Genomic DNA, 71,465 nt, shown 5'->3' with positions numbered 1-71,465 from the left:
AGGCAGAGGTAGGTGGCTCTTTGTGAGTTCGAGGCCAACCTCGTCTACAGAGGTAGTTTCAGGACAGCCAGAGCTACACAGAGAAACCCTGTTTTGAAAAACCTAGACAGACAGACAGACAGATAAATTCATGGTTGGGGTCAGCACAACTTGAGGAACTCGAGTGAAGGGTTGAGGATCACCGCTAGAAGGAGGCAGGATAACTTGGATGATTTACATGTCTAACAAGTGCCCGGGTGCAGGGGCCACATCAGCTCACTCTTTAAAGCTTTATTTTATTCATTGAAAGGTCTACTTGCTTGAGGTTTTATGCTTATCCAAATCTCTCTTTACATTTTGGGTATAAACTAGATGCAGGCTTGATTTTTCACAGTAATGCACAATCATGATTAGCAGTGCTATGAATATTTATATATCTATAGAGATGTCCCATTAAACCTGTTTTTCTTCTTTAGAGGAGAAATCTCCAGACAAAACCTGGGTGACTTAATGGTAGATCTTTGTGCAGTTTCTAGAGAGAAGCTTCTAAATTGTGTTCTGTCCGTGATAGTTTATTTTTTATTTTATTTTATTTTATTTTGAGACAGGGTTTGCTTCCAAAGTGATGGGATTAAAGGCACGCACCACCACCACCTGTCCAAATGGCACAGTTTTTTTTTTTTGAGCCATACATTTTTTCCACTTTCCACCTTCCTTCTCTCTCCCCTTTCACCCTCTTCCGTGATCCCCACTCTCCCAATTTACTCAGGAGGTCTTATCTTTTCCACCTCCCTATGTAGCGATATTTCATTTATATTGATACAACAGGAAGTGTTGATAAGCATGAAGTGATATCCTTGCTCTACGGTAAGCTGAATAGGAGCTGTACCTATCGGTTCTCCAGAGAAACAGATTCAGCAAGAAACACACATGTGCGTGTATGTACACTCTCAGCACACATGCACACACACACAGTATCATCTCTTAGGATTCACAGGGGGTTGGTGCCAGTATCCCTCCTTGGGTACCAGAGTCTGTGGCTGTTTGGTTCCCCTAAGAAAGACGATACAGTATTTATACATGACCTATGAACATCCTTCTGTATATAGACACCTGTAGGTTACTCCTGATACCTCATGTGATGTAAATCCTATGTAAATAGTTGTTATGCTGTGGCGCCTGCATTACGGGATGGTACATGAGCCGGGAACTAGGCTGGAGACTTAAAAACACACGCACACAGAGAGAGACATGAGGACACGGGTCTTCCTTGATACAAGAATGTCAACTTGATTGTGCTCCAGAGAAGCTTATATATAGGGATCCTTAAGTGATAGCCATGCCCCAGCTCTTAGGATTTCCACCAGAATTCACTCCCCTGCCATCAGGAACTCATGAGGGTCTCGTGCTCAGAGCAGCTGCAGGGCACAGGACAACAAATTGTTTTGCTCAGTTCACTCCAGCAGGCAAAGGGCCTGAGGCAGGCAAAGAAAAGTCAAGGGGCCAGGGGTCTGCAGCCCCTAGATTATACTGCATTGTTTAGGGAATAATAGCAAAAAATACTATTCTATGTCTTAGTTAGGATTTCTATTGCTGTGAAGAGATACCATGACCATGCCAACTCTTTTTTTAAATATTTATTTATTATATATACAATATTCTGTCTGTGTATATGCCAGGAGGCCAGAAGAGGGCGCCAGACCTCATTACAGATGATTGTGAGCCACCATGTGGTTGCTGGGAATTGAACTCAGGACCTCTGGAAGAGCAGGCAATGCTCTTAACCTCTGAGCCATCTCTCCAGCCCCCATGCCAACTCTTATAAAGGAAAACATTTAATTGGGCTGGCTTATAGTTCAGAGGTTCAGTCCATTATCATCCTGGTTCAGCATGGTGGCATGCAGGCAGACATGGTGCTGGAGAGGTAGCTGAGAGTCCTACATCTTACTTGGGAAACAGAAAGTGAACGGAGGCACTGGGTGTGACTTGAACATTTATGAGACCTCAGAGTCCATCCTCATAATGACACACTTCTTCCAACAAGGCCACACCCACTCCACCAAAACCACACCTAATACTGCCACTCCCTATGAGTTTATGGGGGCCAATTACACTCAAACTACCACAACTATAAATGCTCAGTATAAATGAGACCTTTTCTACATATTTATTTTTTGAATCTGTAGTTGTTTGAATCCATAGCTATGGAATGCATGAAGAGCCAGGTATCTAATCTGCTTTATTTACTATGAGGAATTGGACTGAATGAGTATAGATCCGAGAAGATACGGGATCTTCCTATAGCATGCTGGAGACTCAGGAAAGCTGGAGGATTAATTCTTGTATCAGTCCAATGGCCTAAGAACAGGACAGCCATTGGTGCAAATACCAGTCCAAGAGCACAGAAAATGGCTTTCCCATTCCAGAGGCAGACAGGAAGCAAAACAATTTCCATTTCTGTCTCTTATGCTATGTTCAAGCCTGTTGCCTCATGGGTATTGCCTCTCCACAATGGAAAGTGTAGCAGCTCCAGCTGTGAGTCAGTCTCAGTCTCTGTCTCTCTCGCTCGTCTCATAATGTTTAATGTGGAAATGACTTCTGCTAGCCAAGTTGACATGGAATTACCTGTTTCTGGATCATAAGATTGCTATAGTCCAGGCTGGATTATTGTGGCCGAAACGAGTGGATGGCTCGGCAGGTGAGAGCGCTGCTTTCCTGAGTAATCAGGTTTAGTTCCAATGCTGACGGTTGGGTGGCCCACAATCTCAGTAACTCACTCGGGTTCATTTCCAACGCTGACAGTCGGGTGGCCCACAACTGTTGGAGGAGGCTGCTAGTTAGTTCCCGGCTGTTTAGTCCCGAAATAATCACACAGAAACTGTATTATTTAAATCACTGCTTGGCCCATTAGCTCTAGCTTCTTATTGGCTAACACTTATATCTTAATTTAACCCATTTCTATTAATCTGTGTATTGTCATGTGACTATGGCTTACTAACTAAAGCATGTCTGACTCTGGTGGTGGCTCCATGGCTTCTCTCTGACTCTGTCCTTCTTTTTCCCAACATACATTCTAGCTTTCCCCACCTAGTTCTGTTCTTCCCTGCCATAGGCTCAAAGCAGTTCTTTATTCATTAACCAATAAAAGCAACACATAGACAGAAGGACCTCCCACACCTCACAACCTTGGTAACTCATTCAGGTTCAGTTCCAGCCCTGACATTGGGTGGCCCACAACCTTGGTAACTCAGGTTCAGTTTCAATGCTGATGTCAGGTGACCTACAACCTTTTAACTCTAGGAAGTGGAGGCCTCAGGCCCATATATAAAATAAAAATAGTAATTTTTTTTTTTTGGTGTTTGGAGATAAGGTTTCTCTGTGTAGCTTTGGTGCTTGTCCTGGAACTAGCTCTTGTAGACCAGGCTAGCCTCAAACTCACAGAGATCCACCTGTCTCTGCCACCTAAAAAATAATAAATCTTAAAAAAGAAAAGAAAGAAAAAAGATTATCAAGGTTAAAGTTTTGGAGATTTTCTAAAAACTGAGGCTGTGGATTATATTATTTTACTGTGTTTTGCCTTTGTTGATGCTGCATTTGTTTAACTCTGTGAAGCTGTGATTCTTTGCCTGTCTAAAACACCCAATGGTCTAATAAAGCACTGGATGGTACATAGTGAGGCAGGAGCAAGGATAGGCGGGGCTGGGAGGCAGAGAGGATAAGTAGGAGGAGAAATCTAGGAAGACTTGATGTAAGTGGGTCTTCTTTCTATGTGTTACTTTCATTGGTTAATTAATAAATAAACTGCTTGGCCTGATAGGGCAGAACATAGGTGGGTGAAGTAGACAGAACAGAATGCTGGGAAGAAGAGAAGTGAGTCAGACGCCATGATTCTTTGACCCAAGACGGATATAGGCTAGAATCTTTCCCGGTAAGCCACCACCTCATGGTGCTACACAGATTATTAGAAATGGGTTAATCAAGATGTGAGAATTAACCCATAAGAGGGTAGAACTAATGGTCCAGGCAGTGTTTAAAAGAATACAATTTGTGTGTTGTTATTTTGGGTATAAAGCTAGCTGGGTGGGAATGCAGCCCACCGCTCCTTCTACAAAGACTGAGCAAGCAAAGAAAGACCAAGGAGGGGGAATGCTGGTCCAGTTACCCAGCCAGCCATGGAGTAAGATTGAAAGTAAGATATACAGAACTAAGAAAAGATAAAAGCCCAGAGGCAAAAGATAGTCAGGATAATTTAAGAAAAACTGATAAGAAACAAGCCAATCTGAGGTCGGGTATTCACAACTAAGAATAAACCTCCATATGTGATTTATCTGGGAGCTGTGTGGTGGGCCCCTCAAAAAGCCAAAAGAGTAAAACATCACACAAACTTCACCCTGCCTTTATCATCTCATTTAATATGTGTGTGTGTGTGTGTGTGTGTGTGTGTGTGAGAGAGAGAGAGAGAGAGAGAGAGAGAGAGAGAGAGAGAGAGAGAGAAGAGTCTTCTTGTACCCCTAGACCTGGGAATTGGGCCTCACACATCTGTCTGTGTTTTACAGAAGAGAGAGAGAGGGGGAAAGACAGAGAGAGAGAGACAGAGACAGAGACAGAGAGACTTTTGTACCCCTAGCCCTGGGAATTGGATCTCACACATCTGTCTGTGTTCTCCCACGGAGCTGCATCCCCACTTCATCGTCCAGTCTCTTCACAGAGGCAGACTTCTATCTGAAATCTCCAGAGGTTGCCAGTGTGGTCTGGCCAGAAGGAACATTCTTGCTTACTTGTAAACCCTGTATGTAAGTCTGTAATGGCTTCCAGACTAGTTCCCAATGAAAGGGATGAAGTAGATTTCTTGTACTAAATTTAGTGAAGATTTTGCAAACAGATTTTGTTGCCCTGTTGAAATGGCATTGCCATGCTCAATGATCAGATTGTAATAATAACTTTATTAAAATATAATTCACATGGGCTAGAAAGATGGCACAACAGTTAAGAGCGTTTGGTTCGTTGCTTTGCAGTGGGGCTTAATCCTTTATTCTAGCACTTGGGACACAGACACAGGTGTGATTCAATTGTCTATATTCTGTCAATCATGTTTTAAATAAATGCTGACTGGCTGGTAGCCAGGCAGAAAATATAGGCTGGAAAAACAGACAGGAAGTAGAGGTGGGGCAGTGAGAACAGGAGGATTCTGGGAAGAAGGAAGCTCTTTTGGCAGTCCTGCCCAGATCACCGAAGAAGCAGGATGTGATCTGCCCCGCTGAAAAGGGTAGTGAGCCATGTGGCTAACAGACAAGAATAATGGGTTAATATAAGCTACAAGAGCTAATAAGAAGCCTGAGCCAATGGGCCAATCAATTTATGATTAATATAGACTGTGTAATTTCTTTGGGACTTACCAGCTGTGGGAACTGTGCAGGATGGAAACTCCAACAAGCCCAGCTCACAGGTGGATCTCTGTGAGTTCAAGGTGAGCCTGGTTTACAGAGTGAGTTCAAGGACAGCCAGAGTTACACAGAGAAATCCTGTGTGACCAGACGCTTAAAAGAAATTCCACACTAGCTCAGACTTGAAAAATATTTATTTAGGGGTAAACTCACATCAGAATTTTCCACTTGATCGGTTGAATCACATGATCCAAAATGAACAGCCAGAAGAAAGGAGGAAGGGTAAGAAGAAAAGGGATGGACCCAGATTTTTCATCAGCCCACAGTGGGTGGTGCCACCCCTGGTAGGTGGCCCTGAATTATGTAAGAAAGCAGACGAGCAAGACCACTCTTTTATGGTTTCGACTTCTGTTCTCTAGGTTCCTGCCCTTAAATTCCCTCAGTGACATATTCAAATGTGACCTGAGAAATAAAAGCTGAAATAAGCCCTTTCTTCCCGACCAAATTTACAAGAATAAGGGTTCTGAATGGTGAGTGGAAGGACCGAGGATGCGAAATAAAGAAGACAAAAAGCAATAGCTGGGGCCAGGAGGTCTTGTGTAAGCTGATGACTTATGCCAAGCAAGTTCGTTAAGAAACATAACGTCACTGGGCAGTGGTGGCACACTTCTTTAATCCCAGCACTCGGGAGGCAGAGACAGGCAAATCTCTGTGAGTTTGATGCTAGCCTGGTCTACAGAGTGAGTTCCAGGAGAGGTTCCAAAGCTGCACAGGGAAATCCTGTCTTGAAAACCAACCAACCAAACAAACAACGAAGTATAGCATCTTCCCATGGTTCTCAACCTTCCTAATGCTATCACTGTTTAATATAGTTCTTCATGTTGTGGTGACTCACAACCATAAGATTATTTTTGTTGCTACTTCATAACCGTAATTTTGCTACTGTTATGAATTGTAATGTAAATATTTTTGGAGATAGAGGTTTGCCAGAGGGGTGGTGATCTACAGGTTGAGAACCGCTGTATACTATTTGTATTGGGAAAATGGGTCATTATCAGCAGAGAGCTAACTCAGACAGTGTTGGCAAAGAGAACACAGGATACCTCAGATTAGAGCTGCCTTAGGACTGGTAACCACAGCCCTTCAGAGGGAAAGCAGGAGCCTAGGAACTGAAACCTTCACTCCTTCAAGGCCCCGTGTCTTAAGGTTTCTATTGCTGCAATGAAACATCATAACCAAAAAGCAAGTTGGGGAGGAAAGGGTTTATTTGACTTTTACTTCCACATCACTGTTCATCATTGAAGAAGTCAAGACAGGAACCTGGAGTCAGGGGGTGATTCAGAGGCCATGGATGGGTGCTGCTTACTGACTTGTCCCCTATGGATTTCTCAGCCTGCTTTTTTTTTAGAATCCAGGAACACTTGCCCCGGAGTTGCATCACCCACAATGGGCTGGGCCCTTTAACATTAATCACTAAGAAAATGCCTTACAGGCTTGCCTACAGCCAAGCTTTTGTTTTATTTTATTTTATTGAGAAAGGATCTCACTATGGTTAGCCTGCATCAAACTCCCAGAGGTCAGCCTGCCTCTCCCTCCATCTGCCAGGCTCAGAAAGACCCACGGGTTTTCCAGATGTGCACTGGTCTGGAGGGACTGAGACTATGATGGCACAATGTTGTTCAGCTTGCCGTTTGGTCATGGTGTTTCATTGCAGCAAGAGAAACCTAACTAAGACAAGGAACAAATAGACACAGTTTTGCACATATGAGATTGTTGGCTGAGTCATGTCTGTATGCTCGTCCACTAACTGCTTTCCTAATGGTTGTGTAATAGGCACTCCTCGAGCAAAGGCCATGGTGGATGACACAGCTATCTGATATTGAGAAATCCCATTCTGCTGGGTTCAATGCTTTCTCTTTGAACATAGCCTTGGCCTTATGTTTTAAGGAGGTATATTGTACTGGCTGCTTTTGTGTGTCAACTTGACACACATACAAAAGCTAGAGTCGTCAGAGAGGAAGGAGCCTCTGTTGAGGAAGTGCTGCTATGAGGTCCAGCTGTAGGACATTTTCTCAATTAGTGACCAATGGGTGAGGGCCCAGCCCACTGTGGGTGGCCATCTCTGGGCTGCTGGTCCTGGGTTCTATAAGAAAGAAGGTTGAGCAAGTCATGTGAAGCAAGCCAGTAAGCAGCACCCCTCCATGGCTTCTGCATCAGTTCCTGCCTCGAGGATCCTGACCTGTTTGAGTTTCTGTCCTTGACTTCCTTCAGGGATGAACAATGATATGGCAGTGTCAGCCAAATAAACCCTTTCTTCCCCAACTTGCTTTTGGGCCATAGTTTTTCATCGCAGTGATAGAAACCCTAACTAAGACATATATAGTGAACAGAAATGTATTAGGTTTCTATTGTTGTGATAAAACCAAAAGCAATCTGGAAGAAAAGGGTTTATTTGGTTTACGTGGTCTGATCACAGTCCATCATTGAGGCAGGTCAGTACAGGAACTCAAACAGGGCAGGAACCTGGAGGCAGGAGCTGAAGTAGAGACCATGGAGGAACACTGTTTACTGTTGACTTCTTTATTAATATGCCCTGGGACTGACCATGTGTGCAATCATCAATTAAGACAGTGCCCCACAGGCTGGCCTGCAGTCCAATCTGCTGTGGGTATATTCTATATATTCTCAATTGAGGGTCCTCTTCCCAAGTAACTCTAGCTTGTGTCAAATTGACAGTAAATTAAATAAAATAAAAATTAGCATGGACAACCAGTTGTCAGCTCTTTTTTTAAAACAGCTCTAATGAGACACCATTGTTAGAGGAGGCCACTTGTTTGTTCCTGGCTGCTCAGCCCCGAAATAACCACACCGAAACTGTATTAATTAAACTACTGCTTGGCCCATTATCTCTAGCTTCTTATTGGCTAACTCCTACATTTTAATTTAACTCATTTCTATTAATCTGTATATTGCCACATGGCTGTGGCTTACTGGCAAGTTTCTGTCATGTCTGTTCCCGGCGGCTACATGGCTTCTCCTGACTCCACCTTCTTTCTCTCAGCATTCAGTTTAGTTTTCTCACCTACCTGTATTCTGCCCTATGCAGGCCTAAGACATTTTCTTTATTAACCAATGGTATTTGGAGCATACAGAGGGGAATCCCACATCACACCATGACCAAGGCAATGTTCAGAAGAGTAAATTGGAAGTTTGAGCAGCTGGTGGGTGGGTCCATGGCCATTATGGTGGGCAGCACAGCAGCAGCAGCAACAACAGGCAGGCAGCATGGCACCAGAGCAGGAGCAGAAAGTTATGTCCTTGTCAACAAAGCAGGAGGCAGAGAGAGTTACCTGGGAATGGCTTGACTTTTGAAACCTCAAAGCCCCTCCCAAGTGACACACCTCCTTCAAGAAGGTCACACCTCCTAATCTGTTCCAAACAGTTCTACCAATGGAAGACCAAGCATTCCGAATCTTTAACATCCTCATTCAAGCCATCTCAGAGTGCAAAGGAAAGTCATCCGTCACTCTCAAGGAATGAAAGTTACCTTTTCCCAAGACCTTGGGCTGGGAAAGGATTTTCCTCTGAACAATAGCAAAAGGGCCATAAACCCTTGAGCAAACTCTGGGGTCTGCCAGTGAGAAAGAAGTGGGTGTAATTGTCACACTTATGATGCTGTAAGAAACTGTGATAAACACCCGAGTTTGGCGGTTTTAAGGACGAAGACTTATCTGGGTTCCTGATTTCAGAAGTTATAGTCTGTGTTCTGCTATGCTATGGAAGAACATCAGGGCAGGGCAGGGAAGTGGTGCAGAGTTGTCCACCTCGGGCAGCCAGGACTAGGCTAGGGGCATGGTTTGTCTTTCAGGACACATCCTGTCTTGTCACTGTTCTCTTGCTCTAAGAGGACATCATGAACAAGGCAGAAGAAAGCGTTAGTTGGGGGCTTCCTTACAGCTTCAGAGGTTAGTCTCTTGTCATCATGGCTTGGAGTGGAGTGTGGCAGCAGACAGGCATGGTACTGGAGTGGAGCTGAGAGATCACATCTGATCTGCAAATTGCAAGTAAACAAAGCGAGAGACTGGGCTTGGCATGGGCTTTTGAAACTTCAAAACCCATCCATCCTTGGTGACACAGCTCCTTCACCAAGGCCACACCTCCTAATCCTTCCCAAGCAGTTCCATTCTAGGGACCAAACATTCAAATGTATGAGCCTATGGTGGTCATTCTCATTCAAACCACTAAATCCCACTTGTGACCTACTTCCTGTAATTAAGCCCCACTTCCTGCTTTCTGCTACCTCCCAATAATGCCATCTCGCTATGACTCCATCAAGGACTCCACTGATGCTTCATTTCCCCAAAGCCCGACCTCTGAACACTGCTAGATCAGGAATCAAACCTTTAACATGGAAATTGTTTCAAGGGACACTTAATGTCCAAACCATAACAGTAGATTAGGGGCAACCCATAATTCCTGTTCCCTTTCTTGGTTTCTCCAATTTCATGGCTATTTCCTCCAAGGTTTATGTCTTGGGCACACATGTAGATTCCTGTGTCACTCACAGTCACTTGTGATTTCCAGGTAAGATTACTATTTCTCCAAAAACACAAACCTCTTATGGCGGATTGAGAACTGTTGTCCTACAATATTCTTTGTGCATGGAGGATCTTTAGCCAAGGAGCCGTTCTCTATCCTCCTGTAATGATTTGAAAGAAAATGGCCCCCACTGGGAGTGGTACTACTAGGAGGTGTAGCCTTGGAGTAGGCGTGGCTTTGTTGGAGAAGGCACATGGCTGGGGGGTGGGCTTTGAGGTCTCAGAAACTCAAACCATTTCACTCCTGCTGCCTGCTGATCCAGATGTGGGGCTCTCAGCTGTCTCCAGCACCATGTCTGCCTGCATGCTACCATGCTTTCTACCATGACGATGATGGACTAAACCTCTGAAACTATGAAATGTTTTCCTTTCTAAGAGTTGCTTGTGGTCATTGCTCTTCACAGCAATGGAAACCCTAACTAAGACACCTCCCAAAGCATTGTGTAACTTGAGATGACACGCCCCCCATTGTTCCACCTCCATAGGAGTCCCTAGTTAAATGGAGGTACATTGAGATCTGTCCAAGACTTGCCCTTTTCTGTTATATGTTATCTTTAAATATCCTACTCTGGACTCTCCTGGCAGTGGCTGAAGGACTCCAGAGCCTCCTGAACCAAAGAAGGATTGATTCCTTGGTGTGAACTGGATTGGTACTGACTAGAATGCTCTGGTCTTCCACCTGGAAGAACAATGGGCGAAGTGTATCCTGTTGTCGGTTGCAAGCACCCGTGGACAGGTAGGTAGGTGATAAGGAAAAAAATAAAGGAATGAAAAGCCAAATTTGGTTGCTAAGAAACTCCCTAGATTTTGGCAAGATGGTGCTGGTTTTTGAGGTCCTGCACATCTCTTTAAAACGGCTTAGTACTTTCCCTTCATCATGTAACACCAGCATTACCTAGTTTGGGGCAGACACTAGATGTCATAATCTGCTGACTGCTCTGTCACCTGGGTGCCCTGTCCCTTTAAGAGACAAGCCACTCCCAACCTCCTCTCAGCTTGCCTTGCCTACTCCCAACCTCCTCCCCAGCCTCCTTCCTCCTCCGGCTTCTGAAGAGTAACTACTGCCTCCTTCTCCTCCCTTCCCCTCACTCCCCTATCTTCTGGAGAGGCAGCTTCTGCCTCTCTTCTCTCCCCTTTCTCCCCCTCCCTTTCCCCTCCATAACCCACTAAATAAACTCTATACCCAAACTCTGTCTGCCTAGCATATCTGTCTGTCTTCCATGGAGGCCTCAGGGCACTCACTAGGGGACCCATCGAGGCCTCTGGTGACTCACATGTCTTTATAAATGATAACTCTAGATGCTTTGTAGATTTATCCTTTAGATCACCAATGTCTGACTGGCAGTATCTAGTTATATGAGTTGGAGGGCCTGATTAATAGGGGGTGTGGAGGCAAACTCATGGAAAGACAGCTTGAGCCAAGGAGGAAAGGAGCCCCGAGAGACAGAAGGAAAGAGAGTGCCTAGGCCAGTCAGCATCCAGCTCCATCTCTCTATATAGTAGAACCAGGAACTTAATGTGTTCTTCAAATACTCCTATGTTTTGAGAATTAATGTGAATCCTGGGAGCTGTTTGGACCCAGGGCATAGATTGTTCACTGTTGGTAATGGCCCTCCAAAACGTCAGGTAAACTTATTAGTTCCCTTGTCTATTGCCTTGCATGGTTGATTGATTCAACTGGCTTTTTGCCCTCATTAAAGAGGATGTGTTCGCCAGCAGTTTACAGCTGCAAGATACTCTACACAGTTCATTCGGCAGATTTTATTTTTGTGATGGCAGACATATCCTGTACGCATGAGGACTTAGTCACATGAGGACACTGAATGCTAGCAATATGACCAGTGTGGCCCAGTAACTACTTTTAAAGGTTTGGTTTCGGTTTATGTGCATGGGTCTTTTGCCTCCACGTCCTTTGTGTGTGCAGTGACATGGAGGCCAGAAGAGGGCATCAGATCCTCCAGGACTGGAGAGAGCCTATCTGAAACGTACAATTTTCACATGCCATAATATCCTGGTGATACAGAACTTTACTGCTCACTACCTTAGCTGTGTGCAGTATTTGAAGTTCAGCTGAGGGCTGGAGAGTTGGCTCCATGGGTAAAGGCATTTGGCTAAACCTTGAGTTCCGTCCCCAGGATCCACATGGTAGAACTGATTCCTCTAATTTGTTCATTGACCGATAAATAATCGTTGCATGGTCTCCAAAAACGGACCTGACTGGGGTGTCAAGTAAATGAATAAAAGAACAGAACAGCTGGGGTCAGGTGAACTGGGCTCTTGGGTGGAGAAAGCACAACATCCTCCGTGTGTTTATTATGTACAGTGAACAGGGAGAAGAGGCTATTGCAGACACCTGAAGGAGGTAGGCTAGTGAACCTCGGTAGGAGCATCCACACACACATCAGAGAAAGGCTTTGCCATTTCCCTGAGCCTGGGGTGTGGTTGGATTTGCCATTTTCCTGTGGATCTGAGGCGTTAGAATACTTGATATGGCCATGCCCATGTCAATAATAGCACACAATCACTCAGGGCTTCCTCCTCTCACCACAGACCAATGGGTGTGTGCTCACACAATACAGAAATGAATGTAGCATTAAAATAAATTTTAATTGATTGAAATGAGGCAAAATTTACAATTCAATTCCTTACCCACGTTAGCCACTCTGCATCTACAAGTAACCAGTGGCTGTTGTATCGGATGGATTCCAGTAGGGCAAGTGTCTACCACTGCAGAGAGTCTCTCAGACAAACTGGATATACCTTCTAAACCATTCTATACGACTTGCTAGTGTGAGCAAATTCCAGTGCAAATTTGGCAAGTCTTTCTTGCTTAAGAAGCCTTGAGTAGTTTTCACTTCCACCAGCAGCAGCAACGAGTAGTGTAGCAGGTGAATTGTTTCTGTGGGTTGCAGCCCCCATTAAAAGTGAAACAACTTCTGTTCTGAAGAAATTTTATTTTGTTTTTCTTTTTCTCCCCCCTGACTTTCTAATTTGCACTCTTTATGATGTTACAGGTTTGCAATGAGAAAAACAAAATCTTTGAAATCCTGTGATAAGCAAAAAAGTTTGAAAACCTCGGGGGTCTGGTTATAACCTGAGCTCCTGCACTGACTATATTCTGGTGTCTACGAATTGACCTCTCTCTGCTCTTTCACGCAAGTTCCACTAACAGACCCAGTGCTATTTGCACACAAGTTTTCCTTTCCCTTTTTCCATCTCTACCTTTGCTCATTCGAACCATTTCCTCGTATTACCAGCGCTCTCTTCTCTTTGTCTGGATTTATCATCACATAAACCTCAGATTAGCTTCAAGGAGGGATAGGCGCTCGGGGGAGGGATGGGTGTCCTTCTATGACCTTTCATAGCACGCACGGTTACCTGTTTACAGGTTATAACATTGTTATTTAGTCTCTCCTTTCTGGTAGTAGATTAAGTCCTTTCAATACAGGCACTTTTAAATTTATTTTTGCATCTCAAGCAGGAGAACAGTCTCTGGAACAAACTAGGCATTCATTTAACGACAGTTCAAATAAACTAGATCAACTGTTGACAACAGAACTGTTAGGCCGACGCCGGCCATCAGGGGGCGCGCACGCAGGCGACCCTGTGCGCAGGCGCGCCGGGCGGAGGCCGCGGCGGCGGCGGCGGCTGAGGCCGGGGGAAGTGAATGGTTTTACCCAGAGGGCCGTGCGCCGCCTTTCTCCGCTGGCCCCGGCGCGCCCGGCAGCTCCTCCCCGGCCATGGCGTTCACTTTCGCGGCCTTCTGCTATATGCTGGCGCTGCTGCTCACCGCCGCGCTCATCTTCTTCGCCATCTGGCACGTGAGTAGCCGGGGCAGGGGGAAGGAGGGCGAGCAACGGCGCCGCCTCTCGCGGCTCCGGGCCCGCGGCTGAGCGGGGGCCCCGGCGGCCGGCGCGCGCCAGGACGTGGCCCGGTCGTAGGGGCGGCGGACGCGGGGCTGCGCGCTCCCGGCCGAGGGGTCCGGAGGGCTCGGTGTGCGGGAGCCCGGTGTCCGCGCCGCCGCTGCGGGTCCAGGCCGCGCTCCGCTATTCGCGAGCGGGGCTGGGCGGGGCGGCCGGGTGGCGCCGTGGCTGCGCCCGGGCTGCCCGCGTCCTCCATCCGGGAGGATGCCCAGTGCGCTCCGAGCGGCGACTCGGCGTGAAGTTTTCCGAATTTTTATCCTTGAAAAACAGCTTGCCTTTTAAGGCTTCCTTGGAGCACGGCCAAAATCAGAGAGTTAGAAGCTACTTTAGCCGCATTTCCAACTCTGCTTTGCAGCACTACCTGATGGGCGATTTTCTAGTAGGACACCGTGGCACGGATGCTGGCTCCTGGTGGACTTTGAAGCAGCTTGGATTGATTACTAAGTTGGCCACATTTCCGAATTTTCCCCTTAAGTCATACTTGAATCGCGGGAGCTTTTCAGGAGTCAACCTTCTAACCCACCACTGTGGCCAGGGCTGCTTGATTTAATAGAGGGAGTTTTAATTTGATTTTGAAAATTTCAGAAACCTTCAGCTCCTCATATCGTTGTAGGGTGGACGCGCGATTTAACTGTGCCAGGCCCCGTTGACAGTTCTATTTGAGATAGTTTCTCTACCGCCTTAGCACTGAGAGCTCCCTGGAGATCACCAATCTTTAAAAGTTGATCTCGTTTGTTCCTACCCTTCCAATACCTTCTGGAATAATAGTATAATTTGAATGAAGGAGCGGGTTCCATCACCATTGTGTGCCTGGCCAAATGCAACAGTAACATGTAGCAGAAGTCTCAGAAGTCGAGCGATCCCACAGGCCCCTTTGCTTTTGCTAAACAGTGCGATTGCACTTATTTTAGAGCCTTGTGGAGCGGGGAGTGCTGGTGTAGGCTGGTCACTGGGTCAGAAGTGACTGCTACTTCAAAACGCTCGTTAGTAGGAACCAAAAACTGGAATGGCATCTTCTGCCCTTTGGTGGAAGAACACTGAGATCATTTATGAATGCGAGCTGGCCCCACCATGGCTCCTTCCCATCTGTAGATGTGACTTTACAAATGCCCTTTGGGATGGTGGAGATTAATAGAAGAGAGTTGTTCTGGGCGCGTTCCCCTCATTTTCCACATTCTATGTTTAAGAAACCCCCAAACTGCACTTTTAAAAAATGGGTAATTTCATTAGAAAGGAAGGTGTCTAGGTAAAGTAGAAGATGCTTTTAAGTACTGTTACAGACTGAGAGATTGTACCACAGGTCCGGGGAGAGCTTTTAGACCCAGGGATTTCTTAGTTCAGATAATTACTGTACTCTTTGGGGAATAATTTTAAGTATATGTCTAGTGTCCATTGCTCTACAGAGACCCATTCAACAGTTTACTTGAAAGAAACTGTCCAATCAAAAAAAGTTTTGACAGGGATGCGACTTGGTTGGTGAACCCTCTACATCTCAGACTGCATCCATCCCACCACACAAACCAGCAGAGGGCTGTACTGCATCCTTCCAACCACACAAACCAGCAGAGGGCTGTACTGCATCCATCCGACCACACAAACCATTAGAGGGGTGTACACCTGTGATCCCAGCACTGAGGAGGTAGTAACAGGATGACCAGACGTCCCCCAACTCTTTCTTGGCTACTTTGGATTCTGAGTTACACGAAGCCCTGTTTCCAAAAATGGTTTTGTGTTAATTTGAGTCTTGCTAAATGCAATAATCATATTATTGTAGTTATGGCCCTTGTCTTGAACTTCTGCTACTAAAGTAGACTGAGGATTATCCGTAGATAATTTAATGTAGCTGACTATTAATATTTATAGCTGATCAAAGCTTCTTTCTGCCAAACTATACATTTGTACTTTCAACATTTATTTTGCTAGAAATTATTGACAAAGGAAATCCCCTTTGTTGAGTTCTTTACATTTAAAATTTTTAGCCTAGTGTTTTTTTCCCTCCTTTTAAAGCTCCCATCCATTCAGTAATGTGCTGCGCATTAATTAATACTTCAGACCCTGGGCCATAGTGATGTCCACAGTGAGAACTTTGCTGCCCTGAAAATTACATTTTTAAATCTTTTTTTTTAATTTGAGATGATTTTATTTTTGTAATCCTAGGACTGTAGAAGGGTGTGCTTAAAAGTTCCATGGAAACCGGGGTGTTTATTGTGGCTTAGCATAGTTTGCTGCTTCTGTTCTTCCTCTACCACGTGTGAGTTGTAGGTGGCTTCTGTAAAGTTTGTTTCCAGGCTGGTGGAAAGGTCACGTGTGAATTCTCTTGCTGCCTCCACACCTGGTTTGAGGCCCCATTTCTGCTCTTTCCCCAGCTTCAGTTCTCCTGCTGGCAGCAGACACTGGCGCTCTGCAGACTGGTGTCGCCTCTGGCTGAGCAGGGGCCTCTGCCCGATAGTCGTCTATCTTTTTAAGCAATTATTTTTTTTTATATTTTTAAAATTAAAATGTAATTATATCATTTCCCTCCATTTCTTTTCTCTCCTCCAGTTCCTTCCATGCCCCTCCTCCTCTCATCTTCAGGTTTCCTTGGATGTTACATTTTAATATTTCAGTTACTTTTCCTTCTATTGCTGCTTAGAGTTTTTTATTACAGAAGGCTAGGGAATTTTATGTAGGTCTAGAGATTAAGAAAACCTGTACCCTTTTGAAACAAGGAATTTTAACTGAAAAGTGATGACAGTGAAAGCTAGAAATATGTCACTATTGATCGCTGATGACTGCAAGCAGTCCCATACACATCTGAAGGCCTCACAAGCCTTCTGCTTTGACCTCTGACACCTAAGTTAGTGCCACAAAGTGGCAGGTATCTCCAGCTTTGATTCTTTGTGCATTTTTAACTTTGCAGTTCCCTGTAAGGATGTTAAGACACTTAGGTGCAATGCTGTGTTCACTTAGAAGCATGAGCCTTAGCAGTGTATGTGATTGGGAATAAATTGAATTGTTGGAGTCCGTTCTAGAGTCTCAGAGCACTGTGCCGAGGGAGAGGGTTGCACAGATAATTAAAAATGGTCTTTCTCCCCAAGGCCCACGCAGTCCCCGGGGGCAGGCACATCTGCATGCAAATGCAGTGTTCCAGAGCGAGAGATGCCAGACTAACAGGGTTGCCAAAGAAGAGATGCTCACAAGGATACAGCTTGAGTCAGGGAACAACTGCAGAGGGAGTGGGACCAGAAGAGGGGTTTTCAGGATGAGGAACTCTTCGCACCAGTAGCTGTATAGGTAGGAAGAGCTCTTACACATAGAGGAAACAACTGGACTGGAAGCATTGGGTAAAATGAAATTTGAGGTCACAGTGGGCTCAGATCATTGTAGTCACAATGGCATGTTGTCAGGGCTTTAATTCTTGTTCCTTTTTGGCACATTGGAGTTTTTGTGTAAATTGGTAACTAAAATGTTTCACTTTGTTTTATTCTGCAATGTTCTGATGGTTGGGGCAGGCTTGTTGTCGCTGAATGTTAAAATGAGTGGTTCTAACTGTTGTAATTTCATTTTAGATCATAGCATTTGATGAGCTGAAGACTGATTACAAGAACCCTATAGACCAGTGTAATACCCTGAATCCTGTAAGTTACGACATCACGTTTATCTCTAGATTTTAAAAACTTACTTGCTTTTAACTTGATGTAACCTGAAGATGGCCAGTCTTCTCAGTAGCATGCTGTCTTGAATGTTCTTGAAGTAGGCACAATAAAAAGTCCCCTTTGCTGTCAGACTCGACTGTTGTGTTATTAATCTGGTGATGTCAGCCGCCGTACTAACATTCTTTCAATCTGCTTTTTACATTGTCGGCCAAAGACAGTTGAAAAGGTCAAAAAGATTAAAAGAGTCAAAATTGCACTAAAGGTGTGTACTGCTTTTTTACAGTTGAATGTTTAATGCCGCATCATTTCGCGGGTGGGCATTTGTATCTGTATTGTTCTGCTCAGTGTGCTTGTTCATACGCCTGTTGAGGGTTATGATTTCATGAAACTTCATATTTTATGCAAATGTTTGCTTGCTGGCCCAGTCAAGTAGGGAAAGCTGTTAAATGCGTATGCTTTTTTTATGTTATGGCCACAGGCACATCTATATTAAATTATGTAGTGCAGTATTTGAAAGGCGGCCAATGTCAGATTTAACATTAGTCCTGGGGAGTTCTTCTCAGGCTGTGACTTGGACACATGGACTCTAGTGTGGACTTAGCTGCCATGTCTAATTTCATCTCTGCTTATGTGGCTGGTGGAATAAATGGGTTCATGCATTTGCTGTCTCAGCCTTTGTTGCAGCTCTGGGCTTGGAGCACAGTCTTGTTTGTGGTGATGCCTCAAGATGCCAGAATTTTGTAGCTAGCAGTTTGTATATAAATGCTATTGTCTATTGTTTCTGCCTCAGAGTTCTGAAACGATCTCCTGTGATAGATTTATTGGTAATGTGTCTCTGTGGTGTTTTGGGTTGAGTCTAGATACATTTTAGCATCTGAGGAAAATTCTCTAGCCTGTGGGCTTGATTTGGCCTAATTGGTCAGAAACTGAAGAGCTGCTTGTGATATGGCAGCAAACAGTAGAAACAGGGTTACCCCTCAGTGCTGGTTCAGGACTGGAGGAGACCAGCGCAGGTGCGTTATCAGGCTCTTACTTGGAGAAGCCAGTGTGCCACTTGACCCTTGTAAATGTGAGTGGTGCAGCAGCTCTCTAGTGTGTCTATGGAGAACATTTACAGTCAGGCTCCGTGTAGGCCTCCAGTGTGTCTGTGGAGAACATTTACAGTCAGGCCCCATGTAGCTCTCCAGTGTGTTTGTGGAGAACATTTACAGTCAGGCTCCGTGTAGGCCTCCAGTGTGTCTGTGGAGAATGTTTACAGTCAGGCTCCATGTAGCTCTCCAGTGTGTCTGTGGAGAACATTTACAGTCAGGCTCCATGTAGGCCTCCAGTGTGTCTGGAGAATGTTTACAGTCAGGCTCTGTGTAGGTACAATCCTAAGTTTTAATTTCCTGGCTCCCTTGCTTGTAAGAAGAAAGACGCCAGAGCTGTTTTCTGTAGGAAAGTAACTGGTGTGTATTGTAGAGCGCTTTGCCTCAGTCCTTAAAAGCGGTTGTCAGGCAGTCAGCAGCTGGGATCTCTTGGTCTGTTAATAGTATTTCATGTTCTTCGGCAGTTTGTTAATTCCAATATTCAGATGGTGAGGCTGCTAGCTAGAATCAGATGAACACTTCCCTGGGCCTGGCACAGAAGCGTTTCCTGGGAGTGTTTTCATTCACAGGTGAGTAGTTACTCTCAAGAGTAGGACAGTTGATTGAGTTGCTTTATGAGGTCCAGGTGCTCTGACCAATGCTAGGTCAGAGGTTAAGGCAGAGACCACAGTTACAAGCTAGACATCCTAACTTTTGAAGCTCAAACTGTGCTTTCTTAATTTATTGTAACTTTAAGAGGACAGATTTCATCATTGAGTATAGTGTGTGATTTCTGACTTCTCTCAATGGGAAGGAATTCATACTGAGAGAAGACATGTGTTTGGACGCCTGCAGCTCCCAGAGGGGAAAGGCCGTCGTTGTAGCCCCAAGAGCTGTGTTTTGGAGAGGGTGCCGATAATTGGCTGAACAGCAGTGCATCTGACAGTTTTCCCTATTTAAGTTTGTTTTGACAGTTCTGCCAAAGTATGGGGGAAGACAAGTATTATTTTTAAAAATGTAAACTTACAAGAGAATACAGTTGTACATGTTTCAGTCCAAATCATTTCAGCCATGTTTGCAAGAGGTACTTTTTTCTGGATACTAGTCTTAGTATGAGCTGTGGGTCATTAATAGAATGAGTTCCGTGGTAATTGAATGATTGGAGAGCTCAGGTTTTTGTGAGAAGTACGTGATAGATGTTTCTGGACGTTTTTGAGGAGTGACAGTGGGGTCTGGTTCTTACCGGAATGGTCAAGCTGTAGGAGAATGCAGGAGTAGGGCTCTCTAAGGGTGAGTGTGGGGGGGGGGTGTGACTCCACAGGCCGCTCTCCTCCCTTCAGTCTACGTAGCTGCCAAGTCACTTTGTTAGGCCTCAGTGGCTGCAGGGCTGCAGTAGGCTGGACAGGGTTTAGAGCAGCATCCTGTCCTTTAATTAAACTTTGGTCACAAGAGCGGCTCCAGTGGAGCTTGTGGTGCATGCTTTTCTTGGTCCGTTCTGGTTACTGAGTTTCAAAGATGTCCTTTGACAGTTTCTTGTCTATAGAAATTTAGACTGAAATGGATACATACATATGTGAATATGCATGCATGCATATGTGGAGCTTATATTAGATACTTATTATTGCCTAAATTTGAAGAAAACATCTGGTTAGTGACTTAGGTTAGTTGACTCTACTAGGATTTTATTTAAAATGATGTTGATTAAAACCTGATGGTGGGACTGGAATATCAGTTCTGAGTATCACTCAGAACATGTGCCACACCCTGGGCTTGATTTCTAACTCTGGGTAAAGTTAGTTCACCATGTATGGCTTTCAGCTGGAAGAAGTAATTTGGGCTATTAGAAGATGGGCTTGAATATGCAGGATGATTTTATTTTTACAGCAGGGCTTACACAGGAAGGACCTGACTCACTGTTTTAACTTGGTGCAAAGCTGGTTGATAACTTGGACTTTGCAGCTGTGACTTAGGGGTTTGAGCCAGAAGTAGCTTCAGATAGTTTTGATATTTTATTTAATAACTCATTGGATTAGATTGAACCTTTAGGATAAAGAGTGGTTTAAAACAAATCATTAACTCTTGGTCATTTTATAAACGCATGGCGTTTGAATTAACTTTTCCTTGTTACTACTTACCAAAAGGCTTATTTTCTTTTTGAGGTCTGAGATTCTACTGGTCTTCGGCCTTGTAGCATTTTGTTGATAGGTGGCATAAGAGAGCACAAAGGCTAGTGGGAACTCTGGGACCTGGCAATTTCTTCATGGTTAAGAGTCGCGTCTTTTCCCTCCTACATTGCAGAAAATGTGTCCCTTGCATTGTGTGGCTCGGTGTTCTCCCCAGCTGTGCTGAGATGCTGGCTGGCTTTCCATTGCACAGCCTGTGGGAAAGTGATGTGACCTGCTAAATATTGTACATGCAGCAGTCTTGGTTTCGTCTAAGGCTTAAAAACTAACGTGAACTTATAAATGGGAGTTTGTTTTATGGATTTTTATCATGTTGCATGGCTCTGGTTATTATTTCATTTTTGTATTCTTATTGCTGAATGATGGAAATAAAAGCATTCTACTTGATTCACAAACAATCGAACAATCTGGGTGGTAACTGCAGTTTAACTTGCTTCTCTAAGAACCTGAGTTTTAAATATCTCATCTTATTGTTGTAGTAAAAGCTTCATATCCCTTGGCCAGTTTGCTATAATCACTTTCAGTAAAAAGTCAAATATGGAGGTAGGACTCAGTAGCATTGTTGATTTCCAGTTCTAGGAAACAGTTTTAAAATGGAAGCTTGGTTACCACTTGCTGTCCAGATAAGCAGCTGCGAGCCAGGCAGTGTGATAATCGCTTTGTTTTCCTTTCAGCTTGTCCTTCCAGAGTACCTCATCCATGCTTTCTTCTGTGTCATGTTTCTCTGTGCAGCAGAGTGGCTCACACTGGGTCTCAATATGCCCCTTTTGGCATATCATATTTGGAGGTAATACTTAAATACGCTTAAATGTTTTCTTAACTTTGACTTTGGCTGTGGTTGCTCCGGTCATCTTTACTACTGTATGTCTACACAGATGGAGTTAGTTAGCACGGACTCAGCTCAGGCTGCTGTGCCCTTGCCGGGCTTCCTTCCATAGTCCTTAAAGCTTTGACATAGCACATACAAGTCTGACGTGTATAAGTGAATTGTCTGTCATGCACATGTGCACGTGTGAACTCAGAGATTTTCTGAGCCAGATGTCAAGCTGTCTCCCTCAACCAACAACCTTTAGTGGCTCAGCCTAGTTCTGCCATTTTAAACATCATGGAAGCCCGAATGTGTAATACTTGTTTTTTCTATACTATCATTTTCATTCCTTATTTTATAACTTTTAAAGCATTTAGTATTTTATAGATGAAATCAGATTATATAAGCTTACACAATTAATGCCTGACCTGAATAGAGTTTTTCCCCCATTGCCCATAAGTTGAAAGCTTTGTTTGAATGGGCACATAAGAATCTCCTATCTCTCACTTTTAGGAGCCGTGTTTAAGACTGTTCCGGTGTACAGTGCTGTTATGTCTATAACTGAGTGAAGTTTTCAGAGAAACTGTACTCGTGGCTAGAGGTGGAAGGAGCAGGGCTGCAAAGCCAGTGTGGCTGATGTAACACGGGGAGACTCTGGGGGAGGACCCTGCTCCTTCTTGGAGTGTAAAGTTAGGTTGAGATAAAAGTGAAAAGAAACACTTTGGGGCTCAAGAGATGGTTCAGCGATAAGAACACCAGCTGTTCTTCCAGAAGACTTGGGTTTGGTTCCCAGTTCTACGTGGTAGCTTATAACTGTCGGACACCCTTTTCTGGCCTCTGTGGCACTGCAAACACGTGCACATGATGCACATACATACATGCAGGCAAACTCTCATACACATAATATAGATACCAATCTTAAAAAGAAGAAAGCAGACACCTAACTTTCCCTTCGATAGTTACTCCTGTTCTTCCTGCATCTCTGAGCTCCAAGAGACCAGATGTAGCTGTCCCGTTCTTGTTATTTAGTGTCTGTAGTTTTAAGATTTAGATGTGAAAGTAAGGACTTGGACCTGCAAGCAAAGGTGTGCCATGTGTCTGGAGTGCTGCTCCCGTAGCAAGTGCCGGAGAAGAAACCCTCCCCTTCTGTAACGACTGTGTTTCCTTCAGGTACATGAGTAGACCGGTGATGAGCGGCCCTGGACTCTATGACCCGACGACCATCATGAATGCAGACATTCTAGCCTACTGTCAGAAGGAAGGATGGTGCAAACTAGCTTTTTACCTTCTAGCCTTTTTTTACTACCTATACGGGTAAGTTTGAAACCACATGGCGTTCATAACCATAACCCCATAACCCAGTTCCAGGGGGTTCAGTGCCCTCTACTGGCCTCGGAGGGTACTGTACACATGTGGCACACACATGCAAGCAAAACACCCAAATACATAAAATACTAAAAGTATTAAAAATTGGCTATTGTAAGTTGGAATGACTAAGTTCTGTTAATTTATAATTATTACCTGTTAATTTTCTATTCACATTTGTTTCTAAATCATATAAGTTTCTGTTACAGAAAAGAGCAAACAAAGTGTTAGGTTGTTGAGAGGCTGTTGTCTTTGCCCATGGGTGAACTATAATGATAGGTTCAGTCTTTTTGGTTGTGACCCTTACCTTTACTGCTGTGCCATCTCTAGCTATGACTAGGTCCTGAATGGTGAAATTCCATCTCTTTTTCTTGCTAATTTTCAAGCTCTTAATTTTTTTTTTTTTTTTAGGACAGGGTTTCTCTGTGTAACCCTGGCAGTCCTGGAATTTGCTCTGTAGACCAGGCTAGCTTCAAACTCAGAGATCCACCTGCCTCTGCCTCCCAAATACTGGGATTTAAGGTGTGCGCCACCATGGCCCTAGTGGTCTTAAGTGTTTTAGCTAACTCTTGGGTTACTGGACTGTAATAGGCATTTAAAGTATACTCGCGGAAAGAAAACACATGAGTACTTGGATTGGAGATGCACGCGGTAGGCAGTGCTCACCAGGACATGTTTGTTTTAGAACTGTCCATGTCTGCTCACCTCCTGGTTTTGTTTGGGGATAAGAATGTGTACTATGCCCAGTGCCCCCGCCCATTTTTTAAAAATGTTTTTTATTATTTTCTAGACTTTCATACACTATGTTTTGATTATATTTCCCCCTCCTCTGCCTTTTCTCAGTTCCTTTCTAAAGTCACTGTTGATACAGAATTGCCCTTGTTACTTTGTGAGCCTAAATCATGTGTTTACTGCCCCTTTCACACCCCCTCTGTTGTATACCTTCTTGTCCCCATTTCTCTTGCTTAGAGTTGTTCTAGGCTGTAATTGGAATGTTCCTTTCTTGACCGTTCGTTCCCTGCATAGAATGGGACCAGTAGCAAGCACAGCCCCCTGAGTGCTTGGAGGCTGAGTGAGGTCATGCTTGGGGAGGAAGAGCAGCTGCAGCACCAAGCCGGCTCTCCAGAGAGGCTCTTCCTGTGACGCTGGTCCAGAGAGAGCGCTGTTTGGATGGCTTCTCTAAGTACTGGTCCTCATTGAGTGCTCGGTCACACTGTTCTGCTTGCTAAACTTTGAAAAGAATCGGGGCAGTAGGCAAAGGCAATGTCTTTTCTATGATGCTGTGATACCACGTATGGGCAGGATATATAAAGCGGGCTCAGCTCTTTTGTGCTCTTAGTTTTTGTGATCAGGAGTGTTTGAACTAACAGCTTCTTTCTTCATTTCAGCATGATCTATGTTTTGGTGAGTTCATAGAACAACACAGAAGAATCGGTCCAGTTAAGTGCATGCAAAACGCCGCTGATGAAGGGATTCTATCCAGCAAGGTCCTGTTCCCAAGAGTAGCCTATGGAATCTGATCAGTTACTTTAAAAATGACTCCTTATTTTTTAAATGTTTCCACATTTTTTGCTTGTGGAAAGACTGTTTTCATATGTTATACTTGGATAAAGACTTTAAATGGAATTACGTATAAATTAATATAAAATGATCACCTCTGGTGTTGACAGGTTGAACTTGCACTCTTAAGGAACAGCCATAACCCTCCGAGTGATTTCATTAATTACTGACTGCCCTGAGTCCTTTGGGAGCTTGGTTTAGAGGGCTCGTTGGGCTCCAAGATAAATTAGTGTAGATACGAGGTGCTTGTGGTGAACTGAAAATGTGTCTGACTCGTGGGGAAGGCCGTGGGCTTCCGCACCGATGGCTGTAGGTGATTATGTACGGGCATGACAGTAGGAAGAGTGGGATTTCCTTCCCTGTCGACTTGAATAATAACCCTGTAATTGCATGAGAGAGGGCTCTCCCTCCTTTCCATCAGAATAATACCCTTGCTTTAATTCTGAAACATAAGTGATACAAACATATGCTGAATTACCTGTAAAGAATGCATTTAAAGCAATTTTAAATGTATTTTATTTGTAAGACATTATTTACTAAGAAATTGGTTATACTATGCTTACTCTTCTAATCCAGTGGTCAAGGTATTCTTAAGAATTTGCAAGTACTTTAGATTTCCAAAGTGAATGAGAGAACTGTGTAACCACCTGCTGTTCCTTCGGTGCAACCCAATAAACTCTGAGATGAAGATGCTTTCCGGTGCGTTGTTTTCGAGATCACCAGCGGCTCTTCCTCATGCTCAGTCAGTCCATCATAATAAAAGACATAATATCATTTTAAAATTTAATCACCATATTGTGTGTTTTCTTAAAACAATACTTCTGAATCCAAAGTCTGAAGAGTTTTGAACAGACAGACCCATCACTGTTGCATCTGAGGGAGTCCTCCCTCTGCAGACACAGGGTACAGACAGGCCCATCACTGTCATTGGGGGGAGTCCAGGCAGTTGACGTCAGATGCCCGTGTTGTGCTTTCCTGTAATGCCCTTCATCTTAGCCAGTTCTCTAGCTCCCAGAAGTCATCTCCCCGTTGTGCCTGTCTTCTTGTGTCACATCTGGAGCAGCAACGGTTCCTTGTAGATTCTTCTGCGTTAGGCCTTCCGCAGCAAATGCTTGCTGAGCTGGCTGTTGAAAAGTGCTGTATCATGCCAGCAGGCTCTTTGAGGCTTGAGTTAAAGGGAAAGTGATGGGAAATGACGTGCTAAGCCACTTTTAACATGTATTTGAGCATTAGTAACTGAAGTTTCACTTACACAATGACCTGTCTGACTTTTCATTTAGGTTTGTATGTTGAGTAACAGTGTGACTTGGAAACCAAGAACAGGTCATTGGCAAGATGTGTCTCCTGTCAGGTAGGAGCTAACTTGGAGCTCCTATACCTCCCACCTCCATATGTTATGAGGGCCTATCTAATGTATAGAAAGGACTTAAAGTTGTGTATGCCTTTTTTTTAATAGTGTTCCTAGATATAATTAGTGGAGCATAACTAGTGATTTCTGTGTATCTTTCTCCTTGCAGGGTAAGTAAACTCTTACTGTAGGTGTGACTGTAGAACTTTATCCAGCCCATTCAAATGGTCTGTATTAAAAAGCATCTATATCCAGCTATGTCACTTAATATCCACAGATGTACAGCTCAATAATCAGATGCAAGTCAGAAATTTGCATAACAAAAATTTTAGAGGGGAAAGAAAACTATTGCTCCATTGCCTAGCCTTGTTCATAAATGCTCATCCCCGCTGGAAGCTGTAATAATGTTGGTTTCAAGTGACTTTGAGGTGCTTTATTCAGACCGATTGATTTGTGGCCAGATGAATAGTTAGAAAGTGTCTGATATTTAGCAGTATAACCTAGGAGATGGTTCTGAGTGAATCTTCCAAAGAGATGCCCAGAGAAGAAGATGTTCTGTTCCTGGATTTCTTGACTTGTTTCTCAGAGCCATTTACTGTGACTACAATTCAGAAATCTCCAGTGTCTGAAAGTAGTGTGTAACAGCTGCCTATTCTGTTTACTTGGGAAAGTGCTATCAAGCACAAGGTGTGAGTCTGAGGTAGAGCGAGGAATTTGCTCTGCGTTCATTTCTTGATAACATTGTAGAAGATATGAGTGTCTTGACATGCAGAAGACCGGTGTCTCCCAGATGGCAGTGTTATACAGTGCCTTTTCTAAATACTTATATTTGATTGGTAATGCTTATGTATTTTGGAGAATGAGTTGATGACAATAGATCCTAAAACTAAAGAAAACACGAAATCACGAAGTGTAGTCATGGTTTGTTAAAGCCTAAGCGTGGAGGTGGTGCAGCCCTCCCTTAGGCCTTAGAGCGTGCTCCTTTCACTTTTGCATATTTAATAAAAACTGTCTCAACTACTCCTTGTGTTGTTGATGGGTAGTGCTTGAGTCCATGTAATCTGTGTGCTGATTTCAAGTGTTGCATGCACAGACCAGGACCCTAGATTGTGTGCCTTTGTGTCCCCATTGCCTTTAGATAGATCATATACTTTGGGCAGGAAAATACTTTCCCTGGAATATTGGCATTGTACTTCATTTTTGTCTGTGTGCTCTGCAGTGCAGGGTTTCTGTCTAACAGCCTTGACTGCCCTGGAACTCACTTTGTAGACCACGCTGGCCTCAAACGCAAAGATCTGCCTGCCTTTGTTGGGAATGAAGATGTGCCCAGCTGGGCATTGCATGTTTCTAAACCTCACCACACAAGTGTATCCCATGACTAATGTTTCCCTGCTGTGTGTAATTAAAAATCTTCCCATGTGCGTGGAATTAGAATAGTTTAGTCAAGCATCTGAATGTAGAAGTTTGACAGACACTTGCAGTGGGAGCTGAGAGGTACTTTGAAAATCCAGTTGTTAGATTACTCAGGAATGAGCTTTGTTTTGGGAAGAGTGACTGCAGACGTTGCTGGAGTCTGGGGCTAGGGAGGTGTCCTGTTGATGAGTGTTTGCCCTGGGAGCTGAGAACAGGCGTTTGCTTCTCAATACTGAGGGAAGAATCTGATGTGTGTGTACTTGTAATCCCAGTGCTGGGAAGATGAAGACAGAAAGAGTCCGGGGCTCACTGACAGTCTAGCCTACTTGGCAAGGTCTAGAAAATGAGACCCTATCTCAAAAATCTGGGTGGACCAGATCCTGAGGAACTCATTCTCCACACACGGAGATTTGCTGGTGTTGGTCTCAGTCGCTGTCTAAAGATTCCAGGTACTGTGATTTTAAAATTGGTTGAAATTGCAGTATATACGAAAAAAAAAAACCTTAAAAAACAAGAAACACACACACACAAAACTTTGGGGATTGTCTTGAGTTTTTTTTTTTTTTTTTAATGTCTCTGGATTAAACATTTGGTACTAGTCCTGTATGATCCTCCCATCTTTTTCAGTATTTTTTAAAGGAATCATAAATTCTATAAGCTAGTTAGTTGGTTGTGGTGGCGCACACCTTTAATCCCAGCACTTGAGGGAGGCAGAGGCAGGAGATCTCCGTGTGTTCAAGGCCAGTCTGGTCTACAGAGTAAGAGCCTGTCTCAAAAATGAAAAGAAGAAACACCCCAAGTGTGCATGGAAGCACTAGGGTCCCCACGGTGGTGAGGTGCACTGGGAGGGAGCCGGCTCTAAACTCAGAGTCCCTTGTAATTCTGTAAGTAGTGAAGTAGGAAAAGAGAATTGCAGGAGGGGCGAGGGTAAAAGTTTTTTACAAGTAGTGAGTAGGGTGTGTGAGAGACGGTTCAGTGGATAGAAGCACTTGCCACCAATCCTGATGGTCTGAGTTTGATCCTAGAACCCACGTGAAGGAAGAGGAGAACTGACTTCTGCCCCTTGACCTCTGACCTCCACCTGTATTGTTAACTGTGGGTCTGCATACAAAAACTTCATTTTTACTGTGTCACATGCCTACCAGCAACCATTGGAGGAGGCCAAAGCGGGGTAAACAATGAAAGCCCAGTGTTTTTCCTTTCTTTCCCTGGCGTCCTCTAGGTAAGCAATAAAGTCAGTGCACTTCTAGAAAGACAGCTGTATCAACTGTGCAAATTCATGACTCGAAGCTTTTGGAGGAACCACACATAACATTTATATTCAGGATGGTAGCACTAGTAGTTTTGCTTCAATACAAAGTATGCTAGAGAACGTGGGAACTTCACACGTAGGCATGTATTTGAAATCTTCATTATCTGGACACAGATCTTGATAGTGAATCTCTTGATGATAGATATGTAGCTAATTTATCCCGGAACTCATGAAGATAATTATATTGCTGGAAAAAAAAAAAGTAAAGATATGTTGAAGTCCAGAAAACTAGGACCAGACTAGATAGACCCCATACTTGCTAAGAACAGGAGGAGGAGGTGCTGGCCAAGCCAGGAGATGGGAGGGGCAGGGTCAGAGGTGAGGTTGGGTAAGGAAGCTACCCTTACCGAAAGGCAGGATGGAATTCACAGGAGGGTTTTATAAGTCTATACAATGCTTCCTTTATTGCTGAGACTAATAGTCAAAGGGCATCTTCTGTCCAATGTGGAAGGGCCTACTTTTTGCTTGTGTTTTTTTCACTACTGAATATGGAGGAGGGCATTCTCTCTAACAACAGTGACACAGTCTAACAGGTGTTTGTAGAAGCCCAAGCTACTCGTGCTCCCCGTCCCCCATTTTTTTTGGTTTTTCGAGATGGGGTTTTTCTGTAGCTTGAAGCCTGTCCTGGAACTGGCTTTGTAGACCAGGCTGGCCTCGAACTCACGGAGATCCGCCTGCTTCTACCTCCTGAGTGCTGGGATTAAAGGTGTGCGCCACCACCACTCGGCTGCTACTGGTACTTTTGATGACAATCCATTTGGAATAATTTTCATAAATAAAAAATTTAAAAACCAAACATTATTATACAGATAAGCTAAGTAAATGCTTTTTGACAATTTATTGAAGTTGAAATCTCTTTCCAAAAGACAGCTCTGATAGCCACCATCCCTGATAGTGAAACCCTGCCGTGCTGGCTTTCCTGGGAGAGGTGGGGATGTCCAGGGGATGAGCTGACGCCCACGAGTGTGGGCCTCATTCTCGGTGACACATGTATAGTGCGTACATATCGGACCATGGCTCTTGTTAGAAAAAGGAGACTGAACTTCCTAAATTTGAAGTATCTGATGTTAACAGAATAAAGGGAGTTCTATTTTCAGAACTTCTTTAGAGAAGTAGATGCAGTAAGGTGTATTTTATGAATGGCCATGTTTAAACCTTAAGAAGCAGTTTGCTTGACCTGAATGAGTTAGTACAGTAAGTCCCAGTACTTGATGCTGGTGTAGTCCGCTAACCCAAGGAAGGGAGACTGACTGGACCACAGGCAGCCTGTGGGTGAGGATTCGTGAGCACCAGGCTGATGACAGGCTAAGCTGGTACCACGGGGCTGGGGGTGGGGCAGATGATTGTCACCTCTGGCGTGGTGCTGCTGCCTTCTTCCTACTTGTCTCTACATGTTCAGGAGAATGGAAGGCATCTGGTATCCATGGAAACAGACAATAAAATAAGCACTGCTGCGCAGTTTTGATACCACTCATCAACGTGTCGGGGGCATGGCAGGATCTTTAGATTGCTTGGGCTGCAAGTCTCCCCAAGAAAATGAAGGTTACAGTGGCCATTTCCTGATCGAGTGTGAGCATCAGCCCCAGAACTGACTGGGGCAAAGCTGAACAGTCACATCGCTCAGCGAGCAACACGCAGAGTTTAACATCGTCATTATCTTGTTCAAAATTCAGTGGCTTGTGCAGATAGCTTGGTTGTATTTACATGTAAATGCAAAAGGTAAACCCATATATGTGCATCAGGATTTGGAATGTCAGCTCAAGGCCCTCTTACCTTGATGGTCTGTATGGCCCCAGATCCCCTGACATCTCGAAGGCTGTCTATGGCTTGCTGTGGTGATACTGAGTCAGACAAGTATAGGAGGAGACAAGCAGCTACTGAGAACATGACAGAATAATGGGTTATTAAAAACTGGTTTGCTTTTGTTGTAAAGAGCCTGGATAGTCAATTAGACTTCGTGGCCACTGCCATGAAGCAAACTGTTCAATGTGATTGCTAAAAGACAGACACTATAGTCTGCACTCTTGAGACTTATGTGATTCATACTAACGGCTTTGTTGCTACACACATTTCTGTGTGAATGTGGGCTGCATTTCTCTGTGTACAGAGCTAGGAGTAGAGTTTTGAGTCACGGTGGCTGAGAAACAGACTAATTTTAAAGAGCAGTTGTGCTGTTTTACATCCCCAACAGTAGTGCTGAGCTCCTGTTTCTTGGAGTGCGCGCCGATTCTTTCCATTTTAACATGGCAGCCATAGCTAGCTGACATTACTGCGCACCGTTCTCATGTGCTTTCTGGGGAAATGTTTACTCAGGTCCTTTGCTCGCTGTTTAGTTGCCATGTTGGTCTATTGTATGGGTACGCTACATATTCGAGATGTATTCCCTTACCACGTACATGCTGTGCACCCCCCCATTCTATGTATAGTCTTTCCATTTTGGCAGTATCCTTTCATATGTTGTTCACTTGGATCTTGTTTATCCTGTTTTACAATAAATTTTTTTTGGTAGCACACTTTAAAATTAATACACAGAGGCTGGAGAGATGGCTCAGAGTTAAAGGGCACTGAATGCTCTTCTAGAGGTCCTGAGTTCAATTCCCAGCAACCACATGGTGGCTCACAACCATCTGGTGGGATCTGATGCCCTCTTCTGGCATAAAGGCAGACATGCAGAGAGAGCACTCATATACATTAAAAAAAAAATCAATCAATTAAAAAACATAATAGACAGTAAGTAACTATACTACGTTGTTGTTTCCTGTTTGTTTGGGGTTTTTGAGTCAGGGTCTCCCTGTAGACCTGCTTGACCTTGAACTCCTGCTATGCTGTGGATTTTATACTGAGGCACCGGATATTCTTCAGCATTTTCTGTCAGTGTCGTAACACTTCATGGGAAGAACATCAGGAAAACCCAGACACAGTGCTAGGACTTGCAAGTGATCCTCCTAGGCCGGGCTGAGAACAGCTGGCACACCCACCTAGGCTTTCCAGGAAAAAACAAGTTCAAGGCTTTACTCAATCCCTGAGTCTGGGTAAACTTACATTGTGCTTTCTTTCCTGAACTATAAAGTGAGACAAGGTCTCCTGAAGGAGTTTGCCTTTTTTTGAAGTTAAAGAGTTAGTGAAAATCTATTTCTTACCAAGACAGGATCTTCCAAGTCCTCCATAGCAGCTGAAAGGGAAAGAGAGTTTCCATTTTCATTCCATCCCAGTACAGCTCAAGACTTCTTCTCCTCTGCCCACCGTTACCTCTCCAGCACCCGGCACAGCACTGCACAGAGTAGCATGCGCAGTTAAACCACCCCAGAGCCGTGTGCGCTCATTCATATGGGAAGGGATTCTGAATACCTGGAAGGACCAAAGAAGGCTGCCTTAGTGACTGCTGAACCCCAAGACCTATGGCTGAGAAACGGAGCACTAAAGAACTAGGAATCAAGGCTATCTGTCTTTTAGGTAAAATTTGAGTGCTTCTGGACCAAGTGCCAACCACACAATGAATGATCCGTCATCTGTCAAGCACAGAGGTGACAGATCAGTGTTAGGGAGGGGCTGGAATCCTGAAGCTGGCCAAGGTCTTTGGCTTGCTTTTTACTTTACCATTACCTGTGTTAATAATAGAGGGCTGCCTGAGGCAGTGTTTATCCGGGGCTTAGAACACAGGCTGGCGGAGGAAGAGACCAGTGAACGCTAGTGGAAATGTCCTAGCACTGTGAAGATGTCAACAGTTCTTCAAAACAGCCATCAAAGCTGGACAATCATTTTAAAGACTCTAAAAAAGTACATTGTAGGAAAATAAGCAAAAGCCCAGCCATTGGATGCTTTTATCTTACGAGCCTGAAGCATTCTCCCAGTGCAGGGACACCCATCCACCCATCTACATCCATCTCCACAAAACAGAAGTTGCTGTGAAGTTTTTGAAGAAGAAAATTTGAAACTTTTTGGAAAATGGGTCTAAAAGTTGTATTTTTTTCCTTGCTGCATCTAATGCTAATTTGTGTATGCCTACAAAGAAATTATACACACTTGTGTATTCTGAAATTCTGCCTTTGCGTTACTTCGAGATGGGCCTGCTGTTTTATGGGAGATTCCACCATGCAAAGCTTTTGCCTCGGGTGCTGGGGGTCAAACTCAGGCCCTCACACTTGTGGCAAGTATGTTAGCCACCGGGCCGCCTCCTCAGCCCTATTTTAAGTCATATTTTAAAAGACTGCTTTCTGTAGCGCTCAGATGCACTCCCTGCCGGTCCTCCTGAAGGGCAGTAGCAGGAAGTGTCTGATGCATCCTCTGCACCAGGCCCTGAGCTAGCGCTTTCCATGCATCAGCTCTCTAGTCCTGACAAGAGGAGGGAGGTCATGGCCAGCGAGGAAGCGCTGTGACTGGCATATTGCTCGTGGGCTGTCCAGGGAAGTAGAACGCACTGTATCAGGGTTTTCCGGTGGTTTTTAAGGCAGGTGGCCAGCTCCTCCATGATTCCCCAGCAGCTGCCTATGTCGGGAGTCCCTCCATCTGGAATTGGGTGGTGATGGGTGACAATTCCAGACTGTTGGTAGAGGTCCAGAAGGTTTGGGACTCTATATTTTGACAGCTCCCCTCTGGTGCAGAAAACAAATACGTCTTGGATCCCGTAGCTCTTTAGTTCCTCTGCCAAGACCAAGACACACACAGATGCACACATAAAACAGACATGTTTAAATAGTCAAGAGAGTATATATAGAGTTACATTCTTCAACCAAAATAGTAACAGCTGAGAATTTGTAAATCTGATATATCTGATGAAAATACCTGAACCAAAAGCTGATGAGAATTAAACCAGGTTGATTTATAAGTAAAATGCTTTTGAATGAATTTCAAGATAGGCTGATGGGTTTCTCTTGCAATAAATCCTGCCTTTAATAGTTAATATTTAAACTCTTGAGAAGGAACGATAGCACTATTTTAAGTTGTCCTTTTGTCCAAGAATTGGCCATGTGTACTCTCACCCTGCCTTTCTCTGGCAGGTGTTATAAATCATCTCCAGCTGAAGCCTGTGTTCTTCCGCTGTTCTACACTGAACCATACCAACATGAACTTACTTTTATAAACTCGGTCTTGAGAAAATAAGGCATTAACTGCACTAACCTTAATGATTTAGAGCTTTTCATTTTAATACTGTGAACCAAGAACTATTTCTCTAGGATTTTATAGTGGAACTTAAAAAAAAAAGATTTCTTTTAAAACTATGTGTGTGTGTGTATATGTGTGTGTGTGTGTGTCAGGGTATGTGCACATGTGTGCAGGTGCTTGTGGAGGCCAGAAGAGGGTGATAGATCTCCAGGAGCTGGAGTTACAGGTGTTAAAACCACCCTATGTGGGTTCTGGGAACTGAACTCTGGTCCCCTGCAAGAGTAGCACCCACTCTTAACCACTGGGCCGTTCTCCAGCTTCTGGACCTTCTTTATGGCAATATTCATTCTGGATTATTTAGTTAAAAACAAATAATTCTGAGCCCAACTTGTGGACATTTATCTAAGCACAAAGTCTTTGCAGTTGACGTGTAAAACATATATCTTACTTTAAAGACAAAGAGAATAAAGATAGAAATGATCTTAATAATATTTTTCTTGATTGCATATTTCCTCTTGTGTGGAAATACTATATGTGATATTCCTAGTATGTATGTATATATACACATACATACACATGCACACATATGAAAGTAGAACAGATTATATGGAGAAGGAAAGGATCTAAAGGGAGAAGAAGGAAAGAGGGGAATGTGGAGGGAAGAAGATTACTTTCTCATTTTGTTTTGTCTCATACATGCAACTTATATTTTAAAAATACATATATTTAATGAGATGTGAAATCAGAGGGACTAACCTGGGGGGAGGAAGGAAAGATGCTGAGGTGAACATGAACAAATATAATAATGTTGTAATAAATCCCATTATTTTGTTCACAAAAAATAATATAAAAAGGATAATTTGCTTTCTACTTAAAGGCTGGGTTAAATGATGATACTTAGAATATATTAAATTATTAAAATTTTAACTTCTTTGTCTTGTTTTTGTTTTTAGAGACAGGGATTCTCTGTAACAACTCCAGCTATCCTGGAACTCACTCTGTAGACCAGGCTGGCCTCGAACTCAGAGATCCACCTGCCTCTGCCTCCTGAGTGCCGGGGTTAAAGGTGTGTACCACCATGCCTGGTAGTTATGTCTTAGCTTTTTGAATGTGGCAACTAGAAAGTGTCATTCCGTACACAGCTTCCATTTGTGGCTGTGACTGCATTTTGTCATGTTTGTTCTCTAAGTCAGGACTTTTAGTATGATCTAAGGGGGCCTGAAGCATGATGTCCTCCAGCCCACTTCCTCAGTGCTGAGACTACAGACATGCACCATCATGCCCCGCTTAGATAGTCTCATCTTGATAAAGCTATCATAGTGTTACAATTGTAAAATAATTTTAACATATTTAATAAAACTTTCAGAAGAGGGGATAATCTATTTGTCTTCCATACACACTTGACAAAATATGGTGGTTTCCAGATTTTCCCAAGGAGGATACACCACAGGAAGTTCTAGGTCTCTCACCAAGTGTTTTGATCTGTTCTATATAATAAATCCTATGAAGGATTTCATTGTTAAAAAAATAAAGTTAATGAAAAAACTAGAATCTTCTTATTATAAAAGCCACTAAATAAATAGGAAACTCCAAAATGTATAAGGTTAGTTTTTGAACCAGCGATTTAAATAGTTTGCTATGTCCTCCAAATGGAACACGTATACCTAAGGCAGAGCATGTTTATAAACACCACAAAGGCCAATCCAAGCATCAGACTCTTCATCCCTTTTGATTTGGAGACAGGGTCTCACTGTGTCACTCTGGCTGGCATGGAGCTTGCCAGCGTAGAGCAGGATGGCCTTGAACACACAGAGATCTGCCTGCCTCTGCCCTGGGATTAAAGGTTTGCACCTTTCTTCTCATCTTTTTGACAGGTAAGAAATAAAGTACATTAACCAACTACCAGAACAAGTAGGACAAAGTATGATGAGTTTAAAAGTTCTGTACCTGTCAGACTCAAACCAAGCGTAGACACTTATTTTCTGTGTGATTAAGCTCTTAGTGTTTAAGTAGGTTATAATATTCTTGCCCAATCAGAATGAAATATGAATTTCCTATTTGTCACTGTCATATAATATGCAGGAAGACTGCTGGGGTTATATGAGCATCTTTGAGCAAAGAAAATGGCTCACGCTGCCGGGCCCACCTGCATGCTGGCTTTATTTTGACCAAGGGTGGACAACTTTCCTGCTACCCGGGGGCTCCAGCTCAGGCTAAATTTGTGCTACCACAGTCAAGTCTGCAAGGAACAGTGTGTCCAAAGACATGGGCACCGCAGTATGCCAGTTTTCTATTTACAAACTTTTCTCCCTTGAACGGACACAGTTTCTATGTGTGAGCAGAACTGTGACAAGCAAAGTTATGCCCAGGTAAATGATGAACCCCAGGGCCCAGCAGATACCACTTCACATGCAAGAGGTTCACAGTTAGAAATGTCATAAAAACCGATTTTATATATTGAGAAGAGAATAGCTTGACAGATTTTCATGCTTAAAACAAACACACAAGCTAGTAGTAGGCTTTTCTCATAGTGACCCCTACCTGTATCTTTGTGAATGTTTCTTCTAACATCTTTAAATTTACAACCTATAGATAAGGCAAGGAAAAAATTATTTTAGGGTTGTATAATATGGCATATTTGAACACATACAAGCTAGTGTAGACAATCATTTTACATGGCTATTCATGTTTCAATTCCATTCTAAATGTACATATTAATTTCTTAGAGTCTTAGACACAGCTGCAGAAATTGGTAAAACCTACTGACAGAAACCCCAGTGCTGGAGCTCCTGGCTGTGGGCTCTAAAGTCTCACTGAACTAGGTCAGTCAGAAATGTAGCCCTGGGAGTGGAGGGTGTTCCTGAAGGCTTCCAGAAGACAAGCTGCCCAGCGCCGCTCTGAGATCAACCTGTCAGCTCACAAAAGTCTGCCCTAATATTACTAGGAAGCCAACCGCATGCTTTTACCTACCTGGAAGAGCACATAGACCGAGAAACTGTGAGCAGTTCACTCGTGACAGAGGTAGCCTGTGAAGAAAAATTACCAAGCTTAGTTTTTAAAAGCTAGAAATGGAGCTGGATGGTGGTGGCGCAAGCCTTTAATCCCAGCTCTGGAGGCGGAGGCCAGAGGACCTCTGTGAGTTCAAGGTCAGCCTGGTCTACAGTGAGCTCCAGGACAAGTTCCAAAGCTACACAGAGAAACCCTGAAAACAAAACAAAGCAAAACAACAACAACAACAACAACAAAATAACGGCTAAAAATGGAAATTTAGCCTACTCAACAGAAGCATCTGCCACAGAGTGAGGGTGTTTTAGCATTTTTCAGAGATTGCAAAATACCAGTTAATCAGATGGGGAACAACAAAGGCCTAGAATGACTGGAAGTTTGGAAAGGAGGACTTTAATACCATTTACGTCTTCAGAAAAAAGCTAATTTAAGTTTCCCATAAAGATCCCCTATAGGTAGGTAGAGCCAGTAACATGTGGTATGCATTCCAAATGCTTGGGACCACATGTTTTTCAGAGCTCGGAGTTTAGTGATTCTAGAATGATTGCAAAGCCTTGACCAACTGAGCATCCCAATCCGAATATCTGAGAATCAAAATGCTCAGAATAAAAAATCTTTTCAAGTGCCAGTGTGATTCTCAAAAAGTTGTAGGTTTGGGCTATTTGAGAGTTCAGACCGGGATCCCCAGTCAGTAGGAACCTTAGTTGAATGAACTGGAAAATTCCATTTTAATATTAATTTTGCAATGTTAAGCTTTTTTTTGGTTAAATTGTTGTACAGATATAAGTCTGTAAGTCAGGAGACGAGTTTGGAGAAAAGCCAGAGGCATCACAGAGGTAACAGGTGGGACAGAAAATTAGGTGCGGTTTTGAGTTTAAAAAGGAGCCTGGTAGGTAACGTTTATTTGATGACAGAATAAAGGACCTTTCACGACAATTCTTAGTACTCAGCGTTTTCTTGAGAGATCAGAACTTCTATTTCCAGTGCTGGGCCTTGAATGCAGGGGTTGACAGCCGTGTGCTCTATTGCTAAGCCACGTCCCAGTGAGACGCTGGCCTTATGGGGACAAGAGAAACCATTTGATTGCTGGATGTACAGACTTGGAAGTTGATTGAGAGAGAAACTCTTTTTGATTGTGATGGTTGATGTTGACCTGCTTGGCTGGATTAAGGAGCACCTAACCGATTGGGAAGGCACACCTCTGCGTGTTTCTGTAGGACATTTCCAGAGACAGTGAGGCCAGGAGGTCCTAAGAAGGGCTCAATCTCTTCCTGGATTCAAAATATAAAGGTACGGCTGGAAGGGGAATGGAGGAGGGGCTCGGCTGGCTGGGAAGCATGTCCTTGGGGACACGCCCCTCCCTGGCCCCTGTGTCACTGTCCACTCTGCTTCCGGGCGGCCATGGTCTGAACTCCTCTGCTCTGCCATGCACCCTCCCCAACATAATGGATGGAAACCTCTGAACTGATGGCTAAAACCACCCTTTTCTCCTTTAGTTGTGTATGTTGTAGTCTGTCACAGCAAGAGATGCAGTTATATTGATATGGCTTTCATATTAAATGGTCCACTGATAGATACATCACACCACAAATAGTTCTGTGTACTAAATGGGATTTGACTTAATGATAAATTATTAAATACCCTATTTTTGGTATTCCAATGGTTTCTCTAATTCTAAAAGAATACATAAGTTTTAGTGGGAGATCATTTCAAAATATTCCACTTCTTGTTGGCTTCTACAAAGATTTTTTTCTTCACTGTCCACAAGAGAGATATGTGGTTTTATTTCATATCAGAAAGTAAATAAATCATGGAATAAGGAAATCTCTTAAATATGAAAATTCTAGGTTGGCAGAAGAGAATACTTGTTATTCACAATTACATGCATTATCTTGCCCGGAACTGCTGTACCATCAAACACTGTAGCTTACCACTGAAATGCTAACATACCATGAGATTTGAATTGGAGTCTGTTCATCTTCAATAGGCTCTTCGTCTGAAGAATCAAACTCACTTGCCTGTATTGAAATGGGCTTCAAAAGAAATGTTATATTAAATTATTGCAAGGAATATTTGCATGTGACTTTTTACATAGCCAATCCTTGATTAAACACCCACTGAATTAATACTTGTGTTTTTTTGGTCATTAACCTGAACTGTCAGCAATATCAATAAATGATTAGTGCTGACCATTTGATTAATCAGGGCACTGTACGGTGGGCAGAATTAGACCAAAAGGATATCTGACTCCTGGATTTGGTTCTTGGATCATCTCAGGCAAGGCACCGGGTGCAGCTCTCAAGCACCCTTTTCAAGCATCTCTTGGACCTTGTGCTGGCATGCTCTGGAGACCCTGTGATACACTGTCCACCTCTAACATAGCTAAGAGACAGCAGTCTGCAGGATTACAGAACGGTGGAAGTTCTAAAATTGCAGAAACTGTGCTGTGGAGCTGAGGGAACTGCTCGCCATTGAGGGAACAGCAAAGGGTTTCACAGAGACCATCCGGCTAAGCTTTGAAGAAACTGCAGGTTTCTAGGTAGACAGGGAAGTTAAAGCAGTCAGTGTGAAAATTCAAGAGTGAGCCAGTTATGATGTCAGCACTGGGGAAATTGAGGCACAAGTTCTATAGAACAGTGGAATACATGGCCAGGCTGGCTCAAAAGAAAGCCCGAGAGAGAATGTGGGCGGAGGCTTGTGCATTCAGTAGGGATGACTCAGAAGAGACAAGGCCAGTGGGGACTCAGCCTCTTTCTACAAAATAATCCCATACAGCCTAGCAAATGGGTGAACACACGCGAACCAGCTCCCCCCATCTTTATGAGTCACTGGATTAGAAGAACCCAGACCGACCTTACATGCTGATCTAAGCAGCTGGGGCTCAATTCTGGATGCAGAACTTCCACACGGAAGAAAAACATATCCTTTCCCACTCCCTAGTTGGAGCCATCTTCCGTGTTATTGAGTGGCAAAAAGAGAATGTGTGTCTGAGTGATTCCCACATCATTCCGGAATGTGACTGATCCAACACTTCCCAGGCAGTGCTGGACAGCCCAGAATTCCCGTATGCCAGAGAGCTGGCGGAAAGCAGGCAGACCTCAAGAGAGGAGGGAAGACAGGCTTCACTACTTGTATTCAGTTCCTCTCTACTCAGAGATCAGATAGCTTATTCCTCTTCTCTGGAGCCAGAAGGCAGGAGTCAGGGACAGCTGACATCTCGTGGACACAGGACTCACAAGAGTAACCAAATAACGGGCTGCTTGGCTTTCAAGCCCTTGTAGGTAGGTCTTGCCAGAGGAGCTCATGACAACTGATTTCGGCTATGGACTGGGGTTTCTTAGGACTGCTCTTCGGTATAAAAATAAACAGAACCCTTCGATGCCAGCCTGGTCCACAAGAGCTAGTTCCGGGACAGGCACCAAAACTACAGAGAAACCCTGCCTCGAAAAACCAAAACAAACAAACAAACAAACAAACAGAACCCAAATGAACCCTTTAAGTAAGGTGTCAGCTGTGAGGTAGTCAGGTGTCAGTCAGGTGGGGCTTCAAATCCTGACTAGCCCCCAGATTTTAAGCTTGTAGGGCCCATTCACTCCACCCCTCCCAGCCAGGTGTGGATAAATCCTAACATGCTAGACGTCTCTGCTTTCCCATGCCCAGCGATTCTGACCTTCAGGAAACAGGATGCAGTCCCAAGAGGACCCCGAGGGAGGGTGGCGGTCGTGATGTCACCCACAAACGGGGTCGTGACTGCCTTTGCATCAGAGGCATCAAGTCACCCACAAACCGGGTTGTGACAGACTTTGCATCCGAGGTTTCAAGCCTACTGGCTTGGCCTTCTCTGACAGGGATGTCGTGAGCCCCCTCAGGCGGTCAGCTCCGCCACTCTGCACCTCCCCGACGCGCAGAACGGTTATTGTGCGAGTCGCACCGCCGCCCGCCCAGCCACGCAGCCGAGGCCGGCCAGCACCTGTCCCCGCGGCGCGGTTCCTTCGGGTCCCGCTGGCCCCACTCACCGGCTTCATGGCTGGCCGCGGCTCGCTGTAACCAGTGCAGCCACTCTCGCAGCATCCGCGTCGCAGCCCGCGCCGAGTCAGTCCCCCGTCAGCCCATTGGTCGATCCGCGTGGGAGGCGGCGCGACGCCGTCCAACAACCAATCATATCCTCTCTCTGTTTCTTCCTCCGAGCCCTGGTTTAACCTTTAACTGCTCATTGGTTCGAAGGAAGTCTTTGAAAGACGCGCGGGAGATGGGCCCAGGAGGAAGTTGATTGGCTGGAGGGCTCCGCCCCCTCAGCCAGTTGGGGGCGTGGACGTAGCAAGGGGCGGGGCGTGGTTCTGTAGAGGCTGGTGGCTGCAGGATTATAGTTCAAGTTCAAAGGCCAACCCTTGTGGGACCAGAAAGAGCCTGTGTTGTAAATGAATTGTGAAAACCAGAAGCCAAAGAATCCTCCTTGTGCGGGAGTCTATCTTTCGGAGTAGTCAGGTTTTCAATTGAGTAGTAGGGAAGACAATCAGCTTTACCCTAAGTCTACTGACTTAAATGTATCCCCAAACGTCCTTAATAGTGTTTATCCAAATATCTGAGCCCCTGGCTCAGCTAGGTTGATGTACAGCATTAATCAACATAGTGGCTCGCTACGATTTTCTATATTGATTGCTTATCTCCAAAATCAAAGGTTAAGTTAGAACAACAAAGCAATAAATGCTACTTTACAGCTATTCTCTCTTAACGTAAGTCTGCTTCCTTAGACGATGTTGCAGTAGACATAGCGAACTAGTTATCCCTAACCACAAATTTACTATTGGTCATGGTACAATGTCGAAGAGCCTTCATGAGTGTGTTTAGTTTCAAAGAATCATCCAGGATTTAAGCACCTACCTTCTGATAAGTGCCTAGGATACTGGGCTCTTTAAGTATAGTGGCTTTACAAAACTTTAAATAAATTTTCAAACATTTCTCAGTGTGCCAGAACAGCTTGTGTGGAACTGTGAAATAGGTAACGCTTGGCTATTAGGGCTCGCTCCCTGACAGCTTATCCCATTCTCTCAGAGGTCAGTCGGGTGACAACATCTGCCTCACTCTGAGCTTCCAGGACACTGAGAGGTGAGCAGGACCAGGCAGTGGGTGGGATGTGGGGCTTACAGGATAGTAAGGTGCACACGGGGGTGTGTGGAGCAAGGTCTGAGGAGGCCAGACATGGAAACACTGGAAAGGGGGGCGAGGGGCTGACCTAGGGATGTTGCTAAAGCAACAAAACCCCACGAGACCACATCCCACATCCAGCCTCACTTGCTTACCATAAACATGGGTTATGGTTTGAATCTTAAATATTCCTCACAGGGTCATGTCTTGGATGCTTCGTCCCAGCTGGGGGCACTATTTGGGGAAGTTCTAGAAACTTGGGGGGGGATGTTGTATATAGAATTGTCCATGTTCACTATGGAATGTGGTGAGTTCAAAGGCCTCATTTGAGAGAGTAGGTCCCTAGGGGTGGGCACTGTGAGCATATTTATTGTCCTATCTACTTCTAGTGGCCCCCTGCATCCTCTTCACCATGATGGGAGTTGTTCTGCTCCTCTATGCCCACTCGTGTGATGCAATGAAGCGTCTGAAACAATGAGCCAGAAGAAGGCCTCCCTAAAGTTGCCTAGGCCATGCATTTGTTCAGTGTGAAGACAAGTAACTAATACAGCATGTCTGGACAGGAGTCATCATGAGCTTCTTTCCTTTAAAGATTTTTGTTTGTTTGTTTGTTTTTGTTTTGTTTTGTTTTTGTTTTTGTTTTTGAGACAGGGTTTCTCTGTAGCTTTGGAGCCTGTCCTGGAACTAGGTCTTGTAGACCAGGCTGGCCTCGAACTCACAGAGATCCGCCTGCCTCTGCCACCTGAGTGCTGGGATTAAAGGCGTGCACCACCATTGCCTGGCTAAAGATTTATTTTTAATGTGTGTGTGTGTGTGTGTGTGCACCATGTACTTGCCTTGTGTCCATGAAGGCCAGAAGTGTGCTTTGGATCCCCTGGGGCTAGAGTTACAGGCAACTGTGAGTTGTCCCCAATGGGTGCTGGAAATGGAACACAAGTCTGTAAGAGCAGCAAGTGCTCCTAACCTCTGAGCATCTATCCAGTGCTATCAGCTTGTTTCTATGCCAGTCTCTTCCTGAGCAGAAGCCTTATAATCCTTCAGCATAGGTAAGACACTAGGTGTTACTTTAGTCATCTGTTACATGGCCCAAGTGAGCAGACGCAGTTAGTTCACTGTTTCCCGGTGGCAGGTCACAGTCCAGCTGCCTTAAACTCTCGCCATCAGGACCTTCCCGTCATGACGGACGGCATCCTCTGTTGTGAACCGAAACAAACTCTTTGTCCTTTAAGTTGGTTTTGTCAGTGTTTTACTCCAGCAATAGGAAAGTAGTAAAAATGGTCTTTAGCTCAGTTTCTGGTGGCGTTCTTGTTCCCTGAAACTTCCTAAGCCAGGCGTCCGCTGTCTGCATTTTCCTTGGGATTCTAACCTTCTGCACTTCTACCAGAATGACTCTTTAAGCTCTAGTTACACCATCCTAGGGATTTTCTAGCCCACAGCTGCAAACTCGTCCACCCTCTTCCCACAAATCAACTCTGAACACGAAAGAGCCACCTGGTCAGGTTTATGACAGCAACGGCCCCACATCTTGGTTTCAGTTTTCTGCCTGGTTACCTGTCTCATTGTTATGGTCAAATTCCTGACAAGATGTGATGAAGGTTTATCCTAGGTTATGTTTTCTGGGACTCATCCCACCATGGCAGGGAAGAAATGAAGCAGGGAAGGGGGGCATGGACGCAAGAGCAGGAGTCCAGTCAATCACGTTTCATCGGCAGCCAGGACCACAGGGCTGGGCAGTAAAGCCTCGAGACCTGCCTCCAGTGACCCATTTCCTCTGGAGAGGCTCCACCTCCTAACTGTTCCATAACCTTCCACAACAGGGCCAAGTGTTCAGATACATGTGCATAAAGGGGGTGGGTGAGGGGACTGGCATTTCTCATTCAAACCAGAGCATACCACTTCAACTGAAGGCACATCGGGTTCAAACATCAGCCAGGACGGAATCCAGAAAGTCTGAAACTGAGTTGGTATACTTTCCCACCGCTTTGTACTGACCATGTATCTAGTGAGCAGTCCAGACAAGATCAGTTCTTTTGTTCCAGTAACTTCTGCATTTGATTATCAAACTGCCATCCAGCTATGTGCACTAAAGGACAGGATACTAGAGGGAAGCCATCGGACTGTGCAGCAAGCTGCACCTGATATTCACATAAGCTATAGAAGTCACACATTTCCAGAGTCAGTTTGATTCCAGTCTACCGGGAGTGGTGGGGAGGGTGCAGTCACTGGGAGATGGAGCCCCTGGTAGAGGCCATTTGCTAGGAAACAACAGGCCTTTACCTCAGAAGTGTGGAGGCAGGCAGCGACTCAATTTCATGTTGTCCCATCTGAAAGTAAAGCCTCTTTCATGGTCATCAACATATAGGCCAGCCTGTATCTACAGTTATTTCATGGCTTATGTCTCCCTGGAGGGCTGTCCCCATCTGAACTGGCTTTCCCAAGTTAAAGTCTTATTCACTGACCCTCAGCCTACTCCAGAGATATCATTATTGTTGGAGTCCAAAGTCACCAGCAGAGCTGTTGTCAGATTTTAACTTAAAGTCCAAAGAATTAGGATCAGTGGATTCAAGATTAAGCAGTTACAACCCAAGAGAACCAAGCAACATGTTCCGACCCCAAGAGACAAACATGGCTTTTCTAAGATCTCTTGATTAAAAAGTTGGTCCAGAGTGACCCTCTTAAAAGTGTGCTCACCAGTTAGGAAGTCATGGGTCTCTCTGAGGGTTGGATGTCTGATTTTGGGATAGTTTATTAGCAAAGAAAAATGATTCATTCATTCATTCATTCATTCATTCATTCATTCTAAAAGTAGGGCTAGAGAGATGGTCAGTAGTTAAGAGCACTGGCTGCTCTTGTAGAGGACCTGAGTTCAGTTCCCAGTACCCACACCAAGGCAGTTAACAACAGCCTAACACTCCAGTTCTAGGGAGTTGAGCACCCTCTATTTGGTTTCTTGGGGGCACCCACATATGGCTACGGCATACACTTATACAGGCACATATACATACATAAAACTCTTTTTTAAAAAAGGTTTTAAAATTCTAAGTGTGTCTCTGGCAACTGTTCATCTGGCCTTGTTCTCTCCTTTCCCCTGCAGCTCCTGTGGGTAAAAATCACAGTAAACCTCATCCGCTCTGGAGGTTAGTTTTGTTTTCCACTCAAGAGTTTACATCTCAGTTCACCAATTGGTGCAAAAGACCACTGTGTTTGTCGGCACTTCCTCCTTTGCAGCTTTTTTTGATTCAGGTGAAGTTACAGACATACAATCGTTGGTATCCGTTTTTACCATATACCTAGATAACACAAAGCTGTTCTTTATCTTTTAAGAATATGGTTTGCCATGTTTAGCCATGAATTCAGCCTCTAATTGTGAGCACTACCATACCCAAGCCAGATTCAGTCCGGAGCGTGAGGGGTGACCTGACAGTTACTGTGGCAGGGCACAGTTGGTTTGAAGAAAACAATGGCAAAAGTTTCTCTACAGCTTTGGTGTTACACTGCCAAAAGATTGGGGGCTGTAGGCAGAGACTCCTCGTTCATTCCCCAAATGCCCAGACCTGAATAACCACACAGAAACTATATTAATTACAACACTGCTTGGCCAATGACTTAGGTGTATTTCTATCTAGCTCTTACATCTTGAATTAACCCATTTCTATTAATCTGTGTATTGTCACGAGGCTGTGGCTTACTGGGCAAGGTTCCTAAGGTTCGAGCATGTCCTTCTCCTTCAGCAGCTACATAGAATCTCCCTGACTCTGCCTACTTTCTCTCTTTATCTCTGTTTGGATTTCCCACTTGGCTTCACTTTGCTAAGCCTGTAGGAGAAATGTCGCTTGTTGGTTCCAGGCCACCCGGCTAGCTTAGAACTGAAACAATCACACAGAAACTGTATTAATTAAATCACTGCTTAGCCCATTAGCTTTAGCTTCTTATTGGCTAACTCTTATATTAATTTAACCCATTTCTACTCATCTATATATTGCCACGTGGCTGTGGCTTACTGGGTACAATTCCCAGCATTTGTCTCTGAAGGCTCCATCGCGTCTCTCTCTAACTCTGCCTTCCTCCTCCCGTGCTAGAGGCCAAGCCAGTTCTTTAGTCATTAACCAATAAAAGCAACACATAGACAGAAGGACCTCCCAGCAATAAGCCATTGGCTAAAAAAGCTTTATTTATCAACTAATAAAGCAATACATACACAGAAAGACATCCCACATCAGGAGGCAAAACAAATATGCAAAGTTTTCACATTTTCAATTAATTTTGAAATCCATTTTTGGATATTTGAGGACTCTTTGTTTTTTTAATTGAAGAAGAGAATAAAATTGAAAGACGTCATCCAAGTTGGAGACCTCATCCCGTCTGTCAGCTGAAAGGGCCCAAGGCAGCCAGATGAGCCTTGCTTCCCGCGTTTTGAGATGATAGCTCATCTCAGAATTCTACAGAGAATACACAATTCACAACACACACAGAGCAGCTGCCATTCCATGTGCTGCGGATGCCTCGCCAGACTTTTTTTTCCTTCCAATGCTTTTCGTCATAGTTCAGTGTGTCAGGACTGTCCTAGCACATCCCGGTTCTGATGCCAACTGGTCGGGAAGATTCCACATGCTCATCTCTGGGTCTGCTGATTTGCTGGGATCATCAGGGTTCAGCAGCAGAGATGACCTCATAGCTGTGGCCTACTAGAGCAAAGGACCACAAGCAAAAGCAGAGAACTTAGAGAAGAGTGCATGCAGCAAACTCTGGGGGAAACTAGGTGTAAGCTTTCAAGAAAGTTCTCCCAGGAATGGTACACAGGATTTGTTTATTTAGTTAAAGATTTATTTACTTTTTATATGTTCAGTGTTCTGCCTGTATGTATACCTGCAGGGCAGAAGAGGGCATCAGATCCCATGATAGGTGGTTGTGAGCCACCATGTGGTTGCTGGGAATTGAACTCAGGACTTACGGAATCTCAGCCAGTGCTCTTAACCTCTGAGCTATCTCTCCAGCTCTGACACAGGATATATTTAATTTCCCCAGTGATAGGTTTGACACTAATGTGAAAGTTGTTAACTAAAACAACTCATTACTTAGTGTCCAGGGTTTTTATTGGGTGCTGTGCATACAAGCCGAGAGGGTAGGTGATAAAGCTGATCTTGGTGGGAAGCTTCAGAGCTATAGACCGCCAACTCCTAGACTAAAAAACAAACACAAAAACCCCCACAAAACACACAAACAAAGCAAAAAACAAAACCAACCAAACAAACAAAAGCAAAAAGCCCACAACCATAACAACAACAACAACAAAAAAAACCCCAAAAAACCCCACCAAAACAACATAACCACCTAGTCTCCTTCTGTTGAAAAGTTCAAGGGAGGGTTCAGGTCAGCTAATTCTTATCTCTGTATGGCTATGGGGAACAATTTCTCCCACGGCTTTTTTTGGGGTGTCTAGTACTCCCTCACTCTAGAGCAGTGGTTCTCAACCTTTACAACACTGTGACCCTTGAATACAGTTCCTCTTGTTGTGGTGACCCCCAACCATAACATTATTTTGTTGCCACTTCATAAGTGTAATTTTGCTACTGTTATGAATTATATTGTAAATGTCTGAGGTGCAGGATATCAGATACGCAACCCCTGTGAAAGGGTCGTTTGACTTCCCAAAAGGGGTTGCGATCCACAGGTTGAGAACCACTGCTCTAGAACATTCACCTCTCTATTTCTCTCAATGTTGTCTCAGATTTTTTTCTTAATTTTTATCATTGAGCATATTACCCATCTTCCACGAGCATACCTGCCCATTTCTTCTGCCCAGGGAGTCGCTTTGAATGATATGCAAATTCTTCATCCATCTTCAGCAGGCGTGCTGTGTGGGCACAGTCCCAATCTGACTTAGTGTAGCTGGGTTTTTTACTCTGTAATTTTGCATTGTTATGATTCGTAATGTAAATATCTGATATGCAAACCCCAAAGGGGTCGTGACCCACAGGTTGAGGACCATGGATATAGCTCAACCCATAAATGCACCTTATTCCTCTTGCCTCAGTCTTGGATCCAGGGAAGACTTGTGACTCGAATAGGACTGTGCTTCTTTTGTGTGCTTTTGTTTGCCAGTGCTCTCGTTTTCCCCTTGGCATCCTAAAGGTTTGGATTTACTACAGAATGATGCCTACTTCTAATTTGTGTTGATGGTTGAAGTAGATTGTAAAATTTATTTTCCAAACTACTTAACAATTTAAATGGTATTGTTTTTCGTAATTGTAATAGGTTGCATTTGCTATTCTAATATTGCTGACCCTATGTGCTTTTGTGAAATGTGATTTTGATATTGTCCATTAGGAGGTGGAGTCTGAAAGTAAGGTATCCCTGATTTCCTACGATGGTTTGGAAGATTTTACAATGCTCCAATAAGGTACCACTGGTTGGGGACCATGTGTTCATATACATGACTGTGAGGGGGACATTTCACATGTAAGCCATCACCAACCTTATAACCAACACGTGCTTTAGCAAGGAAAGGAGTGTGGTTTTCTTTTTTGAAGATAGATTCTTCTCATACAATACATCTCAACCACAGTTTCCCTTCCCCATACTCCTCCTAGTTCCCCCACATCTCCCCTCTCTTCCAGATCCACTCCTTCTTTATTTCTTCTTCAGGAAAAAAGTAGAACTCCAAGAGACGATGGGCAAACAGGACAAAATAAGGTATAATAAGATAAGGCAAAAGCCCTCATATGGAGGCTGGACAAGGCAACCCAATAGGAGGCAAAATGTCTCGAGCAGGCAGGAGAGTCAGAGACTCAGCCACTCCCACTGTTAGGAGTCCTACAAGAACACCAAGCTAACAGTCATCACACATATACAGAGGACCTGATGCAGACCCGTGCAGTCCCTGTGCACCTGTGTGAATCCCGCTTAGTTGATTCTGTGGGCCATGTGTCCTGGTGTCCTCCATTGCCTCTACTCCTATAGTCTGTCCTCCCCTCTTTCACTTGGTTCCCCATCTCTGAGGGGAGGGACCTCATGGAGATGAGACCTCCAATTTAGACCCTCTTCATATTGTCTGTCTGGCTGTGGGTCTCTGCACCTGTTCCCATCTGCTGCAGGAGGCCTCTCTGATAACACTGGACAAGGCACCAATCTGTGAGTATAGCAGAATATTATCAGGAATTCTTTCTCTCTCTCTCTTTTTTTCTCTTTCTTTCTTTCTTTCTTTCTTTCTTTCTTTCTTTCTTTCTTTCTTTCTTTCTTTCTTTCTTTCTTTTTTCTTTCCCTCCCTCCGTCCCTCTCTCTCTGTCTCTCTCTCTCTGTCTCTCTCTCTCTGTCTCTGTCTCTCTCTCTGTCTCTCTGTCTCTCTCTCTCTGTCTGTCTCTCTGTCTCTCTCTTTTTGCCAGTTGTGTTTGGTTCTACCCTAAGTTCCTGGCCATCCAGGCAGTATAGGGCATGGGCTCCCCCTTGTGGTGTGGGCCTCAAGTTAAACCGTGTGTTGGAACCCAGCGTTGTTGGTTGGCCACTCGCACAGGGTCTCCAGCACCATTCATTGCCCTGCATATCTAGCAGGCAGGACAGATTGTAGGTGGAGGGCTTTTGGCTGGACTGGTGGCTTCTTTTCCCGTAGCTTGTTGGGTATAGGAGTGAAGGCTCTAAGCCCATACCAGGTCGATTTCTCTACATTCCAAGAGCTCTGTGGATGTTGTCCTTGGCAACAGGCACTGTCAGTTCTTAGAGAGTGACCTACTGTCCTAGTATTAGCCTGGGTTGTTTAGGGATCTCAATTGGCCAACAACTTAACTGAATGTAACCCAATTCCACCACTGGAAGACTTACCTGGCTACAAAAAAAGGTCAATTTCAGAGCTATAGTAATAAAACCCACATGGTATTGGCATAAAAACTGACACGGTGATTAAATTGAAGATTCAGACATAAATTCACATACCTATGGACCTGATTTTTTTATTTTTTATTTAAAAAAAAGACAGGAATATATACTGGAAAAAAAAAGACAGCATCTTCAACAAATGGTGCTCGTCTATCTAACTGGGTATCTGCATGTAGAAGAATGCAAATAGATCCATATTTATCACCCTGCGCAAAACTCAAGTCCAAGTGGATCAATTACCTCGATATAAAATCAGACGACACACTGAACCTGATTGAAGAGAAAGTGGGTAACAGCCTTGAATGCGTTAGCACAGGAGACCACTTTCTGAACGGAACACTGATGGTGCTAAGATCAACAACGAGTAAAAGGAGTATGATTGTTCAGATGCAGACAGGGTGGGCTTTGCAAAACATCTGTGAGTGTTGAAGGGATTAGTACCACGAGAGAGACTCGTACCGAGACAACAGAGAAGATGCCTCTCACTCCACATTATGAGTTTTGTTAATAATGCTTGTGTTTTCATGGTAACCATGGCAAGTGAGTCATCTTATTACAAAACATTAGTTTAAATTATTGAAAGATTAACATTCATGAGCCAAGTATAAGAGAGAATGAAAGATGTCATTCTTTCAAAGGTACTAAGCTTTGATAGCTTTTAGGATATCTTTAAAAATTCTCTCTCTTTTTCTCTGTCTCTGTCTCCCTCTGCCCCTTCTCTCTTTCTTTGTGTGTGTGTGTGCAGGCACATGTGTGTATGGAAGCCAGAGGTTGATGTTAGCTGTCCTCTTTGATTGCTTTTCCACCGTAGTGTTTGAGACAGGGTCTGTAATGAGCCTGGAACTTGTTGCTGGTTGGCCAGCAGTCCTCTGCTTCGCGAGCTCTGGGATTAAGGTATACACTACTGCCTTGGGTTGTGCATGAAGACCTGAACTTGGGTCTTCATGCTTGCAAAGCAAGCACCTTATTGACAGAACCATCGTCCCAACTCTTAGAATATGTTTCTAGGGGCTAGAAAGATAACACAGAAGTATTGAGTGTTTGCTATTCTTGAAGAATGACCTGGTTTGATCCTAACACCCATAATGGGTAGCTCACAACTGTAATTTTCATCCCAGGGGATCTGATGACATCCTTTTCTGGCTTTTGTGTGCACCTGCATGTTCATGATGCAGATACACTTATGCAAGCACACACATATACACATAAATACAAATAAATAAATATTCAAAAGAAATTATCTCTATATGCTAAGAACTACCAGAGATACCATTGTGACAATTTGACTGTGATTGGCCCCCATAAGCTCATAGGGAGTGGCACTGTTGGGAGGTGTGGCCTTGTTGAGGCTATGTCTTTTTGAAGGAAGTGTGTCACTGTGGGGGTGGGCTATGAGGTCTTTTTTGCTTAAGCTTTTCTCAGTGACACAGACTATTTCCTGTTGCCTGCAAGATGTGGGACTCTCATATACAGCTCCAGCACTGTGTCTGCCTGCACGCCATTATATTCCACCATGATGATAATGAACTGAACCTCTGAACTATAAGGGAGCCACCCCAATTAAATGTTTTCCTTTATGAGAGTTGAAGTAGTTGAAGTGGAATAAAGGGAGTGGTGACCTCAGGGCAAGATCCTACCCACCTAAGTTTACACCTTGTGAAAAGGAATTGAAGAAAAGATGAGAGCTAGGTGTGGTAGGGCACACCTTTAATTCCTGCACTGGGAAAGGCAGAGGCTGGTGGAGCTCTGAGTTTGAGGCCAACCTGGTTAGAGATCCAGTTTCAGGACAGCCAATTGTAGGCAATGCAGGATAGAAACTTGTTGAAGATGTAATTGAATGAGGGGCCATGTTCCAAGCCCAACAAGCTGCAGAACTTGGCAATTTCAGCCGCACGGTTCTGGAGATAAGCATAAAAGAAATAGATTATGGAAAGCTTTTGAAGTCAGGCCTGTGTCAGGAGTCTCCCTGAATGGAAGCCTATAGAGGCCATTTCATGAAGCTGTGAAGTTGAAGCCTGGACTATTTTGGAGACTCCAAGAGATTGAAGACTCCAATGAAATGTTTTCCTTTATAAGAGTTGTCACCCCAATTAAATGTTTTCCTTTATAAGAGTTGTCATGGTCATGGGGTATCTTCATGGCAATAGAAATCCTTACTAGGATAACATATAGATATTTTTTTGCATTATCTTATAAATGCAAATATCATGGCAATGTATATCCCTGCCTACTATATAACTATAAAACTACTGATATGGAGTGAATGGCCCAGGAAGTACCCTCTTCTCAAGAAGGTTCTTGTTTAGACTCAGCAACAGTGATGACCTCCCCCTGCAACTGGACAAAAATGACTTGAGTTTCTGGTTATCACCAGCTTGAACTGAAATTGAGCAGAATAATCATCTTTGGTGAATTATTTTTTTTCTCTCTCTCTTTCTATCCTCTATGTCAGAGGTGTTCTGTAATCAGAGTTTCTCTCCCACCCACCAGTTCCCAAATAACCATTCAGAGGCTAAATATTATAAATGCTTGCTGTATGACTCGGACTTATTATTAGCTAGCTCTTACATTTAAATTTGTGGGTTCTTGTTACCTCATTTTTTACATGTCAACTGATGCATGAATTCCAGACCATCACCTTTTCATAGACTACTTGCAATACAGTGCCAATCATTCTATTCTGTTTCTGGGGAAACTGCCATACACACTATTTACCCAACCTCTTCAAGATCTTTGAAAACTATGACAGCTCTTCTAAGTTTCACTGACTTGTAGAATCTGTAGAGCATGGGACAGAGAATGTTGGGCATGACCAATTCTGAATGGTACCCATCCCTTCCCTATTGCATGTCTCATTGATGCTGAACTCATGGGACAGAGGATGTTGTGCATGGCCAACCCCGAATGGTACCCATCCCTTCCCTATTGCATGTCTCGCTGATGCTGAACTCAGTTTACATGCTTAGGCTTTGCTTTCCCTCGGGGTGAGGTGCTCTCAGGAGTCACTGTCCTACCCTGTTAACAGTCTGAAAGATCACACCCCAGCTGTAATGGAGTTCTCAGGCTTGCTCTCAAGCACAGACGTTCAGCACATCTGTGCTGGCCCAGGCTAGCCCTGGCTTACATAGCCATGCTGTAGTAATCATTAATGTTTCTGGTCACTCAGAAGAATCCTTATTGGGACAATGTGATGCGGATGCTGCTCTCTCTCTAGTCATCTTTTCCATAGCCTAGCTGGAAAGACCTGGGAGGGGATGCTCTGAAACCCAGTCAGTAGTAACTGGGGGATTACCCACTATGCACTCTGCTTAGTTTTCCTAGCCTGGCCTCTGCTGTGATGCGGGGACAATTCCGACCCTGTCTGAAGCCCTGCTGGTTTCTAACCTTGTCTCCAAAATCTGGCCTCCTCTGTGCCTGGAGCCTCAGTCACCAGCCCCCTTCCCCAGCTGTGGCCTCCCCCTCAAGGCCTGCCCAGCAGTCTCTTCAGTGTGCTTGCTTTGTGCTTTGGAAGGCATGCTGTGCTTCTATGTCAGGGTCTCACCAGGAATGAGGGGCTCTACCAGAAAGGTCAAAGGCTTTGAAGTTAACTGTGTGATATTGGACATGTCCCCTCAATACCCAAAATGGAATGGAATTATTACTCGGAATGAATGGATCGCCTTGTGCACTAAAGGACTTCCTCATCCACTCATCTGCTCAGGTGGATTCAGTTACCTGAGGCCGGGTCAGTCTTTGGGAAGTCAGACTTTTGAACTACTTAACACTACCTGCCAACTTGCTATGGCCTAGAATCACCTGCAAAAGGAATTTGAATGAGCAATAATCTAGATCAGTTGGGCCTGTAGGCATGTCTGGGGGGAATTTCTTAAATTTAATTCATCAGAAAACCCAGACAACTGTGGGAAGCACCATTCCCTCTTGGGGGAGGCTGCTTGTTTCTTTCCAGATGCTCAGACCCAAAATAATCACACAGAAACTGTATTATTTGCAAAACTCTTTGGCCAATAGCTTAGGCATATTTCTAGCTTAAATTATCTTAAATATCTTAAATTAACCCATTTCTATTAATATGTATATTGCCCCAAGGCTGTGGCTTACCAGGTAAAGTTCTGATGAGTCTGTCTCTGGCAGAGGCTATATAGCTTCTCATTTGACTCCACCTTCTTTCTCCCAGCATTCAGTTTAGTATTCCTACCTAGCTCTATTCTGCTAAGCCACTGGCCGAAACAGCTCCCTTATTAACCAATGTCAATAAAACATATTTACAGCATACATCACCTCCCACATCACCTTCCCTTTTCTGTCTAAATAAAAAGGAAGGCTTTAACTTTAACATAGCGAGACTACATTTAACAAAATAGGTATCAAGCAAGAATTACAGTTACAACATTTATATCTACTTTATCTTTTATCATAACTAAGGAAAACTATAATTATAACTATCTATACTTAACTCCATCAAAGACTCCAGAAGGTTATAATATTACCTAAGTAAACAGGAAGTGCATTGTAAACAACTTCCAAAACTCTAGAATTGACAGAGATATTTTACTACCTGGACAGTCACCCAAAGTTTTTCTATAACATGGTGGCATCCATCTTCAGCCTACAGGCCCATAGTATCTGGCAGACTTTTCCATGAAGCAGGAAATTTCAAAGACAGTTCCACCTATATTGGCAGTTTGTCAGTAACTTTCTTCTGTGTGCTGCAGAATGTCTGGCAAACTCCTTCATGAAGCAGGAATCCCGAAGGACCATCTCACCTTTTATAGGTAGCTTCAGCAGTCATTTTTCTGTGGGTCCTGCTGTAGAAGGAGGAGCGGCGGGCTGCATCCCACCACCTGGCTAGCTTATACCTGAAATAACCACATGAAAATTATATTCATTAAACTACTGCCTGGCCCATTATATCTAGCCTCTTCTTGGCCATCTCTCACATCCTGATCTAACCCCTTCCATTAATGTGTATCGCCACTAGACTGTGGCTTATCGGCATGAGTCTAACCAGCGTCCATCTCAGGCAGGAGAATCATGGCATCTGCCTCACTGCCTTCCTCCTCTCAGAATTCTGTCCTGTCTTCTCTGCCTACCTGAGTTTGCCCTATCAACTAGGCCAAGGCATTTTCTTTAATAACCAATGAAAGCAACACAAATCCAGAAGGGCCTTCTACACCATCCTGCAAGTCTAGTTCATATAGCATAACATCAAGCAATCCAGGCAAGAACAGTTTCTTGACCAAATGGCTAGCCAACTCCACAAGGAGCCTCTTCAATGCCCATCTTCCTCTTGAAGTAGTTTGGTACTGCCAGGAGCAGACAGATGTGTCTTATTGTCATTGAAAGTCCTAACTTTTTTTTTTCGAGACAAGGTTTCTCTGTAGCTTTGGATCCTGTCCTGGAACTAGCTCTTGTAGACCATGTTGGCCTTGAACTCACAGAGATTCACCTACCTCTGCCTCCCGAGTGCTGGGATTAAAGGCATGTGCCACCACTGCCCGGCTGAAAGTCCTAACTTCTTAAATATTTTAAATGCCATATTCTGAAGGTCTCTAAAAGGTCTGAAGAATAATTATCCATCTGAAATATATATATATATATATAAATATATATATAAACCTAACATGTCTATAAACTTGACTGTTGTAGATGACTATCTATTAACCTGTATTTCTTAATTATCCATTACATTTTTAAATGAACGGCACAATCACAATACATTAATCAAGAGCAGAAAAAAACATATAACAAGATTTACCTAAAACTTTTCTGTAGACCAAGATCCATACCAATGCAAATTATCCATATCTATATCATATTCCCCTTTAAATGTAAACAAACATTTATAAAAAATCATTTAGGGAATTTGGGCATAGTTCTCTCCAAACTGCTTCTTGTTTTTTATTGGGTCAAGTAATTTTTTTGGGAGTGTTCATGGCAACTTTTTTTTGGGGGGGGGTCTTGGTCCATCAAACCACATTAGTCCGGAAGGATTTCACAGGTTCTCACCCTCTGTGGAAACAAAAGAAGAACCTCTTTTCCAAAGCAACAAATCTTAGACTTAAATTCTGAAGTCATGATACCTCTGAAAGATATATGTTGGTTTAACTTAGTAGTCCATACAATGAAATGTCTCTCTGTACTTAGCTTCTTTACAGTCAAAAAAAATCAAAGAAAGCACAATAATATACATAATCCAGAATCTCTGTGTATTTTCCATCTTTATGTGGCTTATTTTTCTTTACTCCTTTTAATCTATGACTGTCTGTACTCTGTCCCCTCAAAGACTTTATTTTTTTTAAATCATTTACTTTTATTTATAACTTTCTATACTCTTTTCCTTCTCTCTCCTAAGCCTATGTACATTTATCCAACACTGTGACCCATCTAGAGATCTCTTTTTCTGTATTTGCCTTTATTGCATGTGTATCTGTAATTATTTTCTGACCAGGGGTGGCTTCTTTATTAACCAATGGCAATATAACATATTCACAGCATACATCCCCTCCCACATCTATTTCCTAGGCGTGGGTTCCTGAACAGAATAAAGGAGGAGAAAGCTAGCTGAAACCAAACAAACCAGGATGTGTTTATTCTTTTTCTGCTCTTGACTGTGGCTGTGACATGATTAGCTACCTGAGTTCTCCTGGAGCATAGACTGTGACCTAGAGTTCTAAGCCAAATGAACCCTTTCTTCTAAACTTGTTTTTTTTTTTATTTTATTATTTATTTATTTATTTTGGTCAGTATATTTTATCACATCATCAGACATGAACTAGAACATGTAATAGTTATATATAAAAAATCTGGGAGATTTAGCCAGGGCCAACAGAGTTGATTGCACACCTTCATTTGAAGGGGAAGACCAGCTAGTTCCTTCTGTCCACCCTTTCCAGTGCTCCAAGCCTAGACTGCTCTCACAGAGGAGCAACTGACACCTTTCTCAGTCTCATCAGCTTGTCAACAAGATTCAGGGACGTGTGCCAGGGGCAGAAAAAGAACCTTTCTCTCGGTAGTCCTTTCCCCACTTAGATTCCAGACAACGGGAAGAGCATGATGTCAGCACTTCATACTGAGGTGAATTCAGAAGGAATTGGGACCATGTGTGTTATAAGCATCCTTATTAATGACCTGAAACATAAAGCAAACTGGCAAGGCCACATAGATAAAAGTTCTGTTATTCCTTGGACAGGAGACGGTGCAGAAATTTAAGATTTCAGTAAACATCTCCCTTCCGTATAGAAATCCCCAGCCTGGGACTCAGATCTGATTAAGTGAGTCAGGTCTACATTTATTATGGTATATTGCTAACATTTTTCAGTGTTCAAAAGTGACTGGTGTCTCTGCGGATCTGGTCGGTTCCTGGCAGCCATGTACTTGGCAGCTTGTTGTAATTGAGGCTGCCAAATGCTGGAAGGATGCTCCATGCCTGCGGCTTTCAATCTGGGGAGGATGCTGTCCCCCACCAGGCCCCTTCCCAAGGTGGCTAAATCCTGCCTACGGTGTATTTACATCTGTTTGTTCTGAAACTGGACCAGAAGGGATGCAATCACATCCCTATCCCTGTCTTCTTCTTCTTCTTCTTCTTCTTCTTCTTCTTCTTCTTCTTCTTCTTCTTCTTCTTCTTCTTCTTCTTCTTCTTCTTCTTCTTCTTCTTCTTCTTCTTCTTCTTCTTCTTCTTCTTCTTCTTCTTCTTCTTCTTCTTTCTCTTTCTCTTCCTCCTCTTCCCCTCCTTCTTTTTAAAAAGAAGTCATTTCATACATAGTGCCTTAATCAGAAAATCACATTCAAAAATAACCTGTTGGATGGATTATTAGAAAATACTAATTCTTTAGAGACCATAGAGTCTACATCCCTGTTCAAATCTTAAACTGAATGATATTATTTGACTGAAAGGTTGGTGCGAATGAGCCTGTCCCAATGGTACCTGATTCACGCTTGTTTGTCACCACTGTATTTACTTAGGGGGACAGCCTGTCACTTAGCATGAGGGTGCTGGCTAAAAAAAAGTAACTTTAAGGAATGTTTGCCAGGACTGCATGGAATATGTGACCATGGCTGGAGCACGTGCTCCTCCATGCCTTGGAACACGTGATGATGGCTGGAGCATGTGCTCCTCCAGACAAGGGATGGTTGAATTTTTTTTTTACTCCAGAAGCCAGTAAGTGAGTGTGTCTAAGCATGGGTGTACTGCCCAGTGAACAGCATTTTCTTCATTTCCCCCTTTTCCTTTTCTTTCTCTTTGTTTGATTTAGGTAGAGCACTTGCCTAGCATGAGTGAAACCCTGGGTTTGATCTTTGTCACTGCCAAACCCACAGCAAGGAAAACTCAAACATTTAGACACATAGGTGTGACGGTTTGAATAGGAATGTCCCCCTAGACTCATGTGTCTGAATATTTAGCCCACAGGGAGTGGCACTATTAGGAGGTGTGGCTTTGTTGGAGGAAGTGTGTCACCGTGGGCAGGCTTTGAAGTCTTATATACTCAGGTCACACCCAGTGTGACACACAACCTTCCCCTGATGTCTGTGGATGTAGGACTCTCAGCTCCTTCTCCAGCACCATGTCTGCCTGCATGCCACCATGCTTCTCGCCATGATGATAATGAACTAAACCTCTGAAACTGTAAGCCACCAGATTAAATGCTTTCCTTTATAAGAGTTTCCATGGTCATGGTGTCTCTTCACAGCAATAGAAACCGTAAGACAATACTTAATCATATTTCTCTCAATAGGGCAAAAGGAAAGTGCCAGCATCTACTTTAGCCAAGGGTTCACACACACTGATTAGTCTTTTTATTTACCCTTCCTACTATTTTTCCCACAATTGTCTCCAGAAGCAGCCACCCTTCCTCTGCTTTCTCAGAGGGTAGCTTGGCCTGACTGACTCTGTGTTGGGTGTAGCCCTAGCAATGTTTGCCTCTTTGTTTGTTTGTTTGATTGGTTTGGTTTGGTTTTGTTTTGTCAAGACAGGGTTTCTCTGTAGCCTTTGGAGTCTGTCCTAGAACTAGCTCTTGTAGACCAGGCTGGCCTCGAACTCACAGAGATCCTCCTGCCTCTGTCTCCCGAGTGCTGGCATCACCTCTTTTTCTTTAGCTCACAGGAGGTGCTGCTTCTACACGACCAATTTTTTTTCTTCTGTGGAATCTTCCAACATCAGTAATTCTTCTTTAAGCTTTTTTTTAAAGAGTCAATAAAAGAAATGAAGTGTTGCAATAGACAGACAGATACAATAATGAAGACCAACCACCAGTCTCCTCAGACCCACCACTCTACCCTATCCCTGTTATCCCCATAACCAAGCTTTTTGATAGACAGAGCTACAGTCTGCCTGCTTTCTTCTTTATGAAATTCAACAAGAAAAATAAGTTCTAGAAGAAAAGACAAAAGTAGAGAATAAGAAATATGCCTCTTTATAAGATAAGAACCTGACTTTTTTCTTTCTTACCAGGTAGATTTTTCATTGTGCAAAAATATCTGTCACAGTCATTCTGACATAAATATGCTACTGTTCATACAGAGTATATGTCTAAAACTACGGTTTTTACAAACCCAAAGAATTCTTGTGAGTTCCAGGGAGCTGAATTGAAGGATCCACCTTAAACAGGTCAGATACATCCCCCTCAATTACCTGGTCCTAAACTTTTTCCCCCCTTAACTTTGTCCTCTGTTCTGCCAATATCTTAAGCAGGTGTAAGAGACACCAGACATTTCCATGCCACAAACACTGGACAGGAGCAAAGAGACCAACTATGCTAGGATGCGACCAGCACCCAGCCTTCTCAGGTTCCCCCCAAAGACGACACCCACAAATAAGCAGGAAGAAGTCTTGAGAATCCACTGTCCCAATTCCTTTAACCTGTGGTGCCTAACCTCCCGCCTTTTTATTATAAAAAGAGATGGGAATGTAATGGTTGTTCTGTCTCTTTAAGAGACAAGCCACGCCCATTCCCTTGCTGCTTGCAGCCTTAGTCTCTTTTCTCCCTCTCCCTCTTGGAGAGGCAACTTCTGTCTTTCCCTCCTCTCTCTCCTCTCTCTCTCTCTCTCTCTCTCTCTCTCTCTCTCTCTCTTCTTCTCTCACTCTCCCTTCTCTTTCATAATCACTAAATAAATATCCAACCTCACTCTACATGGTGTGTCTATCTGTCTGTCTCTCACCTGCTTTCCACAAGGCTTGCCACAGGGGATGCCCCAGGGACCAGCCACCTTCTGAGACCTGCCTTGTGGTCTCATGTGCCATCCCTGCCTGGGACCTGCTGGTCCCTGCCTGTTGGGGATCTGCAGCAATTTTTAATTTTTCCATTACAATAATCCTAAAAGCTTAAACACAAGGAATGTCATGTTTGGCTGCCATCTTCCACAGTTGCATTGAGAATGTCAGCCTCTACTCTGGCATTCTTCAATGGCCTCAGTGGTGGTCTCCGACAATACCTTCATTCACTTCCTGCAATCAGCATCTCACATGATCTCTCTGTGATGTGCCATTCTGGTGACCAACGTTGTCTTAATAAAATTGTTTCTTCCTTCAGTTCTCAAGAAGCAATGTGATCAAACAATGTGTTACCCAAAACCTGCAGTTCTGGATGTTGGGGAGACTGAGGTAGGAGAATCAAAAGTTCAAGTCCTGCCTGGGTTCGAGTTCACGATCAGCTCTATTGCCCATATATACATATGTGTATACACACATATATGTTATGTATGCACATATAATACACACATATATGCATGTTCTATACACACATATACCACACACATACGTTTTATGTATGTAACACACACATATATAATACACACACATATGGGGGATATAGATCAGTGGTAGAGTTTGCCAAGCAACAGCAATGTCCTGGGTTCCATCCTAAATAAAAATAAAATTAATTTTTTTTTAAAAAAGCAGAAAAACAAACTAAGAGCAACCTGGCTTTCCTCATTTGTTCTGTCTTAGTGCGTTTGTGGTTTTGGTGGCTCATTATTTGCTGATTCTGCTCTGCTTCTGACTCTGCCTGTCTCTGAGGTCCTGTTTTGCTGTTTCCCATCTTTGCAGTTGTTGGGCAGTAAGAATCCACATGTTCAAGACAAGAATTCTGTCTCATCCTCAGACTGGCTTTCCTTCCAAGTCATGGTAACTCTGCTCCTGAGTCATCCCACCTTCACTGGTGGATGTAGTTTGACATCTGACTGTGTATTGTCTCTTTTAATTCCTTCACTTCACATCCCTTTCTCCATCTCCATAGCAACCTTCGCTCTGTTTGGAAAGCTTCTGCTCCTCCATAGCCCTTTTATTCCACTTTAAGCCATCTCCTAATCATATGCCAAGCACCTTGATGCTTGTGAAGACCCTTCCCCATGAGTCTCCTGGCATCTCCTGATCCCTTCCATGCCGCTTTATGGTGAATATTTCCTTTGCACTCCAAATGAATAGATGGAGCTTTCCAAATATTATTTCTTTCCATGATGTAATCTTTAAACTTCAAGAAGACAGATCCCAGGTATTTTCTTGTATCCATAGTGTGTCAATGGGAACATGGTAGGAACACAATAAATGAATGAATGAAGCAGACATTCTAAAATTACAACTTTAATATTTTTAATAAATATTGCTAGAATGACTGATGTTTTAGAATGGAAAATTTAATATTGAGCCAGGTGTGGTGATACACACCTTTAATTCCAGCACTCAGAAAGAATTAAAGGCAGAAGCAGGTGGATCTCTGAGTTTGAGGCCAGCTTGGTCTACAAAGCAAGTTCCAGGACAGTCAGGGTTACACAGAGAAATCCTGTCTCAAAAAACAAAACAAAGGAAAACAAACAGCAAACAAACAAACAAACAAAACAAACAAAAAGCAGTGTTATTTCAAAAGTGCCATGGATATTAACACCTCTTTTGGAAATTATCCAAAGCTGGTCTGTAGTAAAATATGCCCCAAAGTATCCTTGCTTCCTTATCGTTCCCTCCCTACATTCTGCGCTGGCCCACTGAGTTGTTTTGTTTAAAAAAATGTATTTGTTTTTATATGTGTGTATACATCCATGTTAGCATATGCTGGGTGTGCCAGTGTCCCTAGAGGCCAGCTGGAGTTACAGGCAGTTGTGAGCCACCAGATGTGGGTGTTGGGAACTGAACCCAGGTCCTCTGGAACCGCATCAAGCACTCTCATCTGCTAAGTCAGCTCGTCAGTGCCATGTGCTCTTTAACCAACAGCATGAGATGGAAGTGACGATGGCTGGTTTCCAAGTAGGGGTCCTCAGAGGTCACAGAGCTGGAGTGTCTTGGAGTACACGATGTTGGGACACTTCCTCCGGGAATTTAGCAATGTGCTGTGCTCCACAGGTCTTAGGAAGAGGCCAGGTGTAGGCCACATACAGATCCCTGCAGGTTGGCTCTTAGCCAACAGCTAACATCAACTGCCATGCAGGAGTGAGGTGTGAGCCTACCTGCCCCATGATATCCCCTCTGTGGGAACTGTCCAACGGAGCCCATTCAACCCACAGGGCTACTGGGGATAAAGACAAAATAATATTTTGAGCCAAGAAGTTTCCTAGCATTTGTCAGGCATCACTGGACAGCCAGAGTACCTTTGAAGTGAACAAAATACAATGCTTGAAGTTCTTGCCAAGAATAGTTTAAACTCTTGTACAGCAGACCTTGGAAATTTATGCTGCCTCACTTCACAAACAGCCCGCTTGAACTCAAGTATTGGCGACTGCTTCTCTAGCCACACTTTCCTTTAGTAATACACTCATGATGTTTTACGTAGTTATCTTTAAAAATCTCTAATTAAGTTCTCTAACAAGCTCATACACAGCAAATCCTCGCATGGCGAATGGTGCATACAAGGCACCTCAGAACGGCAGCATGAACTCTTTCATTTGTAGCCACTGTGGTTTTTATTTCATTAGAGTATACTTTCACAAAAGCTTTTTTCTTTTCCCTTCCTCCTCCTCCTCCTCCTCCTCCTCCTCCTCCTCCTCCTCCTCCTCCTCCTCCTCCTCCTCTTCTTCTTCTTCTTCTTCTTCTTCTTCTTCTTCTTCTTCTTCTTCTTCTTTAATTGCCCTTCCCATGAAATGGTCATTCTCCAGTGAAACGGTCCATGGTGCATTCTAGTTAGTGACTGTGCTGGCAAATTTTATGTCAGCTTGACACAAACTAGAGTCACTGGGGGAAGAGACAGCCTCACTTGAGAAAAATGTCCCCACCTGAATGTCCTGTGAGCAAACCTGTGTTGCTTGACTGAGTATTGGTGTGGGGGACCTGGTTTAACAAGCAGTGCTACCCCTGGGGTTGCAGTCATGGGTTCTATAAGAAAGCAGGCTGAACAAGCTACAAGGAACAAGCCAATAAACACACCCCTCCATGGCCTCTGCTTCAGTTCCTGCTTCCAGGTTCCTGCCTTGAGTTCCTGTCCTGACTTCCCTCTGTGATGGAGAGCGACCTGAGGGCTGTACGCTGAGATCAACCCTTTCTTCCCCAAGTGGCGTTTGGTCATGATGTTACCACAGGATTGGAATTCCTAACTAAGATGGTAGCATTAATTTCATTTCTGACTATTGAATGGACCTTCATTTTTAAAGTAAATTATAATTATGTACAGTGAGAGTCTTGCTTGTTTGTGTATCCCAATGCAGATTTGGGCTGCTGAAGATGGAGGCGTGATTACAGCGGCAGTCAAGCCTGCTCCCCTCCAGAATAGTGTGCTGCCCTTTGTACAAAATGAAGCATTTCTCCACCTTAAGCAACCTTGAGTCTTTTTCTTTTTAAAATAATTTATTCAGGGAGAATTTTTTTGTTTTGCTTTTTAAGACAGAATTTCTTTGTGTAGCCATGGTAGTCCTGGAACTCGCTCTGTAGACCAGGCTGGCCTCGAACTCATGGAAATCCACTTGCCTCTGCTTCCTGAGTGCTGGGATTAAAGGTGTGCACCACTATTGCCTGCCTCAGGGAGAAATTCTTGTAAAATTTGCCATTTTCAAGTAAATATTTCCAGGTATTTAGTACATTCACTCTGTGCATCTGCCACTTCTGGTTCCAACGTTTCTCTACTGCTCCAACGAAAAGCTCCTGGAAGTGTTTTTGCCTATCACTGCTCCCACAATCCTTTGCCACTCCAATCTGTATCCTGGCTGCTTTGCCGTATCTACTCTAAATATTTCATGTAAATGGACTCATACCACTACACCACCCCTTGCATGTCATTTAACAGCATGTTCTGGAAGTTCACAGAGGTAGTGGAACTCAGCATTTCGTCTTCCCCGCAGCCGAATATTTTATCGTATGGATATGATCTGGGCTTTTGCTCCTCCGGGTTTATTTCATAGGGATTCCATGCATGTGAAGTTGCAACCTCTGTACACTAAGAACACGTGATGCCTTCCTTTTCACCCCCATCTCTTGCTAAGCCTTTTCTTCCCGTGTTTCTGCGGTGCCGTGTGTTGGAGTAATAACTCGTATGTCCCCTATTCCTTTATGCTTTGTTGGATCTCCTCGCTTTCATATGGAAGTCTTCTCTTGAGGTGACACCCAACAACAGTGACCATGGCTCTAAGGAAAGTTTGGCGTGAAAAGAGTGACTGCCAAGTGTCTGATTCTTGACTTGAAGTCCAAAAGCCATTTGATGGGTCTAGGTAAGATTTATGAAGAAATGTAGGAATTCCTATGGTTTTCCCCCAATGAGTCATGCGCGAGAGAAGAGGAAAACATGGAAGGGTAGAAGTAAAGTGGTTAGTGGTGGGAGTGAAGCGCGGTAAAGCCGCTTTCTTTACCCCTGTCACCTCCTCCTAGGAGCGCGGTAAGAGGAGGGGCATCCAGGGACGTGAATACCCTGTGCAGACAGAGAGCAGAGGGAGCTTGCGGCTCTGGGAAGGCTTGCCCTGGAGTCCTTCCTTTCCCATGGTGTCCTTGAAGAAGGGTGGCAGAACACGTCAACACAGCAAGAGCTCAACAGCCGCCTGGCGTCCTGATACCCTGTCACAGTGAAGCAGATACATTCCTGTTGCCGAGGAACGGCTTGCCAGGGAGGAAAGGAAGTGTGAGTGTGGATGGGCGTGACGGAGCTTTGTGGTCAGGGACCAGCTGTGGTGACGGTGCATGTACTCTGTGACTGGATGGCAGGTGTGGGTTCAGCCCCTCACTCAAGCCTCACCTGGAGCTCCTCAGACTGAGGCCATCAGCAGGACCATGTGAAGACATGTTTGGCTCAGCTGAATGCCTTAGCACTTTAAAGGATGTGTCAGTTGATTTGATAGCAGCATGTCAGTGCAGTGGCCCTTGCTAGGAATTAATAGCCCAGTATGGCGTATGCTGTGGTTTTGCCAGACTCACTTTGGCATTATGACATTTTCAGGATGGCTAACTCGGTGACTTTTCCTCATTTCTCACAGTTTTGTACTTGTGGTTAGTGTCCATCAGTGGCTACTTTACTTAGACACCCTTGGCTTTGGTCTGTTAATGACCCCTTGGGATGCTGTGGTAGGTCAAATGTTATTGGCTCCCACAGTCTCATAGGGCGTGACACTGGGAGGTGTGGTTTTGTTGGAGGAAGTGTGTCACTGTGGGGGCGGGCTTTGAGGTTTCCTATGCTCAGCATACCACCCATTCTATCAGTCGGCTTCCTGTTGCCTGCAGGATGTAGGACTCTCAGCTATTTCTCCAGCATCACGTCTGCCTGCATGCCGCCATGCTCCCTGTCATGATGATAATGGACTGAACCTCTGAAACTGTAGGCCAGTCCCAATTAAACATTTTCCTTATAACAGTTGCCGTGGTCATGGTGTCTTTCACAGCAATGGAAATTCTAAGGCAGAAGTCTTTCTGACGACTGGCCTCCTTTCTAGTCATGAGCAGTAGCCTTTCTCCGGACCACTCCTGTCTTGTGTTTCTTCCTATTTTCAGATACCATTTTGTATTCACTATGCAGAAGTTGATAGTTTCGGAAAGGGAACTAAGTGCCTGGTTCTGCACAAAGACTAAATAAAATAAGACCCATATTAAGTCCATTCAGCAAAAACACACATTGTATCAAAGAACAGACATATTTTCTCTCACATCATCCGGTCTTCTCTGGGGGACACCCAGCTTCCACTGTGCACATAGGCTCATCCCATAGGTTCCATGGGAATGACTTCTCATTGGTTTGGGATGATAATTTTTATTTCTCAGATGTTAAAACTTTTATTAGAATAGAAAGGCTTTATTAGAATAGAGTAAATAGGTTTTTCTGATGTGAAAATCTGCTTGTGACTTAGTCACTGCAATGAAGCAGTTGGAACCCTTTTCATTCTGGGGAGTTCTGTCTGGGCATGCACACTTTCTACACCGTGAACCTGTGCCTCTGTGGAAGATGGGCTGGCCCTACACCAACCGACAGGGGGCGCTGCAGGTTTCTTCAGCCCAGACAGAAGCACACAAAGGCAACAGCAGCTGGCTACTTTTAGGGATTCGTAATTTGTTTACCTAATCCATTTTCCTGGAATGTTGAGGACCAAGCCCAGGCATGGACTCTGCCAGTGCTTTCACTGCTGAGCTACATCTCGCCATTTGTTCTTCCTCCCCTCCCTCCCTACCCAGTTATCTTTTCCCTCCTCCCTCTCTCTATCTTTAACAGGGTCTTCCTATGTTGCCCAGGCTAGCAACATATTAAGACCCCGAACTTTCCTCCTATCTCAATCCCTTGAGTGTTGGGATTACATGTGTGTGACACCACCACACGCAGCATTGTCTTTTGGTGTCTATCTATCTATCTATCTATCTACCCATCTATCATCTATCTATCTATCTATCTATCTATCTATCTATCTATCTATCCATCCATCCATCTATCTATCATCTGTCTGTCTATCATCTATCTATCTATCTATCTATCTATCTATCTATCTATCTATCTATCTATCATCTACCTATCTATCTATCATCTATCTATCTATCTACCCATCTATCATCTATCTATCTATCTATCTATCTATCTATCTATCTATCTATCTATCCATCCATCCTCCATCCATCCATCTATCTATCATCTGTCTGTCTATCTATCATCTATCTATCTATCTATCTATCTATCTATCTATGTATCTATCTATCTATGTATCTATCTATCTATCTATGTATCTATCTATCTATCTATCTATCTATCTATCTATCTATCTATCTATCTATCTATCTCAGTGTCGCAAATGGAACCCAGGGCCTCACTGAGCCATACTCCCATCCTGGTGACTTATTTTTAAGCAATGTATTAACGAGCTTCTACACAATAGTTTCCTTTTCTCTTAAGCTGTGGGAAAGCCCCCACTAGTCTGAAGTTGAAATGCCGCCTAGAAGCAGTTGAGCGTCATAAGACCATGGACTCGGAGAAAAAAGAATCTGCGCCACCGCCATTCTGGGGACTCTCTTTCTTCATTTTCCAGCCTTCCATTGAGTCAAAAAAGCCATCGTGAGTCAGGTCCCTCCCACGGTTTGCTCTGCCTTCGAGTCCAACACTGGAATGCCTGAGGCATGAAGTGCAGACGGGTTGAGAACCCCAGCGTCTGGGTGAATTATTGCCTCATTCCTGGCTGAAGCGGCAGGAGGCAAGATGATGAGTGGGTGAAAGAGCCCGTGGACTCCCACGTGGACGGAGGGAACCAAAACAAACATGGAGAAGACAGGCCAGTATTGAAAGCTACTTAAGGATGGAACATGCCGGAATGCTGGACCATATTCTGTCTAGTGAATAGATTTGAGTTTGTAATGGCTATCAATCAGTGGATACAGAGTGGCAGGATGGAGTTTAGCTCCCCCCCCTTGCCATGGTCCTCAGAGACAGTTTCCAAGGTGGCCTGGATCCTTTAGAGGAATGAGATTCGTTACAAGCTCCCGTGCCATTTTTAGAGGCTCTGTGTATCTTCCCTTTATTTCTATTTCCCAAATAGATCTCCCCTCCCTAGAATCTTGGGGACAAGGGAGGTGCAGGGTGTGTATGTGTGCTCTGTAGTCCCCTGTCTCTGGCTACTTTTTGTTTTGAAAAATCCTTCCCCAGGGGAGATTTTTTTTATCTTCATGCTTATGGTATATTTTCATGCTTCCATCCATCTCTTCTTCTTTTCCCCCAAAATCACCCCCTGAATATCATAAATTCTTCAAACATACTCCTACTATGGCTGAATGGTTGGTGTGCTGGTTCTCACCCACTCTCATGCCATAGTCACTGAGGCCAAGAAGCCCGTATGTCTTCATTGTTACTTTAGATAACAAATCCTTGCATTTCTAAAGTACTTTGTATTATGCCAAACACGAGACGGCACTTAGCAACATGCCGCCTCTTTATAATTCCATTATGAGGTAGAATATTGGCTAATCAGGTCTCCCTCCCTCCTTCGCTTCCTCTCCCTTCCTCCTTTCCGTCCGCAGAGGGAGAATATGGCCCGAGAGGGACGGTGAGGAAGCTGTTTATATAGTAATTGGACAAGAAAGTTTTACATTTTACTTCCTTTATACATTTCTCTCCAGCTTTCAGGAACACAGAGGAACTGGCTTGCCACGGTGGAATGAGCTTAATGGCCGTTTGTCAGTTACCCTATTAATAAAGCCTGTTCCTGGCTTGGTTTAATTTAAGCTGCAATCTAGATTTTCGCCTGTAGAGGGCACTCCTGTTTTAACAATAGCATAGCCACTATCTTTAGACACGCCAAAAGCCTTTTTGCGCCTATGTGAGTCAGATGGGGAGAAGATAAGGAGCCCCCCTTTTCCAACAGACAATAAACTCACTGTTGTATATGACTTGTTCCCCAGGAATAAAGTTATCTTGCAATTTGTAACTTTCGGTTACAGTTCTGTTCAAAGCGGGAAAGCAGGGCTGCCAGAGGGATCCCCGTAGCTTTTGCCTCGCCCTTGGTAGCAAATGAGTTGCATGCTGGGAACTGCAAGGAGCCATTCAAAAATGGGGGAGGAAAACGGGCATTCTTACCCATTTAGCCTCCATTTAGGATGGATGTCCCATTTCTGCACCTCCCAGGTCCAGGGGACCGAGTTTCTTCCTCCACTCTAACCTCTTTCTCCCCTCCCCCTTTCTGTTGGGGACAATGAGGAACAGCAAAGTCCACCCTTCCCAGAACTTTCTTCTCATTCCCCCTAGCTTCCCTCACACCTCCCAGGCTGGCCAGTTCCCTCCAGTTCCTTAGTCTTCAGTTTCTCAGAGGCCTCTCCGAAGAGCCTTATTCTTTTTTCCTTTTTGTCTATCCCATCTGACTATGTTTCTCCACGGCCAGACATTTTTAATTAAAAAATTAAATTATGGTATAATTTCACATATCATGAAACTCACCATCTGAAAATGTCTGACTTAATTAGTATATTGACAGTATTGCAAACCATCTGCCTCCCCTTTAAAGTAACCTCATAGCATTACGAAGTCACTCCTGGGTGGTAAGATGACCAGTGAAGAAAATTACCACCAAGCCTGACGACTGGGAGTTCAATCCCTGGGACCCACGCAGCAGAAGAACTGGCTTTTGCAAGCTTTCCTCTCAGCTCCGTGTGTGCAGTGAGCTGCGCAGGCGCCCGCTCCCTTCTGCTACAGAAATAAAAGGATGTGCAAATGGAGAGAAAAGGCGTCCTCTCTGCGTCCTCCCCCTTGGCGTCCCTAGACGCCCTCCCTGTCTCTGCATTTGCCTGCTCTTTGTAAACCATTTCCTTCTCTCTAACTCTTCAGACCAGAAACCCAGTTGGTTACTTCTCCGGCACGGGCATTTACTTAGCACGTTTGCTCTTATTCCACGAATAGCATGTGGACTTCCTTCCCAGCCCGCCTGGCAATAAAATGAGTGGGCCTCGTAACATAAGGAACTAATCAGCGTGGGATGTGACCACTGGTGAGCTACTGTAGAAGAGACCAGTCTGTAGGCGGGGCTTGAGAGCCTCATTTCCGTCCATCAAAAGAACAGCTTCCCATCCACCCCACTGCCAGCTCCCTGGGCCTCATGTCTTCCCCAGGAAGTTTCTGCTTTTTACTTGCAACCCACGGAGTCTAACTACAGAACACTGCATGGGTTTCTAGAAGACTCTTTAAGGGCTGGGTTATGATGGAACAGGAAGTGTGAGTGGGATTCTCGGAGAAGCCTCCCCCCCCAAGCATAAGATGAACACCACTCGTGTTGCTCCACAGGGTCTGCGAAGACCCTGAGATGGTTCCTATGATTGCACCCATTTTTAAAGCCACGGAACCGAGGTGCGGGGGTGCGTTTGATTCAGCTGGCTTGGCTGGAGTGCTGACAGATCAACCTTGCTCTCCACCACTGCTCCCTGGCAGCCTCGCAAACTCTGTCACACAAAGGCACAAAGCCACGATGCAGTGTTTGCATGTGACATCTGTAGTCACGTTACTGCTCCCTCCACTAGGATGTCTCACAACATCATCACAAAGAAATTTATCCTGCTCCTGAAGCTGCTGTGCACTGGTTAAGTGTCCACCAGATGTCCATCCGTGGGTTCCACACCTGGCCTCTAGGTGGCAATAATAGGAGGTGGTGGAACCTTCAGGAGGAAGGGTCTACTCCTCAAGTCACTGGGGATATATCTCTGAAGATAATATAGAATCCCAGTCTGATCTCTTAAAAATGTTATATTCTCTCTCTCTCTCTCTCTCTCTCTCTCTCTCTCTCTCTCTCTCTCTCTCTCTCTCTCTCTCTCTCTCTCTCTCTCTCCCCCCTTCCCTCATGTTTGACAATGGCCCAGTCAAGGAGATTTCAAATTATCCATCCAAGTTGGTAGTCTGCATGTCAGCCCAGTCACTCAGGATCTGGGCTGAGACGCATAGAGGGCAGTATTGTTGGTAAGTGTCAGAGTTCCCCTGACAGATGCCAAAGTTCAGCTTGTGTCTCCCATCAAGTGCTGCCGAGGACCTGTTGGGGAGCAGCGCATGGCAGACTCCTTGAGGTTCCCCCAGAGAGCAAGGGCTTGCCGGAGGTCTGTCTTTGGGATGTCTGGTCCATGAAAGGTTGGTTTCAGCACTTTCTAACTGGCTGAGGGGGGACTGGTTACCATCCACCCAGAGAAAGGCAACCACTGCTGACTCCAGCCGCCCCTGTCTTGCGTTCATTCTCTTGACCTCGTCCTCGAGTTACTGAGATCAGGCTCTGTGTACTGGGGCCATAGCAATGAGCAAACTGCCAAGTCTATGTGTTTGGAAGAAATCTATTTTCTGGGGAGTAGAGAGGGAGATAGACAGATAGATAGATAAATAAATAAATAAATAAAATATATGAAGGAGCAGAGGACGTTAAATGTTTAGAAGGAAATAAGGCAAGAGAGGAAATGGAGGCTGCCATGGCCAGCTGTGTGTCCCGGCTGCTGGTGGCTTGGGCCATGACACAGCATGACCAGAGGGGTTTCCCGGTAAGAACGACAGTGTCATTTCCAACAAAGCAATGGCTGAAGCCTTCAGACACAGAGAATTCCAGGCAGAGGAACAGGAAATGTGAAGTCCCAGCTGGGGTACCTGAGGAGGAAGGGGCCTTGTGGGAGTGAGAGAAGTCACTGGACAAAGGGGACAGAGGGAGCAGATGGGGCCTCTAGGCTCACGGTGAGCGTCTAGGCTTCTACCATGAGAGCCACGGCACTGGAAGGTTTGTGCAGAGCTGGCTGCTCCACTGGGAACGGACTGGGAGGAGAGGAGACAGAAGCACACACACTCGCCAGAGTGGCAGAGAGAAGTGAGGGTGAGTAGGACCAACACAGTGTGAACAGTGGCCAGGATCCCAGAATCTGCTCGAAGGTCTGCTTTGAAGGCCGGGAGACG

General features: G+C 44.2%; 2 protein-coding genes across 3 annotated transcripts; one reads left to right on the top strand and one right to left on the bottom strand.

Annotated features, from left to right (window-relative positions):
• The first annotated feature begins 13,604 nt into the window (after window positions 1–13,604).
• Window positions 13,605–25,289, top strand: Cnih1 (cornichon family member 1). The gene is made up of 5 exons (XM_050162430.1): window positions 13,605–13,782; window positions 17,433–17,501; window positions 21,444–21,556; window positions 22,748–22,891; window positions 24,331–25,289. Exons 1-5 carry the CDS (start codon window positions 13,702–13,704, stop codon window positions 24,356–24,358), a joined length of 435 nt encoding a protein of 144 aa, XP_050018387.1. The 5' UTR covers window positions 13,605–13,701; the 3' UTR covers window positions 24,359–25,289.
• Window positions 25,290–27,815: 2,526 nt separating this feature from the next.
• On the bottom strand, window positions 27,816–40,785 carry Cdkn3 (cyclin dependent kinase inhibitor 3). Of its 2 annotated transcripts, none has more exons than XM_050162444.1 (8): window positions 40,701–40,785; window positions 38,635–38,717; window positions 36,649–36,704; window positions 36,220–36,264; window positions 32,994–33,216; window positions 31,716–31,747; window positions 30,349–30,449; window positions 27,816–28,762 (listed from the first exon to the last, which is right to left on the bottom strand). In XM_050162444.1, the coding sequence occupies exons 1-8, from the start codon at window positions 40,707–40,709 to the stop codon at window positions 28,676–28,678; spliced, it is 636 nt and encodes a 211-aa protein (XP_050018401.1). In that variant the 5' UTR covers window positions 40,710–40,785; the 3' UTR covers window positions 27,816–28,675. The 2 variants fall into 2 exon arrangements, with proteins under 2 accessions (XP_050018401.1, XP_050018400.1); XM_050162443.1 differs by having other exon boundaries at window positions 27,818–28,762; window positions 30,349–30,452.
• Between the last annotated feature and the right edge of the window lie 30,680 nt (window positions 40,786–71,465).

This window comes from Alexandromys fortis, unplaced genomic scaffold (genome assembly GCF_014885135.2).
Source record: "Alexandromys fortis isolate MF-2015 unplaced genomic scaffold, M_Fortis_MF-2015_v1.1 scaffold_130, whole genome shotgun sequence".
Classification (NCBI taxonomy): domain Eukaryota; kingdom Metazoa; phylum Chordata; class Mammalia; order Rodentia; family Cricetidae; genus Alexandromys; species Alexandromys fortis.
Note: the sequence above shows the minus strand (reverse complement) of the source record. Positions and strands in the feature narration are given on the sequence as shown.

Coding starts and splice junctions, on each gene's coding strand:
- Cnih1 (XM_050162430.1), top strand. CDS start 13,702: ATGGCGTTCACTTTCGCGGCCTTCTGCTATATGCTGGCGCTGCTGCTC. Junction 13,783..17,432: donor TCTTCTTCGCCATCTGGCAC/GTGAGTAGCCGG, acceptor ATTTCATTTTAG/ATCATAGCATTTGATGAGCT. Junction 17,502..21,443: donor AGTGTAATACCCTGAATCCT/GTAAGTTACGAC, acceptor TTTTCCTTTCAG/CTTGTCCTTCCAGAGTACCT.
- Cdkn3 (XM_050162443.1), bottom strand. Junction 33,217..36,219: donor AAACATTCACAAAGATACAG/GTAGGGGTCACT, acceptor TGGTCTTGGCAG/AGGAACTAAAGAGCTACGGG. Junction 30,453..31,715: donor ACTTGGAAGATCCTGTCTTG/GTAAGAAATAGA, acceptor TCATGTTCTCAG/TAGCTGCTTGTCTCCTCCTA.